The sequence below is a fragment of the Nuphar pumila genome, chromosome 17 (genome assembly GCF_984573655.1).
Source record: "Nuphar pumila chromosome 17, dmNupPumi1.hap1.1, whole genome shotgun sequence".
In the NCBI taxonomy this organism is placed as follows: Eukaryota; Viridiplantae; Streptophyta; class Magnoliopsida; order Nymphaeales; family Nymphaeaceae; genus Nuphar; species Nuphar pumila.
Window position 1 is genome coordinate 68,911,215 of NC_143265.1, and position 72,089 is coordinate 68,983,303.

Consider the following 72,089-nt stretch of genomic DNA (forward strand, 5'->3'; position numbering starts at 1 on the left):
GTTCAAACAGACATTTTTTTATGGCTCAGGTTCATTTCGTCGGCTCACCATCGGATCGCCGGCTAAGGTTCGTTTCGTTATTTATACTTTGAAGAATCAACGTCATCCTCGACTTTCTAAACCGATGACATGTTTGTCTTTTTTTTTAACCGTTTGTTTTCCTTTTTTTGAATGAGGACAATTTTATCATTTTCTCAAACCGTTGTTTTATGGCCAGAATAGCATGAAAGGGTACTTAAGTCTTTGCAACCACACCAGACTCCGATGCTAAGTGATGTCAACATACACAAGAATACGAGCCTCATGTGCTTACATACGTGGCACTCATTCAATCCCTCAAACACAGACATGGGATTCAATGAATCATCTGTGGAGAACATACCCCCCTACCCACTGTTAAAGTTGATTTCTCCATGTAGCCTTCAAGTGATTCATCCTTTTATTGTTTTTTTATAAGAAAAACCAATCGATGATCCAAAAAAAAAATGGCCAAAACCTGAGGCACTTGATGGGCTCGGCCCAATGCAAAGTAAACTCCACGTGGGTTCACCCACCGACAGCCAAAGCTCTTGTGAAGAGGTGTCAACGGGCCGGGTTTGGTTCAAACTCAAGTAAAATCAGATTTTGATCAGAATTTTGGGTATAGTATTGGGTCCGGAGCTGGGTTTACTATAAGAAAAATTATACCCAAACCTGATAAGAACTACATGAACCAAGGCACTCGATCATACCTTGTAAAATAATATTTTTTATCATTTTTACATTGAAAATTTACAGGTCTTAATCGAAATTGAGTCCGGCCCAGGTCTAGTATGAAATTTCAAAAACTATTCCCGGGCCATGTATTAATCTAACCTTTGGGTCTGGACCTGGGTCAGGTTTTTTTATTTGACACTATACTTGAACCCTATAGAGTTTTTGGTCCGGGTCCAGGTCTGGGTAAACCAGGCCCGTTGACACCCCTATGTGGAACCCTCACCGGTTAAAGGCACTTGGAAGCTGAAGCTGGGGGAGATGAACGAAAGCGTTATCGCTGCCACTCAAGCAGGTGTGATTCATCTTTTTGGCTTGTAAACCTACTGTGCAGGCAGATGCCCTCAGGTTGTTCGGGCTCCATTCGTTGAGAGTGGACACTGTTCGGTAATTTGCCCCCGTTCTCATGAAAATCTAAGTTGCCTCCGAGCTCTATAAACCGATCATGAGTTGGTTTAAAGTTTTTAAAGATTTATTTTAAAATGTCTTTTAGGATTTGATAGTGTATAAGGGATTTATATCTGCTGCAAACCTATAAGTTAGTTGGAATCTCATGATGTGAGTTGTGACATAATCTAACCATATAACCATTAAGAATCGCTCTTGGATTATGTTATTTTACCAAAAAACATGTCTACATGATAAATTCCGATGATCCAAAAACAGGTTTTCACTAATTAAAACATGTAGATCTCATCTCTAGTGTTAGATGTGAGAAAAAACTTAAAAAAGCTCAACCACTTTGCTAAGTCAATTGTATCAAAACATATTTTTATATATGGAATTATATTTGTACCTCCAACTAGTTGGAATCTCATGGTGCGAGTTGTTTTGACATAATCTAACCTGATAGATGTGCTCAGAATGCTCGATTCATTGGGAAGCAACTCTTAAATCATTTTTTTTTGACAAAAAAACATGTTTGTATGAGTTGAGAAAAATCAATGTTTTTTTTTTTTATTTGCAAAGGGGAATGACATTTTTTTTGTGTGTGTTCAATGCGATTGCACTTTATGCACCACATTAACAAATGGGTTTTATTATTGGTAGGTGAGGGGTCCTATCAGCTATTATTTGTATCTATAATCTCACGGTATTGTTGGATTTGGATCGGCGGTGTGTGCAGTAAAGGAAGCTCCACGTGGATGGACAAGGAGAATGAGGATTTAGATTTAACCGGCCTGCTTCATGGTGATTTTCTAGATTCTAATTCACTGTGTCCTTTAAGTAGCCTTTCCTAGGTCGGTCGCGTCGCGTTGGATTCTCAATATGTTTGAGAATTTAGTGTGCTGTGGTTAGCATTTTAAAGACCCATTTCTCACGGTCATTAGATTCTTTAGAGAATCCAATGACTAATTTTAAATTCATACTTTGGATCCATTGCCTGAATTTAACTTTAGATACAATACCTAGATCATATGTGTTATGGGTTTAGGTGTGAGACCTTATAGTCACACTGGATTAGTATCAAGATAGTAATTTTCTTTTATATCTCTTAGAATAATTTTTTTTTTATTTATACGAAAAAACCACCCCCAAGATCAAAGACCTAGTTGCGTCAACTTTGCCAGTCATACTTAAGGTCGGTCCTGGCAGAGTAAAACTCCATGGATTTGAACCTAGACTACCTGCCTAGCGACCTAGGTCCCATCCCACTATGCCAAACCCCTTTTGGGCCTATCTGGTGAAATGTTTTGTAGATTTAGTTGGTTAATAGCAATTTCGTGAAGAATGTGTATTAAATAAATACATGCCGTCCTTCTTACAGGGATTTGAAACACTCTAAAAATTATTGTTTCACATTCCACCAAATTTCATGATAATAAAAAATCAGGTTCCACATCAAATTTGTTTGAGAGAGAAGTTTCATATCAAATTATTTAAATACAATGCATGTTTTCCTATTACATCAACCTTTCTGTTGTTGAAAGCTACATATATTATCTTCATATTTTATTTAGGAAATATACCATGTGTTGATCATATGATTGTGAAGTGTTGAAAGATTTTTTAAACAGAAAATGACGGTATTACTTGCAAAATGGCGTGTTTTCTGAAATGCCTAGCAATTTGACAATTTTTTTTGCATAACTAAAATTTTGATTCTTGACTTTTTTAAAATATTTTTACCCCTCCACAAATATAATATGACCTTCTCAGCTCTTTACTTTGCAAATATCCTCACACATGTGCGAACCTCCATTAAAAAAAATAGCACAAGCAAGTCGCAAATACAGTATTGACATTCGCAACTCGTGGTTGTGAAGGTCGTGCTATATTTGTGAATGTTTTGCTGATTGTGCCATTGTTTTCAGGCATGAGGACATTTACAAATACATTATGACCTTCCTCCTACCTATATTAGGTATCGTTTTACTAAATATTCTTACATTTGCGAACATCCTCCTACCTGTGCTCCTTATGCGATTTTATTAAAAGGATAATTGTACATTTTGGGGACACTTGCAACCATAAGTTGTGAAGGTCTCCAAAATGTTCAAGCCTCCTTTGACTAAATACTCTCACATTTGTGAATGTTCTGACATTTGCAAGTGAATGTTCTTACATATTTAAGAATGTTCTGCTTGTACCCTTACATAATTTTGTTGGGGGTGTTTCACCGCCGGTCCGGAGTCGCCGGCGCCTCAGCCACCAGCTGGTCGGAGTCCCTGCAAAATCAAACACACAGAATGCGTACTTGAGGCGGCCATTTCCGGAGGGCGGAGGATGTTGCCGGAGAGGGGTTTCCTTCAACTCAGTCGGTCTGCAGCCACCACAAGCGCATGCCTCCGAATGCCACCGGTGAGTCGACCTTTTTCCCTCTTTCACTGTATACACAGATTTTTTTTCCACACCTTTAGGGTTGCTTATGATACCCTGTTTTATAATCACCGAATGAGAACGGTTAAACAACCGTTCCCCTTTTATTCGGTGATGGGTTTAACAGAAGGAGCATCTTCAGAGAGGGAGTGTTACCCACATCGTGGGTAACCACCACCAACGTGGTGGTTTATCCCAACATTCTCCCACTTGTTTCGACGATAAACCCTTTAACTAGAAAACCTTATGGAAATAACTTGATGAATAGAATGACCTTTTTATTCTATTCTATAGGTCTTTAGTTGAATCTCTAATCCTTATGAGATTAACAACAACCATAATGAGAATAAAAAACTGAAAGTGATCACTTTATTTATGTGCATATGTCAAAAAGAGTTTAACAATCCTATCATCATTACATGTTCAAAATATAATCCCGGTGCTAGCCTTTTAGTAAGAGGATCAACGATCATCTCTTTGGTACCAATATTAACAATATGCACTAAATGATTCTCTGTCCTTTCTTTAACAACAAAATACTTCAATTTCATATGCTTACATGACATAGTACTTTTATTGTTGTTCGAAAAGGATACTGCACCTTCATTATCACAGTAGACCTTTAGTGGCTTCCCAATGGAATCGACCACCTTTAAGTGTGATATAAAGTTCTTTAACCATATAGCCTACGAAGTAGTATCGTATAATGCTATCAATTCTGCATCCATGGTGTGAGCAGCAGTGGTCGTCTGTTTTTCACTCCTCCAAGAGATCGCGCCCCCGGCAAGTAAGAAGACGTACCCAGTAGTAGACTTTCTATTATCAAGGCATCCTCCTAAATCCGCATCTAAGTAGCCAATGACCTCGAGGTGATAAACTTTATGATACGTCAACATATAGTCTTTTGTCCCTTGCAAGTACCGCAAGACTTTATTCGCAGCCTTCCAATGGGGTAAACCTAGGTTAGACTAAAATCTGTCAAACACCCCTACTGCAAAAGAAATATCTGGTCGAGAACATGTATGTGCGTACTGCAAGCTGCCAACAACTGATGCATATAGATAAGCACTCATATGTGCTTTGTCAATATCGTTCTGTGGACAATCCTTTAGGCTCATCTTGTCACCTTTTCATATGGGTGTAGAACTAGGAGAACAATTCTTCATCTCATATCGCTTTAACACCTTATTTATATAGGATCTCTGAGAGAGGCCTAGAACACCTTTTGCTCTGTCTCGACGAATCTCAATGCCAAGAACATAAGCAACCTCACCCATATCTTTCATATCAAAATGTGATGCAAGAAACTGTTTTGTCTCTGAAAGTAACTTTATATCGTTGGTTGCAAGTAAGATGTCATCCACATACAACATCAATATAATGAACTTACTCCCACTTTCCTTAAGGTATATACATTGATCAATAATGTTTTCTGTAAATTCGAAAGTCACAATGACTTGAGAAAATTTAATATACCACTGTCGGGAGGCTTGTTTAAGTCCATATATTGATGTGTTAAGCTTGCAAACCAAACTATCATCTTCTGAGAAACCAAGAGGTTGTAACATGAATACCTCTTCATTCAAATCCTCTTTGAGAAACAATGTTTTCACATCCATCTGATGTAGCTATAAGTCATAATGAGCTACGAGAGACAAAATTATCCTCATTGACTCCTTAGTTGAGACAGGAGAAAATATCTCATTATAGTCAATGCCCTCCATCTGGGTGAATCATATAGCAACCAATCTTGCTTTATATCTCTCTATATTACCTTTGAAGTCCTTCTTGGTCTTAAAGACCCATTTACACCCTACGGGCTTTACTTCTTTAGGTAACGTTACAAGATCCCACACTTGATTTTTAGCCATAGAGTCTAACTCTTCTTTCATGACTTTTATCCAATGCGAAGATTGTTTGCTTTCAACAGCTTTCATAAAAGTTAACGGGTCATCATCCATATCTATGAAATCACTATGCTCCTGAAGGTACACTACATAATCAGGATGCATAGCAGATCTCCTAATCCTTGTGGATCTCTAAACAGGTCATTCTTCAGGCTCAGATTGAACCTGATCATCATGTTTGTGCTCTTTCGCATTATCCACAATAGGTTCATTTTGGATTTGTGCATTAACAATCGAATGATCAACCACACCATCATTAGGAATAACAATGTGGTATCTTTTGATGTTTTTATTAACAAGTGACGAAACTGGATCATGTACTTTCTCAAAACCAAGGCTTTGAAGTGCACTTAATCCTACTGAACCATCTTCTAGAAATCTTGATTTATCCGTTTCAACAATCTGTGGTGAGTGAGATGGGCAATAAAACCTGTACTCTTTTGATCTTTCTGGATAACCAATAAAATATCCACTGGTTATTCTTGGATCAAAGGCTTTAATGTGGGGGTTATACAACTTAGCCTCTGCAGGACGTCCCTATATGTGCATATAAGACAGTGATGGTTTCCTAATTGTCCACAACTCATACGCAATTTTAGGCACATATTTTGTATGAACCTTATTCAAAATATGCAAAGCAGTCCTTAAAGCTTCACCACACAACTTTATGGGAAGTGTTGAATAATTCAACATAGCTCTCACCATTTTCTTAAGCATATGATTTCTCCTTTCAGCTACATCATTCTGATAGGCACTACCAGGCATGGTATATTGAGACACAATGCCTTTCTCTTTGAGAAATCATGCTAATGGTCCTTCCCTTTGCCCCATCTTAGTAAATCTACCATAATATTTGCCACCTCTATCAGACCTGACTATCTTAATAACCTTATCGGTTTGTTTCTCTACTTCTTTCTTAAATTCCTTAAACAATTGAAAAACATCAGATTTTTCAAAGATCAAGTAGAGATACATATACTGAGAATAGTCATCAATGAATGTGACAAAATATTTTTTGCCTATATAACAAGGGGAAAACAGTCCACATACATCAGTATATACTATCTTCAATATTTCACTGCTGCATTTGACACCCTCTTTATATGTGTTTGTTTGCTTAGCCTTTATGTAATCAACACATGGGTCATTATCGGTAAAATCTAAAGATTTCAAGATCCCTTCATTTACGAGTCTCTTTATTCTCTTTTCAAAGATATGACCCAACCTTCGATGCCAAAGCATGTAAGATTTATCATTTGTCAAGCTACGTTTATTTTCAACTAATGCGTATTCAGAAGTCAGAGACTCCTGAGTTTGGACCTTCATATTCAATCTATATAAATCATCATAAATTGATGCAGAACCAATTTTAATTGAATTTCTGAATATGAACAATTTAAAATTTTTAAACTTAAAATAATATCCAAAGTTATCCAACTTTGAAATTGAAATTAAGCTTCTACTAGACGATGGAATATAAAAGACATCATGAAGATCTAAAACTACGCCTATATCTAGAGTAATCCTGCAGGTTCTAACACCCTTCATATGTGAACACATCTTGTTTCTCGAATAGATGCTTTTCTTATGCATTGTTGGTTCCCTTTTGCTCAGAAATACTGTAGACAGTTGAAAATATGAACAGTAGCACCAGAATCAATCCACCAGCTCTTTTCAGAAATTTGTAATAAATTACATTAATGAGAAATAAATGACAAATTACCTCTCTTTTTCAATCACTTCTTATACTTTATGTAATCTTCCTTCATGTGTCCCTTCTTCTTGCAAAAGAATCACCTTATGGGAGTAGAGTCAGATTGCTTGTCTTGGTATGACTTATCCTCAGTTGGCTTCTTCCTATCATATCTCTTAAATGCATTCTTCTTTGGTCTTACGTTGGATGTATGAGAAGCCATATGTGCACTATGCACCTTCTCTCATTTCAACCTATCTTCTTCTTCAACACACTTGAACATAAGTTTATTGAACGTTCATTCATCATTATGTATGGTGTAAGAGATTTTGAAAGGTCCGTATTTCAAAGGTAAGGATGTTAGAACTAAATGCACTAGGAAAGAATCAAAGATGGTGAGCTTCATGTCATTTAGCTAAGACGCTATGTTCCTCATCTCCAAAATGTGTTGGCGAATGTTTTCCCCTCCAGTATATTTCATAGATATGAGTTTACACATCAGAGTACTGGCTCTGGCCTTATTTGAACTTACAAATTGTGCCTCAATAGCATTCAGAAATTCCCTCACCGTTCTGCATTGTGGGATAACACTACGAATATTCTTAGCTACTTTAGATTACAAAAACAACAAGCTAAACCGATTTGAGCACTCTCACTTCTAAAAAACAATATTTTGTTCAGCAATGCTCTGATTAGTAAGGGAAACATGTTCATCTATCCTTAGAGCCAGATCAAAATCCATATACCCTAATGTAAAAAAAACTATTTCTTTCCAATAACTAAAGTTAGATCCATCAAGAAAATATATAGAGCTTCAGCCATCTAAAATCACTGAACTAGAAACTCATGACAAAAGACACGTATCAAGAAGCATTCGTACGAGACTAAAACTTTAATGAAAAAAATAAAAGAATAAAGTCCCTTAATATTCTTATTTCCAGGCGAGTGAAGGGGGTCATCAGAGTCATACTTTGGTAAGAACTCTGACACACGAAACCACTTCGCCTACCAACCATATTCGGTAAAACTAAGGTCCTTGTAAAGTTAGACCATCAACACAAGGTACCTTTGGATACTCATGTGTGATGTATCTCAATACATTCACCTTATTCTACCCTACTTAAATTCCAAACACGATAAAACTACCTTTGAGTCGTTTATCGTTTCATGAATCTAAGTACAATGTGGATATCGACTTAAATTGTATGATAGTATAAAATTCTTTGGTGACATACGTGTTTTCAGTTACTTTGGTGACATGAAAACACTAAGCCATCTAACTATCCTTAATGCCAATATGAAAAAAAATAATATCTTGAAATGGTCCGTAAACTGAATGAACCAGTCATATGACCTTTGAAATGGTTCGAAAACTGAATGAACCAGTCATATGTATCACGAACCGGTCTTAAAGCACTTTGAACCGGTCTGAAACAACCCCAAAACGGTCATTTAAGGGTCCAAACCGGTTCTGAACCTTATGAAACGATATCAAACATGAATAAAAGTTCATAAAAACCATATAACCGTATGCTAAAATCCCTGTATTTTCTTATATTTAAGAAAGCATGCTCTTAGCATCTTAGAACCGATGAGAAACTGGAAGGAACCGACCAAAAATGGATCTGAACCGGTCCCGAAAAGGAGACGAATCAGTCCCTGATCCGGTTCAGGCCAAATAGTGCATGAACCCTATTGGATCTGGGTCGGACCAAGTTATAGACTGGATCCGGGTCAGACCCGACACAAACCGAATCCGGGTCGAACCCGATATTTACTGGATCCGGGTTAGACCCGGTTTGTAACTGGATCTGGGTCAGACCCGAGGTTTACTAGATCCGGGCCAGACCCGATAATAACCGGATCCGAGTCAAACACAGTTCAATCTGGATCTGGGTCAAACCCGACTTTGAATTGGATCCGGGTCGAACCCGGTAAAACTGGATCCGGGTTGGACCCGATAACAACTGCATCCGGGTCGGACCCGGTACATACCGAATTCGGGTCAAACCCGGTTATAACCAGATCCGGGTCTGCCCCGATACTTACCGAATTCGGGTAAGGCCCGGTTATAACTAGATCCGGGTAGGACCCGGTACTTACCAGATCTGGGTCTGACCCAGTATAAGCCGGATCCAAAATCGGATCCATAATAAAACACGAAACCATGAAACCCTATTTCGTGTTTCTTCACTAGATGTAGAGAGAGACGGCCGCCGCCGCCTGTCGGCGACCTACGCTGCCTGCCGACGACCAATGTCGTCTGTCGTTGACCAATGCCGATGCCTCGATGGCGATCCTTCTCTGGCAAAAACAGCCACCCGCCGACGAATCATGAAAATCAGAGGTCCGACGACGATTCCGGCGTTTCCTTAAAGGCGGATGGAGAAAGAAAAGACCGGCGATGACCTGGCCGATAGAACCCTTCCCCCCCCCCCCCCCCAAAAAAAAAAAAAAAAATTTTTTTTTTTTTGAGGTAAGCCAGTGCCGACGAATGGCTGCAGAATCGCTCCACGACGATCTGCCATGCCGGACGGCCAGAGCACACCCCGCAGCGGATGCGGGGTATGGACTCATAACCCATTGTTGGGGGTGTTTCACCGTCGGTCCAGAGTCATCGGTGCCTCAGCCATCAGCCGGTCAGAGCCCTTGCAAAATCAAACACACATAATGCGTACTTGAGGCGGCTATTGCCGGAGGGCGGGGGATGTTGCCGGAGAGAGGTTTCCTTCAGCTCAGCCGGTCTGCAGCCACCACAAGCGCAGACCTCTGAATGCCACTGGTGAGTCTACCTTTTTTCCTCTTTCACTATATACACAGATTTGTTTTTTCACACTTTTAGGGTTGCTCCTGATACCCTGTTTTATAATCACCGAATGAGAACGGTTAAACAATCGTTCTCCTTTTATTCGATGATGGGATTAACGGAAGGAGCATCTTCAGAGAGAGTGTTACCCACATCGTGGGTAACCACCACCAACGTGGTGGTTTATCCCAACAAATTTTAGTAAAAAAGTGGTTCACGCATTTTTGGAACATTTGCAACATATGGTTGTAAATGTTGTGATGTATTTATGAATGTTAGGTTATGTCAAGCAAAGGGCATCCATAATGGTATTTGCAAAAGTATCATGATACTTCAAAAGCGTTGCTAAAAGCTCTTTGCCTTTTAGTGCACACAAGTCCACTGGCAACCCGGTGTGATAAACATCTCTCTCTCTCTCTCTCTCTATATATATATATATATATATATATATATAAATGATCGCTCGGGTTGTGAATGTCCTCACATATGTGTGAACCTCCGTAAAATAACATCACATCACAGTTTGTACAACATTTGCAAATATTGTATGATATTTGCAACTCATGGCAGGTCCTACTGTATTTGCCAATATCATACTGCCTGCCCGTTTTTTTTTTAACAAAAGTTCCCACAAGTGTGAAGACATTTGCAAGTAAAGGCTTGCGAAGGTCGTGCTATATTTGTGGAGGGGTAAAAAATATCTGAATCAAAATTTTGGATATGCAAAAAAAAAATTCTCAAATTGCTAGCTATTTGAGAAACACACCATTTTGCAAGGACATTTGATCTTTTTTTTTTGTTTTTTAAATAGCATAAAAAAATAAACAACTCACATTGCACGAAAATATTATGATTGAAAATCTCTTATAATTTTTTTAATTATTGTTGATTCAAATTATGTTTCTCAGTAAATGAACCATATTAAATACACCTGCAAGGTTGCAAGGTTAGAATCAATATATAGACCATAGTTGCGAGAGTGGCAAGCAAGCGCGAGACGTCATTTTGATATGACGCTTGAGAAATGCTTAGGTGCGTGAAACATTTACAGGAGGTACATGAAAAAAGCGTGTAGTGACCAACAGCAAAAATATGTTATTACCAAAAAAAACGGCAAAATATAAGTAGGAAATGACTTAAAAAGTAGTTAAACCTTGTGCTTTTTACTTAACACACGAATAAAAAAAGTTGGAGGGTTCTGCCAACAATTAGGGATCCAAACGGTTTGAATCTGAAACAGCTAAATACAAAGGGGAAATCTGATCCGATCCGATCAGAAATAGACAAAAATTGCAAAGCCTCCATGCTAGACCCGACCCATTTGCATCCCTACCGACATGCCACCAGAGTGAGACCCAAAACAAACAATGTTCCCCATGCACATCAGAGGGCATGGACCTCCAAGCCAGTACCTAGCTCCATAAGAGAGATGTCAATATCTCACTTGTTTTTTACATATAAACTGTCGCATGCAACGACAAGCTTAGTATGTACTAATAAAATATATAATTTATAAATCGACCAGTAAATAAGCCTCATCTGTAAGACTGTAACTGCCTCTAAAGTGGATCCGGATTTTTTAGGTTAAACAGATTCTTACCAGTTATACAAGAAACTTTATACGTGTGGGCATCAAAGTCACGACGTTCCGATGACATTCACAAGCACCTCAGACCATATGACCGATCTATTTTGTCTTGCGTAATTATTAGGGGTTTGGTTGGGACCCAAGTAGAACTAGACTAAAAACTAGATTTGAGATGATGGTACCAGGTCTAAACCCCGGTCTAATCAGACCCATCATAAGAGAAACCATACCCAAGTCCTATAATGATTACATGTTCCAGATCAGGACCATACCCAGTAAAATAATATTTTATTATTGTTTTTACATTGAAAAATTGTGGATCTTAATTAAAACTCGGTTCGGTCTGAGTCTGGTATAAAATTTCACAAACCATACCAGGCTCCATGTATTAATCGGATCCTTCGGTTCTAACCCAAATTCTAATCGGGTCTTCTTATTTATCACCAAACCCTGAACCTATAGGGTTTGGTACGGTCAAACCAGACCCGTTGACACCCCCTTGTAATTATGTTACTTTTTTATGATGAAAAACTCTCCCCAAAGCTAAGAAAACCCCAAGTGGGGGCTCCATAACCACTTTATCTTACGTGACCCACTTATATTTTGGTTGCAATGCAATTTCACATTTTAGTATGGTGTAGGGCCCACTATATTTGAGATCTGTCAGCTGTAGGGCCCAACATCTGATGGTAGGCTGTTAGGTGAACATAAGGACCTTCCCTTCCCTTCCAATAAAAGATAGCTTTAATTGATTCCTTGATGTACTCTACGAGGAAAAAAAACAAAGAAAACAGGATGGTACACGTCATATGAGACAGAGTCCACATTCCCCTATGTGGGACAATATATATATATATAAAAGAGTCAGTAGAATATGAGAACTGATAATATGAAACTAATATGTGAACCATAGTTTTCATGATTTTTTTTTTTTAATTTTTTATTGAAGCTAACCTTATGGATGTGATCTATGTTTGGTTTCATAAGAACACACTCTTGAATCATCAGATTTTGATGCATAAACGAAAATTTTTAAAGCTTTAAAATCAATGGCTCATATTCTTTATAAATATTCAAGCATTTATAGATATTCAAGCATTTACTGGACTGTTTGGGCATCCAAAAGATTAAAATTGAATTCTGATTTTATTTTTAAAACTGTTTTAGAAATCAATTTGTCAAAACTTTTTGGATAAGCCAATGATACAAGGCAGTCCATAAATCACAAAGACATGGCCACCTCCTCTTCAACGCGTGGCCCCAAACAGATGAGGCGACGTGACCACAACAGATGTGTTTAGCATGATTGATTTACTAGAAATTGACACTTGGATCATGCATTTTTTTATGGAAAAAAAGGTATTTGGAGCTTCAAAAATTTTAAAAACTTGTAGGCATGAAACCTTATAAAAACCTATCATGCATAGGAATCAAACGCTCAAAAAGTGACTCCTATTAAAACAAGCATATAGATCACACCTGTAGGGTTAGAATTTCTAAAAACCACAAGAAATCCAACATCATGTTTCATTTAAGGCTGTTCCCAGTTTGAAGATTTTTCTCTCTCTCTCTCTCTCTCTCTCTCTCAAGCGTTGGCGTGGCTAGTGGTTCTGGATCGTGTTCAAACCCAGATTAATGTCAGGAAACGCAGGCTTCAATTTCCCAACATGTGTGTTCTTTGCGAGAATGCAGTAGAGGACACGACTCACCGATTTTGGTTTTGCCCGGTAGTTCTAGACCTATTCTTTCAAACTTGGGGTGCACTAAAATTTCATGTCTCAAAAAAACCATATTTTTTTTATCAGAATAACATGATGCAAGATTCGATCCCTAATAAACAAACCTTTTAGAACACATTTATGTGGTCAGATTGAGTTAATAAAGCCTGAACCTATGATTTTCAACTCAATAGTTCAATATAATTTGGTGTCGTCAATAGCATCAAATTTCACACACACATATATATATAACAACATAAGATTTATAGATCACATTTGCAAATATTTGATAGTGTTTTCAATCACCCATATATTCCCAAAAGCCTATCTCTAATTTAATGTCTACTTGTAAAATAATATGATCGTTTGTCATATATAATATGATATTAACACATATTAGTTGCCACACCCACAGTTTTTCTCGCTTCAGTGAGGGTTTTTAGTCATTAAAAAAACACATATTTGTCATTTTCAGTTTTGAATTTTATCTAATATCCTATATTTGATAGTGTTTTCAAACACCAATATATTCTCAAAAGCCTATCTTCAATTTAACGTCTACTTGTAAAATAATATGAAGATCTTTTGTCATATATAACATAATGTTAACACATATTAGTCGCCCCACCCATGTTTTTTCTCACTTCGGCGAGGGTTCTTAGTCATAAAAAAAAGTATAAGAGGTACAAGTAGGAGGGCATTTACAAATATAGTTCACAACTCATGTTTGAGAATGTCCCCATAATGTATGAGCCTCCTTTTACTAAAATCTCATAAGAGATACATGCGGGAGGATGTTCGCAAATATGTGAGGACATTCATGTGTAAAGGTCAAGACATTTCCAATTGTGATTGTATTTAGTTAAAAGAGGTTCACATGTGCTGAGGATATTCACATACATGAGTTACAAAGGTCCTCAAAATATGCGAACTTCTTTCTACTAAAATCGCATAACGAGCACAAGCATCAAAACGTTCACAAATGTGTGAAGACATTTACATGCAAGGTCAGGACATTCATAAATATGACAATATTTAGTTAGAGGAGATTCACACATTTTGGAGATTTTTGCTACACATGTTTGCGAATGTCCACCGAATATGCAAACATCCTTTTACTAAAATCGCATAAAGGACATAGGCAGGAAGATGTTCGTAAAATGTGTGAGGACATTTGCATGTGAATGTCAAAACATTTACAGATGTCAGAGTATTTAGTTAAAAGGAGGTTTGCACATCTAGTTAAAAGGAGGTTATAGCACATCTTGGGGGTATTCGCAAACATGAGTTGTGAAGAACATACTATGTCTGTAAAAAGAGAAAAATGTCAAAAAAAAAGTCAAGAATCAAAATCTTGGACATGAGGTGGATTTTGGTAAATTCTGAGTTTTTTTTGAAAATACACTATTTTATAAGGACAGTATGGTTATTTTTTTTGTTAAATATCATATAGACCAATATTTTATTGAAAATTTCAACAAAACTAAGATTTATCACCCAATTTTCCTGGCTGAGAAGAACCCACGTTTGTGACAATGTTAAATGATGAGAACCAATCAGTGTACGCATCCATTTCACGCCGATAGGAACATATGATATTGGCGTGTTTTCTCTTCAATTTTCTCCCTTACATTATTGCCGCTGGGGCCACTGGTTGGACAAGCCAACTACCATTCCACAATCCATATCACGATGGGAAAATATGGTTGATAGATGGGCAAGAATTTAGACCGGTTTCAGTCATCCCTAAACACATACCCTTTCACCACACCTCCCTTAGGTCTCATTGCTGTAACTTGTTTTGATCAAATCTAACCTGTAAATGGATTAAGCATGGTCGATTTGATAGGAATCAATTCTTTGATGGTTTTTTTTAATTAAAACCAAAATGTTTTAAATCATAAAATATTGATTCTTTTACCATGGTTGATTTTTGAATCTTCAAAAAAATCATGCACAGCTCCGAAGCTGGCGATCCAAATGCCGATCTTCACTAAACATTTTTATTATGTTAGATCACATTTAGAGGATCAGATATTATCAAAAACAATTTGCGACGACGAGATCTTGCGGGTTATATTACAAAGGAGTACGAGTTTGAGGAAGACTGGAACCCCTTCGGAATCCATATTGACACCAAGCCTTTCTCTTTCCAGTCGGGTTTGGAGCTGGATCCAAACTGATCACATTGACATACAGTTCATCGACTTTGCTAATTAAGTCCAAAGTCAAAGCCCCAAGCGGGGTTGGTGTAGTGGGGTGGGGCCTTGGCTGCTTGATTCTCATGGGCATCACCCCTCTACCCAAGCCAACGGGTAGCATAGGCTCTAGGGGCAAGGGTCTTATCTTCGGAGTTTTCGCTGCCGGTGACCGTAGGTATGGCAGGCTGAGCCAGCGCGACCAGGCATTCATACCGGGTGTGGTTTTTAAAGGTTACAATTAAAAAAAAAAAAAAGTCAAGTCAAAACTATTCATCCACTATTAGGAGCAATGTTGCAAATAGACAAATTTTCCTTAATCTAGGCTGTCTTGAATGTCCCCTACTTGCTATACCCATCTTTTCAGGTCTTCCGGCTCAATCCTGTCCTTCATTAGTACTCGGTTACTCATCCTTAGGAAGAAAGTGGATCCCTGAGAAAGGAATCCCCATGTCTACAAACTCCAAATCCATCAATATTCATGATTAACAACTAGGGCTGGTAAACGAACTGAGCTGCTCGCAGGAGTTTGGCTCAGATGGAACTCGTTCTGGCTCATCAAATGAGCTCAGCAAGCCGGGCCATGAGCAGCCCATGTACCATAAGTAAGCCGAGCACAATGGGCATTAGGCCTTGTCTCATGTAAGCGCATCTGGATGCAGATAGATATTATTTATGCCATAATTTCATGTGAAAAATAGCATGATAGGTCAACTTGTTAATCTTACTAGATCCGATCTGAAAAGCAACAGTTCTAAAAGCAGTTTTAGGACCAATTAACAAAGTTTACATGCATATTTAAGTAGCTAGCCTAGCGATGGTGAGCTTTTCTTCATAAACGCAGGATCCTAAGAGTCCTCGTATTCTTTGGAAAGTTGTCACTATAAGGATGAGAGTCAATAGCGACTACGTTTCTTGCCGCTATTGGCTTATGTATCGCCGCTATAGGTCTATAATAACGACAAATAATGGCTGCCAATTTTTGGCCTTAGTTGAGTAATGACGGTGACATTTATAGGTCATCCTTAATGTATGACAAACACCGGTGACGAATCTCGCTGAAATTGAAAACACCATTAACGGCGACCCACCCTATAACGGCGACATTTTTATGTTGCCGTTGTAGCCTATAACAGGGAGAACTAACTTGTCATTATAGTCTATAATGGTGATAAGTCACTATTTTAGGCTATGACATCGACAATTATGTCACCGTTTTAGGTTGTAACAACGACATAGTGTTAAGGCCTATAACGCTGATATAGAAGTATTGTCGTTATAGGCCTTAAACTTATAAAAATAAATTTTTATATTAATTTTTATTTTTTATTTCATTAAACAAAATAAAAAATACAATTCAAATATATACTTTAAATATCTTCAAACATACATCCATTCAAATATAAACATACACTTATCCAACCTCCTCAAACATTCAACTTCAAACATACACTTCCAAAATACATTCAAATATTCATCTTCCCTAACCCTCTCATACATTCAACTTCAAACATACATTAAAATATAAACATACACTTCATCTTCTTCATCCCCCTCAAACATTCAACTTCAAACATATATTCAAATATAAACATACACTTCAAAAAAAAAGTACACTTATCCAACCTCCTCAAACATTCATCCTTCTCTCCAACCCCCTCAAACATTCAACTTCAAACATATATTCAAATATAAATATATACTTCAAAAAACAAACACATTTTAAAACACAAACATACATCCTCTCCAACCCCCTCCCCTACATCCTCTCTAAATCTGCAACAAACATACTTCAAAAAACATACTTCAAAAAACAAACATACATCATCTCCAACCCCCTATCTTACATCCTCTCCAACCTACAACAAACACACTTCAGCGACAATCTGACAATTCAAAAAAAAATCATAAAAAAATAATTATGATAATGTTAATGCTGATGATAGCAGTGAAAGAATTCAGTCTGACAACTTACAAATATTTTAATCACATTACAATTCAAGGCTCGATAATGCTTTCACCTTTTCTTGCACTTCTATGAGAATTTGAAAAAAACATAAAAATAACATTAACAAAATATCTTGTCACATTCAAGAGGATATCAACTTCAATTCATATATATATATATATATATATATATTGATATATATATATATATATATATATATATATATATATATTGATGGTTGTTTTGCAATAGTTATTTTAAAACCTTATTTTATCGTTGAAATCATTTTGAAAAATCACCCATCAAGTAATAATAAAAATCGACTTTCCACGAATGTGGCGAGTACGGGTCGAATCCACAAGGAACGGGATACACTCAGATTAAACCTAAACTTTGAATTTTATTAATATTGAATTTGTTCAATTACAGAAAATATTACAATGATTCAAAATTGAACAAGAACAGAAACGAGGCATGTAGTGACTTAAGCCTGCGAATACAAGGGCATTTTCGCCAAATCACTTGATGCGACAATCTATCACTGAGACGAGATGCTCTTACGACAACTTAATATCACCTGCACGATATAAAAACAGAGTTAGTAAACTATATACAGGAATGTGAAGGACTATTTCTAATTTAAGTCTAAAATTAATCGCTAACCTAATTCTGCATAAAGCGAGAAATTGCCAGAGTTAAATTCCTAAACTACTTATCCTAACGTTACAATTAACCATGGATTAATGTTAAAAACCTAATAAAACACTAAAAATTAAAGTTAGAAAAACTACAGGAATCAACTAAGTAAATGACTGTTTCATCCCTGAATAGTGCAAAATGAGAATCAATGAGGTTTTCACAATCAGAAAATTTGAAGAGGCAAACAAAGTCCGATTCTAAGTATTTCTCTTTTGTTCTCTTTATGACCGACTCAAGAGTCTGTCGAACTTTACGGAATTGAAAAACTCATTCGGGAACTCCGGATACAAGCGTTTCAAGTTCGATAAAAATTCTAGAACTGTTTGGCCCAAAATCTAAAATCGCGAAAAACCTGATTTTGCAGAACGCTTAAACATCAAACCAAATCAACTCAAAATGAGTTGATTTTTGGTTTGTGTACAATTAACACTCTAATAAATAGAATAGAATAATAAGTTTGATAAAACTCAGACAGATTGCACGTCAAACGACACTTGCTAGTTAGTGCAAAAACCCATTTTCGGATTCAATGCACTATTCACATCACTAATCTCATGCCTGCACTATTGCTTAAAACATATGTAACTACAGACATTCACATCCTAATCCTAACTACTAAAATTAAAAACAAAGTGAAAACATAATTCTAACAACTATGCTAAGGTTTTGGAAAACACCCTCAATCCACTAGAGTAATTCTAGTCAATGTGAGAGAGTTGAATACCTTAAATGCTAAAAACACTAATACTTACTAACCTAAGCTATCTAAATTAATTAATCTACTGTATACTAACTACTTAAAGCCTAACACATGCTGTGAACACAAGTGTACAAGAATTGAACACTCTTATCAACTATGCAAGACTAACATCGACTAACATGTAACTACTTCTAATTAGAGCTAACATATACACTAGTATAATATGTAAACTCAAATTAGCCATTAGAGCAAGTCTAATCCTGAATTACTCTTTAACAGATAAAGCAGTTACAACATGGCTATGAATCACATAAGGCTAACTGACGTTTTTACAAAATACGAAACATAAAAATCGGTTAAAAGAGAAACAATGCTAGCTAACTCAAAAACCAATCAAACTAGTTATGTGGGTACAACACAGTAAAACAACCTAATGGCATCTGCTAATTGCACAAAAAAATAGATCGGATACTGCAGAGTGCAACAAATTAAACATAGGCATCCAAAATGCCTAAATCAAAATATCTCTAAAGCTTACCAAAAACAGAATTAATATACATATTATTATGGTATATTGTTGCAGCCTAATCACACATACTAATTAACTACTTAAACACCTAACTGATTACTGGTAGCACAAAAACTTACTAACTACACAAAACATCATGCTTAGTCAATCTACTGATTAATAGTTAAAATAACAAAATCTAAGACTAACACAACATATTACAACGATTACTCATGTTCACCCGCCTAAATCGAAATACATCTAAGGCATTGAAACAAGATTTAAGCAAGCAACAATTATTCTACAGAATTTAATAGATCTACATCTGTTATCAACATCAAATGCGTCAACCAGCTAGATTAATTCTAGCTGGATTCAGCGCTAGAAGGAAAACCCAATTCAATTGACAACAATCATCATCACAAACTAAAAAACTGAAGCAATCCTAAAATCTAGACTCGATCTACATGATGTTCTAAACATCAACAGACTTACATTATGGCTGGAACAAAATTGAAAACGCACACATAAAGAAAACATAAAAATCACATGCAAATAGGTTTTTGAACTAGAAGAAAAGGGATGAGAGACTTATCGCGTGCCACCGGAAGTCCGAGGAGTGCAGGGGGAAGAAAGACTGATTCACGCCTTATGAAAAACACCACTGCAGCTGCTTTGGATGTTGTGCGACATTGTGTTGCCGCTTTGAAGTGCGCCAAAGAGTGGGAGATTAAACCGAGACTCGCTCGGGTGGAAGAAAGAGACTGCTAGCAAGGGCTGGCGTTCCGAACGGTGTGGACGTCACACCGGATGGAAGAAGCGCCTCCAACGCAGCTACACAATGCTGCTACTACCGTCCATGGATGCACTGGGCTGGGGTTGCTGCTCAAGAGGGCTATGCCGATGATGGAGGGCAATCCGAGTTGGGCTTGGTTGAGGAAGGAGACCGGCAAGATGAGACCGACAGTCCACGTAGTGCACACAGCACACCACGAGAACACAACACTCCTCAATGGCTTCAACTTGCACAACACAACCAAGGTTAGTAGTTAGCACAAAATGATGATGGAGAATGAAGGAAAGGAAGAGATGATGAAGAAGAGAATGGAGTAAGGAAGAAGACGAAGATGGTGAAGCTCCTAATGGTGGCTAGGAGATGGTACAACCATAGAAAAGGGGGATTGGGGAAGACAATGGAGAGGAAGGAGGGGCGAGCTGGGTGGTTTAATTCCCACGGCCCTCTCTTAGGGTTTCTTCATCGGTTTTAAAGGGAAGAGCCTCTTTTCTGGAAATATCAGAAAAGAGATTAAAATGATCTTTTTAGCTGGGCGCTTCTTTTTAGAGAGGTTTTTAGCAAATATTTTATAAAACTCAAGTTTGGGGGAGTGTGGGTCGGATATGGTGCGTTTTGTCCAGATCCAAGGCCCAAAATGGGCATTTGGATCCAAAATGACTAAATTCAGCCTGACGTTTGACCCGCTACACTCAAAATGCGATATCTCTCTCGTTTTAAGCCCGATTCAAATGAAATTCGAACCGTAGCTCAATGACATCTGTATGCATCTAAGTGTGATTTTTAAACCTATAAATGATGCATTTATGCAGTAATATTATATTATATTTATGAGTAATTCACGCATCATTATATATATATTAGTTTATATATATTTAAAATCAACTTATATATATATATATATAATAATTTTTATTATAATAAAAATTAATACAAGCCAAACATCCTTAAACATAAATCCATTTAAATATACACTTTATACATCCTCAAATATAAACATACACTTCAAACATCTCTTCTAAAACAAATAAACTTAGAGAATAAAAAACTTACCCTCGTATGTTACTTCTATAAGTACGAAAATGATTCAGTATTTTATATAATGCACTCACCCTCGATTCTTGTCTATCTATTTAAATATACAAATAAAAAATTAAGAATCTATTAGATCAAACATATTTAGTATTAGATTATCCAAAAATAAATAAACTTAAGAAATAAGAAACTTACCCTCATATAATAGCTCTGGAGTACCGGGCTTGAATAGTTACTGAAGTCTTTCATTGCTTGATTTGCTTCTGATGCACAAAAGTCAATTTAGTTGTGGTGATGATATTTGGATTCAATTGCAACCTTTATCTTCTACGAAATTACGCATCATAATATTTATCATTCATCATCTTAATCATCTAGGTGTAACGTCATGGGATCTTCGTTGATAGTGTGGGGGGTAATGAATCACCTCCTCCATAATCGTCCTCCTAATATACATTGTTGTCCTGTTCTTCATTCCGTTCAGTTGAATATGGTAGATTCTTGTACACATTTCTTGGTAGTACCTTTCTGAACATTGTTGCACAAGTTGTGGATTATCTGTCTGGGTTTCCTTATATACGGTTCACATTCAACGCAGTTGTTGAGTACATACAAATGAGCTTTTGTATGTTCTAAATTTAAAAGTACAAGTGGTAAACTACCTCTAGCTTTCACGCAAATGTCTGAATATAGACAAACCGGGTGTCCTTATCATGTTTGGCCTATCATCATGTCAGTCTTGATGGTTAAATCTAGTATCAATACCACTAAGATACATTAAGCAAAAGGTTGCATATTCTGTTGAAATATATGCCTTAGAAATGGAAGCTTTTGCTCATGCTTTGTTTCTCATAGTTTGCTTTAATCTACCAAAAAATATCTCGATCGAATACATCCAATGACATTATACTGGTCTAGCAAGTTCGGCCTCACGTGGTAGATGAATGGCTAGGTGCACCATGATGGTAAGTGTATGAAAATATCTTCTCCAAAGTGCATAAAATTACTAGAATATTTTTCTTCATCTTTGTTAAAGCATCTCTTTTCAACGTCCTTGCACACAACCGTCTAAACATATCACTCAAACGGATTAGAGGCATGTCAATTGTCTTCTTTAGATATCCATGAATTGCAAAAAGAAGTAAGCCCTGGAAGAAGACGTGACTATCATGACTTGTTATTTTAAAAAATTTAGCATTGTTTTTTGTTTATGCATCGCCCAATATTAGATATGTAGCTATTGAAAAACTTTATATCCTTCAACCAATCAAGAAACCCCTTCTTATGCATACTCAAAAATGTGTTATGTGCATGTGGTTTCTTCGGTGTTGCACCACTTCTATCTAAGTGTATCTGATGACGTATCTTTCTGAGTCTTAAATCTTTTCATGTATTTTTGTTGTCCTTTGTTTTTCCCTTCACATCGAGCAGTGTATATAAGATATTGTCACATATATTCTTCTCAACATGCATCACATCTAAGTTGTGTCTTAGCTTCAGTAATAACCAATATGGTAGTTAGAAAAATATGCTCTTTTGTCCAATTTAGATATTTTTTGTTGCCAGCACATTTTTTTCTTTTTTCACCTATCCATACTCTTCCGAACTCAATAGTACCATTACTTAATTGTACCTCTAGTTCACCTCCCGATAATTCATTTGGTGACCCTCTAAGCTCCACTTTACCATTGAACTCCTTTTGATGATGCCATGGGTGATCTTCTGATAAGAATCGACATTGTGTCATGTAACATATTTTTTGTTGAAATTCAATCTATCTAACCATGTATTGACATTGTAAACTATACACGCAAGCTTCTTTTTCGAAGACCACCCTGATAAGTTGGCATATGTTAGAAAATCATTAATAGTACACATTACCACCACTCGCATCTAAAATATTTCTTTAGTTGATACGTTGTATATGCTAATGCTTTCATCCCATAACTCTTGCAAATCTTTGATTAACAGCTGCATGTAAACATGTATTTCATTTTCAAGTGCCTTTGGTTCAGAGATAAGTAGAGAAAGATGTATGAAAGGATCTTTTATAGACACCCATGGGGGAAAATTATATGGCAATAATACTACATGCTACATGTTGTGTGACACACTCATATTTTTGAATTGATTGAAATCATTGCTTGCCAAGCTGAGACGAACATCGCGAGGTTTCACTGTGAATGATATATGTTCTCTTTTAAACTCCTTCTACACTGCAGAATATGGTGGATGAATTAGTATGTTCTCATCACTTGTATGTCGGGTCTTATGCCACCTCATATTTGATGTTATTTTTGTTGTCATGAACAAGCGTTGCAATCTTGACTTTATGGAAAAATATCGTAACACCTTTCGAAGAACTATCATTCTTTTTCCTTTGTATGGTTTTCATCTTGAAGTATTGTACTTTGAGCACGTTTCTTTCTTCTTATGCTTCTCTCAGAAAAGCACGCAGTCATTCACGCATGCATCTATCTTCACATAACCAAAGTCGGTGTGATTAACAAATTTATTTGCCTCATAGTAAGAGTTTGACAATCTTTTTCACTCAGACAATGCCTCCAACAAATTAATCAGCAGGTCAAATAATTTGTCACTCCAATTGTTCATTGATTTGATATGTAATAACTTGAGAATGAAAGCTAGTTTTGTTAACTTTGTACAACCTGAATATAGATCGCTTCGAGCATCATCCATTAAGTCTTTAAGGTATGTGTGTTCACCATCATCGTCTACAGTTGAATCCAATGTTGTCCTCATAATAACGTCGTTCAACATTTCTTTGACCCGATCATGAACCTCTGTCGTATCCTTGTTGTCATCATGATATACATGCATTGTATCTACATGAGTTTGAGCCATACTCATATGGGAATCAATATATTTTATGGTAGAACCACATCCAATCAAGTGTAGTTTGATCAGTGGTACAACTTTATATTTTTTATTCTTGCAGTCTCGACATGGGCATCACATTCTACGAGCAGAATCGACATGAGCACATGACTCTTCAATAAATCAATCAATTTTAGATGTATAAGGTTCAGAACTTCTATCATGAATGTGTATCCACGATTGATTCATATTCATAGACAATGACCCCACTATATTTAACAAGAGAATCTTTGATTAATGGCATTTACAAATAAAAATATAAAATTATAAAATTATAAAAATCTAAAAAATACCCATAAAATTATCTAAAGTTGAGAAAAGGTATATATATATATATATATATATATATATATATATATATAGATAGATAGATAGATAGATAGATGAGTCACTAGAATATGAGAACTAGGATATGCTAACTAGATTTTTAAATATGAGAACTATAATATTGTAAACTCATTTGTATTACATTATAAAGGAGTATCAATGGAACTCAGACTCATGTGATACACATTTAACATGAATCTACTCAGCAGTCATACAATGCACTCAAATGGGCCAATATTGTGAACATAATAAATTTACTCTAGATCTTCTTATAAAATTTTCATGTAGATTTGCAAAGCGTGTCCCATTTTCTAACCCATTGACAACTTGCTTGTATGTGATGTGGTAATATTGTAGACATGGGGACAATCCTTTTTATAAAGTTGTTCAATATGACTAACATGTCTCAACTTTTAAGTCAACTGGAAGTACAATTGACTTTAAGAAAACTCTTTTTATCCCCTTCATAACTTGCATGTGTTAGCATGGATACAATTATACACATGAGGATACAACATTTTTATGAGTTTTTTCAATATGCCTTGTATACAAGGGAATACCAAGCAACAATGGAGTATATGCGTGACATATACTTTCATTAATCATTATGCATGTGGACTTGAAAGAACCATGAATATAATTGAAAAAGTAAACAAAAAGTAATTGAAAAGTAAATAAAAAAGTATATGAAATGTGTGACATACATGTTTTCATGCTATTTATAAAAAAAGTAAATAAAAAAAATAAATCCTAAGCCCTAACAAACATCATTCATAATTTTATATATATGCTAATTGAAAAAAATACCCTAAAATTGTAAGTTTCTAACTAAAATCAAGTATGTAGAATCATGTTTACTATTTATTGAAAAAAACACAGAAATAAACATTCATTTTATTTAAAAAAGAAAAAAATAAACAGTTGCTAATTAAAAAATTTACAAAAAACCCAAACCCTAAAAAAAGCACAAACCAACCCGGGATAGGCTCGATGCTAGGTTAGGCTCTGTTGAACCCAACCGAAGCTAGGTTTGACACTTGTGGCAACGAGGGGAGAAAAAGAAGAAAAAAGAGAAGAGAAGGTGGAGGAGGGAGACCTTCAAGAGGGATGCTGGGGTCTGACAGCGAGCAAGGAGGAGGAAGGCCGGAGTCTGGTGGCGTCACCCGAGCAGGGAGGAGGGAGGCTAGAGAGAGAGAGAGAGAGAGAGAGAGAGAGAGAGAGAGAGAGAGAGAGAGAGAGAGCAAATTTTTTTTTAAGGGCCCGTCAAATCTTAATTATAGACTCAATAATGGTGACATATATGTCACTATTATAGAGTGAAATCTTATAACGACAATATTTATATATCATTGTTATTGATATTTAACAATGACATTATTGACTGTTAAATATTATCGTTAAAGTGGTTTTAATGACAATATTTAATGGCTAAATAATGTCATCGTTAAAGATATATCTTTAACGATAACAATTGTGTCTTTGTTATAAGTATGTTTATAACAACGACATGTGTGCCATAGTTTATCAATAGTGGAAGCATTTATTATCATCGTTAAAGCGTTGCAGCTATTGACCCTCATCCTCGTAGTGGCTGGTGATGATTTTGAAAGCAATTTTTTTAAACCAAAAACTGCATACCAAATAATAATTTTAAAACCAGCTCTTGCACTCGTTGCAGAGTAGCAAGTCGGATTGTCTCCTCAGGGAACGGAACTTAGGCAAAACAATTCACTTAATTCACTTTATTAATATCTGGAAAAGAAAATTACACTATTCTTAATTACAAGCTAGCTGAAAAACAAATGGGACAGAAATAATAAAAAATCTAAACTATGCTCAGACCCTCTAGCAAAATCCAAGGAGCTTGATAATCCTCTTCTTCTTTTGTATCCACCTCAGCCCACCCTCCTCCTTATTCTGGCACGGTATAGGGACCTGTAATATAAAAAAATAAAAAGGAAACCTACCCTATTATAAACAATAAGCAAAGAAATATCGAATAAAGAAAATATAGGGACTACGAAAGGGAACTAAATTAAAAGGGATAATTAATAACTAATTAACTAACAAACAAGAAAATACATGATAACCGAAAATCAAGAAACTAAAGATTTAAACTAATTAATAACTAACTAAAGAACAAAGCTAACTAGCAAACAATTAATAAAAGTATCTAAACTAACAATTAATTTGTCTAACATGCTGTATGGATTTAACAAATTAACTAATAGCAAATCTGAAACAAACTAAAAACTAATTGTAATATATAAACTAACTATCTTAATCAATGAATTAAAACAAGGAACATGAATCGTCTAATGTTAAACCTAACTATTCTATACAATGTTCAAGATTACAATTAAAAGCTAAACTGAACTAACGAATTAAAATAGGTCTAAACTAACTAATCTAAATCTGGAAATAAAAATGAACTGAATTAAATTATTTAAACTAACTAATTATCAATGCACATAGAACTAATAAAAATCGGCTATTAATGTATTTAACTAATCTACTTCTAAAGGCAAGAAGGAAAACAAAACTATACTAAAAATAAGGTAAATCAATTAAAACTAACTAACAAAATTACACAAAAATCATCTACAACAAAGCATGACTAAACGGAAATAATATCAACTATTCTAAGAAAAGCGATAATTAAAATAAAAGAGGGAAATCGGCTAAAGTAATTTGATATGAACTAATTACCCTAATTAAACTAAACTAATGATGTTAAATTAAGAATAACATTAAGCTGATTAATGTAAAAGAAAACAAAGATTAATGAGAAATTTTAAAACTACAATTTAAAAGGAAGAACTATTATCAACTAAATCGGTTAAAATTTACACATCTAATTAAAAATGATGATTAATAAATTAACAACTAAATTTTAATCTAACTAATAAATTTTGGAATTAAATATTATCAACTAACTACTGAGAAAGAACATACGAATAAATTAATCTATGCGGCTTAATTAAAAAAAATAAAACAACTAACTATTTATTTATTTATTTATCTAATTTAATCTAATAATTGAATAAAACTAGTTTAAACAATTAGCAAAAAAGCAAGAACATGAATTAAACATTGAATAAACTAATCTAATACTGAAAATAAACAAGAACTAATCAGATCTAATTACTAAATAATCAAAATAATTAAAAAGATTATAAAAACCTTTAATCAGCTAATTTAGAATTTTTTTAAAATTTAAATCTAACAACTACCAAAAATTGAAAACCTAATCTAAATTAAATCTAACCTAATTTTAACTAAAAATCATGTAAAATATAAAAACAATCTAATTTATACTTAACGATTTTACTAAAACAGAAAAATATGCATGAAAAATCAAGAAAATCGATAAAACTACGTTTTGCCTAATTTTTATTTTTGAAAAACCTAAATCTAAAAGTAAAGAAACTCAGATCTAATCTAAAACTACTCTAAACTTAATCAAACCAAAGCAAATATAAAAATAAACTACGTTATGGATTCATACAAACAGTTTTTTACAAATCAGAACTCACACAACGGGCCTTTTCGGTTAAGTTCTTCAACCCAGATGACTCAAAACTCAATCGAAACACCAAAAACAATGACCAGACATTAAAAACATATCCTAGACAATAAATAACACATAATATCAAAAACCAAAAACAAAACGAAAAAGAAAAGGGGCCAAGACTCGGGTTCTTTAAAAAAAATAGGGAATAAAGACCAAAACTAGAAAGAGGGAGGAAGGCGCACCTCAAAGGCTACCTGACGAGTGTCAGGGTAGAAAAGAGCAGACTTATACCTTGGTTTTCATGCCACAAACATCTTTTTTGTTGCTGGAACTACCTTGTAGGGAACTCAATTTAGAACATACATAGATGTGCAAAGAGCTTCTTTACATAACAGTTTTGGTAAATTTGCATATGAGGGTCCTATAGTATCTCTCTACTACATCATTTTGTTGTAGTGTTTTAAGCATTGTAGTTTATAGATCAATTCCATGTTCTCAACAATAATCATAAGATTCACTTAAGGTATATTTTTTACCTCTATCAAATTTTAATATTTTTATTCTGCGCTTAAGTTGGTTTTCAGTTTCTCGATGATATTCCTTGAATTTTTTAAGTGCCTTAGACTTATGGGATATGAAGTAAATGTATTCATATCTATAAAAATCATCAACAAAATATAGTAAAGCATGGCTCTATGGATTTGGGTCCTAAAAGGTCCACACACATTTATATGGATTATTTCTAATAATTCAGATGTTGTAATTGCTTCTTTTGGGAAAGGTTTTTTTGCCATTTTACCACATATACAAGACTTGCATTTTCTAAATAAATTTTCATCAAAATTTGACAATAATCCCAATTTGATCATTTTTCTTCATGTTTCTCAAACTAACATGTTCTAATCTTTGATACCAAACATTCACATTTATAATCAATGCACTATCCAAGTAAGCAGAATAAGTGAATACTTTATTCATTTTAGAAATACTCAACTTAAACAAACCATGATCTTGGTCGAATATGCCTTCAAATATAACTCAACGATGCTTACCCATAATGATCTTATCATAAACAAATCTGACTTCACGACCCTTCTTAACTAGGGTAGGAATTGACACCAGATTGCATCTCATGGATGACACATACAATTCATCTGTCAAAAGAACACTGATTCTTAATACATTCAATATATACAACCTAATTCCCATGACATCACAATATGTATTATTTCTCATATATACTCAATGTTCTTCTAGTCAATATTCCTTCAAGTCCACTACTTTGTTTTTGCTTCTTGCAATGCGATGAGTATCCCCAGAATTCACCCACCATCCAGTGATATCTTGGTCAACAAACAAACATTCCAATATAACACATACTATGTCACGCTCCTTAGAACAATCATCATTCCTCTTGTTACGCCTGGGTGGGTGTCTAATATGTGTTAATATGATGTTATATATCACAAAAGATCATATTATTTTACAAGTAGACATTAAATTGAAGATCGACTTTTGGAAATATATTGGTGTTTGAAAATGCTATCAAATATTTGCAAATGCGATCCAGAAATCTTTCATTGATATATATATAGGGAAACTAGAATATGTTTACCAACCAAATATATTTGCTGATATGAATCAAGATTTTCATAGGTTTCTTTTGCAAATCTAACCCTGCAAACGCATTTGGCGTGGTCCATTTTCTAGGAATTGACTATTGGATTATCATAATCCGATCAAGAAATGTGATTTTTTATGCTTGAATATTTATGAAAATTTTAAGTCATAGATTTTTAACCCTTAAAAGATCCTTTTTATACATAATAATTAAATGGACCAAGAGTCTATTTATGTAAAACCAGTGTCTAGATCACATTCATATAGTGAAATTTTCTAAAAAGGTAAGAAATCCTATGAGAATCTTTGATTCATACCAGTAAACATATTTAGTTGGTAAACATATTTTAGTTACCCTATATATATGTGTGTATGTGTGTGTACTTTGGTGCTATTGAAGACACGAAATTATATGAAACTATTGAGCTGAAAATCATAGGTCCAGGCTTTATTAACTCAATCTGACAACATAAATGTGTTCAAGAAAGCTTGTTTGTTAGGGATCAAACCTTACATCATATTATTCCGAGCCAAAAATATGGTTTTTGGGACATGCAATTGCAGTGCATTGTGGATTGTTAATTTTTGAAGCCCTTAAAAAGCTTGCTTATGTGTCATAATCATATGATTCAAAACTCATTCTCACTAATCAAACATTGCCTATAACATCCTTAAGATTTAATTTACAAAAATCTAAAACCTGTGATTTTCAGCTCAATATTCTATATAATTTGGTGCTTTCAATAGCACCAAATATTAATCCATATATATATATATATATATATATATATATATATATATATATATATATATGTGTGTGTGTGTGTGTGTGTGTGTAGGGAAATGTAAAGCTACAAAATGGGCACGTTACTAAATGAAACATGTTATTGCATTTCTAGTGTATTTCAAAATTCTAACCCCATAGATGTGTTTAGCATGATTGATTTACAAGAAATCTGTATATTTTTTTTATATATTTGCATAGAGAAGCCACTCTCAGAATCAAAGACCTAGTCGTGCTGGCCTGCCATACTTAAGATAATTGTCTTAGCATCAAAAAACTTTGTGGGCTTACCCCTTGCCCCTAGGGAGTCGCCATGCTTCAGCTTGCGCAAGGGGTGATGCCCATAGAATTTGAACCAAGACCGCCTGCATAGCGGCCTAGGCCCTGTCTTATTACGCCAAACCCCTTTGGTTTTAGAAATCGACACTTGGATCATGTATTTTGGATAGAAAATGGTATTTGGAGCTTCAAAAATTTATGAAAATTATAGGTCATTGATTCTTGAAATCTTATAAAAACCTATCCATACATCGGAATCAAATGCTCTAAAAAGTAATTCCTATAAAATTCTTGGGTAGTCAAGACTAATTTTATCATGTTACTATTTACTTTGATTTTGAATATTGGACTTCTACTTATCATTATTTGCCAAATTTTTATAAAATTAAGAAAAATTATAAGCAAATATTGTACCTCTAAACATGTAAAGATTGCTAAACTAAATGGAAGTAACTTTCCTGTGTGGAAAAGTAGAATCTCACTAGCCCTGACATTAGAAGGCATAGAATATATGTTCGATAAATAAATGTTTGAACCTAATGGCAAAGCAATCAAAAAGGATAAAATTCACTACCAAAAATTTAAGAGAGATAATTTACTTGGTTGGACCATCATGGTAGCCTATATGGAGGATGACCTCATTAGGGTCTTTGATGATTACCTTACTCTAAAGGGTATGTTTGGTGTTATTGTAAAAAAATGACACAATGTCAGAAATCTATATCCAACTCCTAGAATAATATAGCTTCTTGCAAGATGAAGGGAAGTGGCAATGTCATGGACCATATGAATAAGATGTTGGTGATGGCTAAGGATTTGGCCATTGCAGGAAATGTCATTCTTGATCGTGATCGTATGTAAATATCAACAATCCTAAACTACCCTTAGACTTAAGGCCAAAAACTTGAACATGGCTAAGCTTCAACCCCAAATAGCAATTGAACAAGACCATTTAAAAAGGGATAAGAAGAGTGATCCGTTTGTAGCCCAAGATATTGATAAGAGTTGCCATAGGCAATTCAAACCACACTAGTTTAGGAAAGGATCCAATCTTAATTTTGGCAAATATAATAAGAAAGGGTTTTCCTTGCTCGGGTGAGGATTCTTTGTCATTTAAAAAACCACATATTTGTCTTTTTCAATTTTGTAATTTATCTAATATCCTATATTTTAAACATCATATAGGCCAATATTTTCTTTGAAATTTCCAGAAAACAAAGATTTATCACCCAATTTTCCTGGATGAGACGACCCCTCGTTGCATCTCAAGTTAATGCAATAATGCAAAGTCATGATGAAAACCAGCCACTTCCCCACGTCCATTTCATGCCGATAGGGACATATGATATTTGGCTCATTTTCTCTTCAATATTTTTTCCCTTACATTATTGCTGTTGGGGCCACTGGTTGGACATGCCAACTACCATTCCACAATCCATATAGTGATGGGAAGGGAAAAGATGGTTGATAGCTGGGCATGAATTTAGACCGATTTCGATCATCCCCAAACACATACCCTTTTATCATAGGAAAAATGATCATGTTGTCCTTGTAAAATTAGGTGATTTTGGAAATGAAAAATAACTATATTGTAGTATAATAATGATGTGTTTCCTTAAAAACCTTACAATTTGCTAAATCCTCACCATGACCGAACCCTCAAAAGTGCCTATAAAATGTGATTTTCTTGTGTGTAGTTTGTTGTGGTATAAAAAGCGATCATCTTATTTTCATATTTTTTGGGGTTTCTTTGTGACTTCCTGTAACTATTTTCAGCCACTTTTTTTTGGTGATTCATCAACAACAATTCATCGTTGGATTTCGATGGGGCTGCAACTCTGATTGGGTCCAAAGGTGTTTTTCAGTCTGAACTTTCTTTTTTTTTAGAAAATAAGCATCATCTAGGCCCATGCATATTTGTGTGTTGCCCCATCCTGCCTCACCCCGTTTGGACCCAGGATGGAGAACATGAGCCATGATGGACTTAGGCTTTTCTCCACCTTGCCCCGTCCCTGTCTCCAATTCTCGCCTTGCCCCATCCCCGATCATTCTTTAAGGATAGCAGTGAACCAAGGGAAAACAGGCTCCGTCGTGCCTTACCCCGTTTGGACTAGGGGTGGCAATTTCTGACACGACCCACCAACCCGACCCGCCAACCCGCCTCTTACGTGGGTTCGGGTTGGGCTTAAGCCAACCCGTTTAATAAACGGGTCGACCCGCGTAACCCGTTTATTAAACAGGTCGGGTTCGGGTTGGGGGTATGCCAACCCGCCAACCCAGCTGACCCGTTTAATAAACGGGTTAGGCGGGTGGGTCAACCCGCCAACCCGACACGTCAACCCGTCAACCCGACCCGCCAACCTGCCTACCTGCCAACCCGATCCGTCAACCCGCCAACCCGACCCGCGAACCTGAAAACCCGTTTACCCGACCCAACCCATTTATTAAATGGGTTGGCGGGTCGTGTCGGGTTACCCGTTTATTAAACGGGTCGGGTTCGTGTTTGCCACAGCCGACCCGTTTAATAAACCGGTCGGGTTCGGGTTGAGGTATGCTGACACGCCAACCTGCCAACCCGACCCGATTGCCACCCCTAGTTTGGACTAGGGATGGAGGACATGAAACAGGGATGAAGGCGGGAATGGAGGTTAAAATCAAAACCCGTGCAGGGATGAAAGGCAGGATTTTGAGATGGGGGTGGGGGTTGAGACCTTGACCCCAACCTGGACCCGGACCCGGACCCGGACCCGGACCCCAACCCCGGTCCACTGCCATCACTAGAAAAAAGTCGCTTGGTTCTGTCTGTGACCTTTTATCCCACTTTTTCATGGTATTGTTCACTCTCCAAAACCAACAAAATCGAGATTAAAACCGTACATTCGATCGCGCATGTGGGTCCCACCGAAAACTGAAAGGTTTTGCCTTGAATAAAAAAAATCCGGGGCCATCAAACGTGCCCTAAGAAATTCCAGCTACAATGGAATCCCGAGTTCGATTCATTGCGAGTGGAGGGCTCGTGAAAATCGGGGGTACGGTCAGGTCGAGGGGATTCTGAGATCCGACTCGGCATTTGGTCTTTCCTCCCCCAACGTCCCCCGCTCTCCTTTTTATTATAAATTTTATAAAAAGGCGTCTACATTTTAGCATAGTTACAAATCCACGCCTATCTGTTTAAAATTTACATTTAACCTCTTTGATTAAGGTGGTTAATTTCAAAGGGTCTGCATCTCCTTTGCATTTGGGGGAAATGTGAGAAGTGGTTGGGTAAAATTTTTCATTGGCCATAGGGACATTTTTGTCTTATTCTCTCACTAACCTAGTTTAAACCATAGTTAATTTAACTGTGGTATTTTGGAACTAGGGCTGCAAATGAGTCGGGCGGTCCTGAAGGCGATCCAGCGGAGGTTCAAGATGAAGGTCCTAACCCTAACCGTGGACGCCATCAACGAGGTCCTCACATTCGTCAATCGCCACGACGATGACGATGACGAAGGCGAAGGCCTTGACCTCCTCCTGGATGAGGTCGTCAAGGAATCCCGTAATTTCCCTCTCCCTCTCTATCTCTCTCTCTCTCTCCCGCTTTTTTTTAGCTTCGAAGGTTCTCTTTTTCCGGCAGTTAAATCGCCAGTTCTGAACAAGGACACGATTCGTAAGTTCATCGCTCTGCTGTTGGAGGCAGAGGCTGGCGTTGATTCGATCGTGAGCTCACGGAAGCTGTCGGCATTGCGAATCATCGATGCCTTCAATGTCCCCAAATTTTGCTACGATCCGATCAAGAAGTTGTTCTACCAGTATGCACATTCTCCCCTTTGTTTCCTTTTATATTGCTCCTCCTTTCCTAGTATTTGGACGTGTTGATCATACTTTATGGCAACTGTAGGCATACTGGATATCTTCCGATACATGGCGATGCGGCTTCAAAAGCTGCTTTGTATAGGGACAGGATTCAATTGTTGTATCAGAGGCTCTCGCGTGATCGCCACTTCTCGAAGCGTGCGTTTCAGACCGACCTCTCTGACTCAGGAGTACCAAGTTGTGAGGTTGGGTTCTGAACATCTTCCTTTTCGATGAGTGTTGGATTTGTAAACTGTGGGTTGTTTGTAATTCAAAATTTGAGTTTGGAATGCTGGCCTGATGGTATCTGAATGTTGTTTGGCCTAGATAACTTTCATCATGTCGCTTACAGGATGCACGGCGAGGCGCTGGATCATGGGCGTGCCAAAAACAAGAGATGATGAAATAAAAGCCCTTCATGAGTGTGAAATATGGGAGATAGTGCCAAGACCCGAAGAGAAGAATGTGGTTGAGTCAAAGTGGATTTATAATATAAAGTATAAACTCGATGACTCAATAAAAAGCTACAAGAACTAGCAAAAAAGGTTACACACTCAAGAGTATAGCTTTGCTTATGATGAAACGTTCAACCTTATTGTCAAGATGTGTTTTATAAGTTTGATTTTTTTCCTTGCAATTGACTATAGTTGGCTTATAAATTAGGTGAATGTGAAAAATGTGTTTTTATATGGTAGCTTGAAAAACGTGTATGTGAAAGAGTCTGCCAGATATAGTGTTGAAGACCTAAGATCACATATTTACAAACTGAAGAGGTCATTACATGGTTTGAAGCAAGACTCGAAATCTTGGTGTAGAAGTTTCTATTCAGAATTTCATAATCATGGTTTTCAGCGATCTTCACTTGATCATTTTTTTTTGTTCATAGGAAGAAAGGAAGAATGACGGTACTACTAATTTATGTTGATGACATCATTGTGACAGGAAATTTATAACATATTAAAAAAGTCAAAGTTGTCCTTGCTATGAAGTTTCAAATGAAAGATCTTGAGAAATTGAAGTATTTCTTGGAGGTAGAGGTAGATAGAACTCAAGATAGTGGTTTTATCCTAACTCAACACAGTAAGTTGATTTCCAAACCGAGTTTAATACACCAAAAATTGAGTGGTAGAGAAGGGAAATTGTATGGTGATCCAACTGTATATAGAAGTATAGTGGGTATACTTCAGTATCTCACGTGATAGTATATATTGTGAATCAAGTATCTCAATTTATGTATGAACCAAGAATGTCACATGGAGTCAACAAAAAAACTATTGAGGTACTTGAAGGGCATGACAAAAGATGGATTGGTATATAAGAGGAGATCACAAGGAGAGGATATGTTAATGCTAATGCTAATGGCACCCAGATTGGGTAGGAGATCTAGATAGAGGAAGGTCTATTTTCGGCTATTGTGTTTATATTGTCAGAAATTTCATATCCTAGAGCAGTCAGAAGCAACGGGTTGTTGCTAGGTCAAGTATTGAAGCCTAATACAGGGCTATAGCAGCAGCCACATCGAAATTGATTTGGATAACATATCTTTTGACTGAGTTGGGAGAAAAAATAGCAAGTTCGGTATTATTTTGTGACAATCAAAGTGCCGCTAGGATATCACTAAATCTGGTAAAGCATGGTAGAACAAAGCATATTGAGATCAACTAACATTTGATTAGGCAAAAAATTGAAGATGGAGAATTCAAAGCAAAGTTCGTGGGAATGAAAAATCAAATAGCAAATTTATGTATGAAGGGTCTAACATTGGAGAGATTTTGGTATCCAAAGAACAAGTTGTTCATGATAAAAACCTTGTACAACTTGAGGGAGGAGGCTATTGAAACGTGATTAGGGATGTCAATGCCTTTTAGACTTGGACCTATCCAGATCCAATATGTTTATGATTGGGGTATGTGGGTTGGGCTGTGTAATCGTTTTGTATATATTCCATTATTAGCCCTCATCAGTCATGTATTCCTTTTATATTGATGAGGGCAATGTTGTAATATATTCATACTGAACATATAAATTAGAAAGTCAGCTACACGTTCCCACATTGGGAAACGTAAATTGAAGGCCAGCTCTTAGAACTCTGATAAAGTTGAATATACCTAAATCTATTAGTCCTAGGATGGTGCATGTTTCCATTACATTGAGAGTGAACGTTGGAAAGATCGAGTTTTAGTTTTTAATTCATTTGATGGGACACTGATGCTTTCTTCAAATTAGCCTTTATTGTTTTTAATCGGGTATTTTCTCTCTTTATTACCAGGCTGATGCTATCAGTTTTGTGCACAGGATAAAGTTTTACACACAAGAGATGGTGTTTTTTCGGCACGATCTACTGTATCGGATGCGTCGATCTTGTCTAATTCCTCCTTCAAATGACAAGACATATGACCCTTTTGAGCATGTAACTTCCTTTTTCTGTATGAGACCAATATTGCCTTTCTATACAGAACCTGTAACTGACATGTTCGGTGTTTAATGTAGCTTGTTGCTACCATTACTCATCAAAGTCATCTCTGCCCTTTGCCGCTGGCTGTACAACCAATAATTTGGAACTACGACCACTGCCTGCTACTGTACCCTACACCACATACAGTAATGTTGAGATAGACCTATGCATTACAGTTGAACGCACTTTCACTTGTTTACCTGATTATCTAGCCTCTAAATTTCTTATTTTGTTGCGGATGCAGATAGTATTAGGTGATTGTAGTGACCAGAAGATGTTCAAGTATATGGGTTGTACTTGCTTTAACCCAGGCTCATTTTCTAATGACAGTACATTCATTGCCTATCGACCCTGCACTCAGGAAGTTGTGCTATCATCCAAGGTGTATCATTAGCTGCTATGACCATGTGGAATTCCAGTATACTGCCTGATCATGCACTAAGGCGTTGAAGATTACAATGAGATTGGGTCCTAGGCAGGCCTTATGGGTGGTAAATATTTAATTAGAAGAAAGAATGCTGTTTGATTGCACCCACTGGCTGCAGTTCATTTGAAAAAGGTGGTTATCATTATGCAGATGTATTGGATTCCACTCACTTAGGGTGTTCGGGCTTCTTTAATAAAAAAATGAAGGTTGCTATAAATGGAATTTCAATCTACTCGTGATGGGAAACACTCCCTCTACAACTTGCTTGCCTATAAACATGGTATGAGCAAACTCCTTGGCAGGGTTCCCTACTGCATGACTGCTGCACTTTGCATGATCTCACCTATAATCAGCTAATAAATCCAAAGGTTCCGACTTGTTTCTCACTAATCGCTATTGATGCTCTTGTTGATGTATTGGGTCACAAGTAGAACAAAATCACCAAGCATCGAAAAGGAGATCACAAGATAAAGACTAAGACTTTCATGATTGTGATACTCCAACCAGTATGGCTGGGAAATAAGCTGAGCTGCTCGTGGCTTATCTTGCATTTAGCTTGTTAGAATTTGTTCAGACTTGTAAAATAGAAATGATAGGTGTATGGCCTTGCTGAATTCCTATAGTCTTGTCAATTTTTCTTATGTAAAAGCACAATTTCTGTTCCATAAACTAAAAGGTAGAATGATCTTTTTACAAGCTTCAGAACATGCCAACCCTGATGGAAGTTGTATACCTGGAAGTTCCATAAACTAGGTCCTATGGATAATTGTATACCTGTTTTTTCTCTTTATTCAGCTTCATTGTGTCAACACTCGAAGATCTCATCACTTTGGCCCTAATACTTATATCCTAAATCAGAACCATTTCACCGTCCTCCCTTTGCCTTTCTTCTCACTACATTGATTGTGTGATTAGGAATAGGTTGGATCTTGGGTTTGGTGTCCACTTAACAGAAATTAGATTTCAGAGGTAAAATAAAGAGAAAGCCAACCTGACAATGTTTGGGTATGGGACTTTATTATAAATCTGACCGAGTTCTGGTCCAGATAAGAATATTATATATAGAAGTCGAGCCATATACCATAACCTGATTTTGCAATGTAGTTCAAGTACCAGATCCAATCCCTGTGTATCATATGAGTGAAAACAGAACACAGCGAGGCTCAAACCAGGGTCCTCTGCATAAAAACAGGCAGCTTCTCACTATGCAACCATTGTTATTAATGGTATAGCACTCTACAAGTACTTAGACAAATCTCAACTCATCTCAACCGACCTTGCCCGAGTTTCCTGGCCCAGTGTTCAGTTATACAGGTATGGTTATGTATGGGATCTCTCATACATGACCCATACCTAACCATAAATATAGTTTGGTGTGGGATGTCTCATACATGACCCAAGAAGTACTTGAATCCGATTCCATACCCAACAGTCTGTTATTTGGTTAGATTCAGATACACTCTGGGACTGGATATCAACCATTGACAGCGTTAATTGTCAAGCAAGAATTAGCCACCATGTTTGAGAGCACTTTGCCAATTTGCTTCTCTAATAACATAACCCAATGTTATGGAATCAAATTGGCTGATTCGAATTGAACCAGCCCCAAATTGATTTGCTTCATGCCTGAATATGCCCATTATAAAAAAATCAGCCAATTCAATCCCGAACTAGCCCGATTCGATCTGAATCGAGGTTGAATTGGGTTTTTTTTATTTTTTAAAATTATAGAGATTTTTGAATTAAAAAAAATAAATTGACCAATTTTGCCCAAAACAGAACTGATTCTCTAAAACTTTTTGAAAATCAATTTGGTTCAGAATCCTTTGAACCTTTTTAACGACACTGGCATAACCACCTGTTTGGCTTACCAATCCTATGAGATGAAGAAGAGCATGCCAAGATGATGGAGATTTCAGATTGGGTGAATGCGCAAGAAGAAAAATATTGTTTTCTTAACATTCAATGAACCATAAATTTCCAATTTCTGATTTATTTAAAATATTGGTTATGCATGATCCAATAAAAAATCGCTTCAAAAACCCAGTTTTATCGTTAGTTTTGAGAAACTGCAATGTAATCGAGATTATAAAAAAATTGCATATTCTGAAGTTTTTTCTGCGTTTTTAGCGTTTCTCATTAGTGTAGGATTTTCTTAAGTTTAATTAGATTAGGTTTTAATCAATTGAGCTTTAGTTAGTTTAGGAATGTGATTTAGCAAACACGTTTTTCAAAGGAACACTTCTTGGAAATTTCAGAAAAATACTTGAACTTCATTTGAAAAAGTGCTTTAACCAAGCTTTCAACTATAAATAGGATCATTAGAGAGGGAGGAGGTGTCTTCACCTTCTTGAAAATCATGCCCTCTCCCTTGCCTTCATCTTCTCTTCACCCTTCGTTTTTTTATCTTGACCGATTTTTTCTCTTAATCTATTTCAAAAATTTGGTGTGAGTTTTATGAAAATGATTTTTAAAACAATATTTTTAATGAAAACAAGTGTGAAAGCCCGACACCAAATAATAAAAACCAGCTCACATGAGTGGTGGAGTTCAGGTCGAACTCAGGAAACAAGAAATACATGTATTCAAACACACAAGCTAAACTATTCTCTATTGCAAAAAAAAAAAGAATTAATTCAATAATTAACTAACTAAGGGAGTACGTCCCTATGCAGAGGGCTTAAACAAAATAAATAATAAATGGTTTATTACAGACCTAATTAAATGAATAAATATCAGAAATAAAACCCTAATCTAAAAAGAAAAGAAAAGACTTCAGTGCTTCGAGTCTTCTTGTCCCTTCTTGATTGATTTGATTCGATTCCCTTTACTCTTCCATTTGTGTACCCTTTAGGTACTTAGGTTGAACACTTTTGTATGGTTTACTAAAGGGCTCCCTGAAGGCACTTCTGAGGGCTTGAGGGGACCTCAGAGGGTACTTTGAGGGCACAAAAAAAGGCTCTTATGCACGTTTCAATGCTTCCTTGCAAAACACAAACAAAACACGAAGCAGAAACAGAAAATCAATAGAAAATATGATGAAAATCATAAAAACATGAATTAATAACATGAACTAACAATTAACAAGACTGATTATGAAATAACTAATAACAACTAACACTAAATGACAAAATAGTAAAACAACCTAACTAATAATCAAGAAACTAATTCATGTAACATCCTATCTAAGAGTGTAACGAAAAGAACAAGAAACTGAGTAAAACTAAGAAAGGGATCAGCTGGATATGAATACTAATCACTAATCTAACATGAAAGAATAATAAAGTTTAACAAGAACTAACTAATGCATAAAATTAACTAGCTAATCAATAAGTAACAAGACAAGGAACAATGTTAACTAAATCATGATAATTAATTAAACCTAACAATTAAACCAATCAACAATAACCAACGTGCTACTTCAGGTCTAATACAGATAATAACCTATGCTACCATTCTAACTAACTACTAAAGAAAACAGTTAACATTAAACTAAACTAAAGAACATTAAAATTGCACTACGCGACCGAATGGAGGAATAAAGAAATAACACAAACTTGACTATTGATCTAATGGATTAAACTACGCTATTTTAACAAGAACTAATACTCACAACGAACAACAACATAAGGAGTTACCAGCATGAAGTTGGCTATTATTCTGGCTAACAATAACATAAACTAACGTATGGTTATTCTAAACAATTAAAAACCAAGAACTCGGCTAATCATCTAAGCAATTAAAAACTAATTTGTAATCTAAATGCCAAACTCAAAAATTCTAGAACTGAAATTTACACTAAATCAACTAATCTAATGCTAACTTTAAACAAAAATAAATAGCATTGCTTAATGAAAAAAATCAGATTTCAGAAAAACAAAAACAATAAAATAATCGGCTAATCACAAAAAAAAACTATTTACGTGATCTAAAAACAAAAATTGCATAAAAACGGGATGCAGCTTATATTAAACTAAATCTAATCTACAACTGATCTAAAACTGATAGAGAAAGCAAGAAACGAAATCTGAAACTTATTTTAAACTACCGATTTGCCTAAATCAAGAAAACGCTATTAAAAAATCAAGAGATCGATTAATCTATAAAAATGACACATATTTTTGTTTCTTTTTATTTTTTATTTTTTCTTTTTATTTTCACATAGAAGAATGATATGTTATGCATATCTATATGCAAGATGCAAATAAAACAATAATAAAATCATGAACCAATGAGATGCAATGCAATATATGTAAAAAGAAAAGAGAAGGGAAGAGTAGAGAAGAGCAAACTGTATGGTTTGCTCCAACGATGGGGTTATGGTGCTTCCCAATTGAAAACCAAACTCCTCCCCAATGATGTAGGCAAGAAAGACCGATGAAGAACATACACTACAAGAAAATCGTGGATTAGCGATGGACTATATCCATCGCTTATCCGTCTCTAAATTGTTTAGCGACGGATTAGCGATGGATAGAGGCCATCGCGAATTTTTGCTCGCTAATTAGAGAAAAAACTTATCTGTTCTTAATGTCGTCGCTAATTTGCGATAACTTAGCGACAGACATTATTCGTCGATAATCTGTCGCTAAATTTTTAAAAAAAAATAAAAAAAAAATTGATCCCTGTCGGGCGGTATTCCGGCAGCAATAAGCCGAACTTATACCGCGCCCGACAGGTATTGCACAGAACGATCGCTCTGTCTCATCGCCGGACTTGTATCGTCCTCCGTGAACTGGTGCTCTCCGGCGTCACCGTCCTCCGTGAACTGGCGTCGTCGTCCTCCGTGAACCAGCGTCGTCGTCCTCCATAAACTGTCCTCCGTGAACCAGTGCTCTTCGGTGTCACCGTCCTCTGTGAACCGGCATCGTCATCCTCCAAGAACCGACATCGCCGTCCTCCGTGAACCAGCATCGTCATCCTCCGTGAACCGGCGTCGCCGTCCTTCGTGAACCGGCGTCGTCATCCTCCGTGAACCGATGTCGCCGTCCTCCGTGAACCGGCGTTGCCGTCCTCCGTGAACCGGCGTCGCCGTCCTCCGTGAATCGACATGCTCTACGACGTCACCATCCTCCGTGAACCGACGTGCTCTCCGGCGTCGCCGTCCTCCAGCGATCACTCTGCATCATCGTCATCCACCATGAACTGACTTGCACAGCGATCACTCTGCATCATCGAAGTCGGTTTAAATTGAGCGCGGTTGATTTAAATTTTGAATGGGGAGAGAGGGAAAATTTCGCGCTCGGTTTAAATCGAAAATTAGCGAGGGAATTTTTCCGTCGCTAATTAGTGACGGATTAGCGACGAAAAAATTCCCTCGCTAAAATATTTTCTTGTATTGATAATTAGCGACGAAAAAATTGTTGTCGTTAATCCATCGCTAATTAGCGATGGATTAGCGATGAAACAACTTTCATCGATAATCCGTCGCTACGTAGCGACGGATTCATGAAGAAAGTTTTCTCTAGCTAATCTGTCGCAAATTTTCGTCGCTAATTAACAGTTTTCTTGTAGTGATATTTAGAAGATTGATGAAATGAAGATTAAGAAGAAGAAGAAGAAGGAGAAATAGATTAAGAGATGAAATCAGTCAAGATCAAAAAGTGAAGAAAGGGAGAAGAGAAGATGGAGGCAAGAGGCAAGGGAGGGGGCATGATTTTCAAGAAGGGGAAGACACCTCCTCTCTCTCTCTAATGATCCTATTTATAGTTGAAAGCTTGGTTAAAACACTTGTTCAAATGAAATTTGAGTATTTTTCTGAAATTTCTAAGAAGCGGCCTTTGAAAAATGTGTTTGCTAAATCACATTCCTAAACTAACTAAAGCTCAATTGATTAAAACCTAATCTAATTAAACTTAAGAAAATCCTACACTAATGAAAAATGCAGGAAAAACTTCAGAATATGCAATTTTCTGATAATCTCGATTCTATTGCAGTTTCTCAAAACTAACAATAAAATTGGGTTTTAAAGGGATTTTTATTGGATCATGCATAAAATGAAATGAATATAATGCAATTATTATGCATGATAAAATACCTCCATGCTTATTGTTTGCTAGTCCTTGAGCAAACTGAAGCAAAAAGTAAAAGAATACTAAACTACTCAAAGCAAACACTTAACTCACTTTCGTAGGAATCACAATTGCATTTAGCATATGCAACAAGCCCTTTCAACCCCTAGGTTACCCCAGTAAATGAGTAAGGTCTCGTGAGGGTTTGCAGTGATGCTACCCACAAACATATCTGTCATGTATGCATAGAATAATTAACTTAAAAAATTATTAGGCAATCAAGGAGTTTGTTTTCACAAATATTTCATGTCATTACATTATCAAAACATGATTAATCTTTTACCTGCCACCACAGAATAAAATATTCTCTTTCACTTTTCTAAATAGCATAATCATTTATGCTTATTCTCAGAAAATCAAATAAGTATATGTTATTATTTGTTAATCCTCACTTATATATTTTTTGCATGGGTTTTCTCATTATTAGCTTCTAAGCAATGAACTTTTCTCTTTTACGCTCTTCTTTTTCTTGATTTTCAATTTTTTCACACTTTTTCTTTTTTTCTTTTGTTGAGCATTATATCAAATTTCCAGTTTTGTGACCCATGTAGCGAGCTTTGGGTCAGTGACTCCCAGGCCAGACGACCTTAGGGCACCAGATACAAAGTATCCCTCGAACTTAATTACTCGAGTCACTAGACTTTCAATTTTCATAGTTTACGTATAGTCTACTTCTCTGTCATGTGCAATGTCAATATCTATTAGGCTATCTATAAAGTCCATGTAACAGACTTTTGGGCCAGTGGCTCTAAAACCAGATGACTTTAGGGCACCAAGTGTAAACACCCCTCAGGCTCTACTTGCTCGAACAAAATAGGCCACAAATATTAACTTAGATAAAGAAGTGACTTCCTTCATTATCCTTTTTGACATGGAACTCTAACACTTCAACTTGTGTCTGAGCTCAGCTACTGGGGAATACGAAGATATCAAACAACTAAATGTATGCACTTTTCACTTTTTAAACTCTTATTTTCACAATTGTGTTCATTTTCTTAGTTTTTCAAAAATAAAATAAAATTATGCATATTCATACTTGTGATTCAAAATAAGCTCTAACATGCATCTATCGTCATTTCTTTGAAATCCACATAAACCACCATATTTTTCTAGATCCATGTCAGAATTTTTTTTGGGGGGGCTTAAAAATTCTCTAAAAACATTAGATTATGTAAAGCAGTCATATAAGTTCAAAGTCATTCCTTAAAAGATTATTTTTTATGAGTTGTCATCAAAAGTGCAAGTACAAAGACAAAAAAAAGATTTGGGTGTGCAACTACTCCCTCCCCCATGCTTGAATGACACTGTCCTCAGTGGCACTCTCCCATGCTTGTATGAAATTGAGTGAATGCATATGAGAACAAAAATAATTGGGAGAAAAGGGGTAGAAGTCACCTGATCCACGCAGTGAAACCTGTCTCACTATAACACCCCAAAATCGTGGACTTGAAACCTTTTATGGAAAAGGTTGAAAGCTTTGAAATCAATCATTTATCAGAGTTTAAAACAGAAGTTCAGCGAAAGATCAGGTTCAAAACAACAAGTCCCTAGACCTTGGGCGCATTACAACATAAATGCAGACTTCCCCTTACAAACCGACTTGCAGTTCAAATATATGTTTTATTGAAATGAAATGAAGAACCAAGTTTTGGTAATACAGTTTTAAAAATCAAGAGTTCTAATTATAAGAGATGCTTTCAAGTAACTTTATACCACATTTATCAAAAGTATCCTCAGGAGCGCAACGTCAGGAAAGGGCATTGCCTTGAACGCATTGCGTCATCGTGCCATCGTAAGCCGTATAACCTGTTCACCACCTGCCCATGAAATGGGTCAGTCCCACAACAGACTAGTAAAGGTGCAAAGGACAAGAAATAACAAAAGCTGCAATAAGTAAGATAAATACTAGCTCAAGCAGGAACAAGCAAGACTAGCAGATCTAACCAAATATGTTATAGAGTAAGCAAGGCTCCAGTAAGGCGAACAGCTACGTACAAGAGCAATAAGGATTATAGTGCTAGACAAGCAACTATAGCAATCACACAGATATAATAGGTGAAGAGTAACTAACTCTATCCACCAGTTAAGCAAAGCAATTGTATAAGACAAGTATTCATAGCAACACTCGTAATACATACAAGTACCATTATATGGTTCAGTCTATCGACAAATAGCTACATTAATTGTAAGGCACAAGCTATTGCATCACAAGCAATACATGAGCTACACAAGATAAGCAATCAACTAGTATGAAAAGCTAGTTATTACTAAGCAGAACTGCGCAAGCAGTTTAACCAACAAGAATAATGCCTCGACAGGCGTACCTAGCTCAATGAGTAGCATACCGAACTATCGAGCTAACAAGTAAGCAAGCAATGCTCGTCACAACACGCATATCTCATGATCATGTGTATAAGTTATATCTTGTCTCATTATTGAGCAGGCCTTGTGGGTACGCACAAGGCAAAACGTAGAAACAGTCGAGATCGATTCGGGTGTCTGCTATGCTATGTATTTTATTATACCCTGAATGACTGACTGAGTCCGCTTCCTGAGGGGATGGCTAGTAACCAAGAGAGTAAATCCCCAAAGGCAAACAAAGGCCCAATGGATGCGCATCCGAACTTCTGCAGAAGTAGCCTGAAGGGTTCCCCTAACCTTCGATGACTGAGGAAGGTCGGATCTTTGCCCGAGATTGCCATTAATGACTGTCCATCGGAGTTTTGTACCATCCATCCTCTCTCTTGATGAACCGTCCCGAATGACAACGACGGAGGGTTTCTTAACCGCCGTCCCATTCTACATGCTCTGGTCTTTCAACCCAATCGAGCATCTTGCCGATGAAGGCACATGATTATTATTTAGGTGAGTTATACACATCATTGCGCGTTTGAGGCAACCACACACCTTTCATCTTACTTACCGCAGTACGCAACGTACCTATCCGAATATACAATCATGATGTGAGGAGCCAGCCCGTAGTGAGGGTAAAAACATCACTCTTGTGATCTCAAACACGTGCCATTGCATGTTCGAGATAAACATAGACCTCTCATCCTGCTCATCGTAGTACGCAATGTACCTGTTCAAAAGTACAACCACAATGAGAGGAGCACAGATCTCTCGCAAGAAATCTCAACACTTCTGCTTTACAGAAGCTCACAGAGAACACATTCCAGTTCCAACTAATCGTGCTTGGGTCCTTTAGACAATCGCAAGCATTCTGCCTATCATGCGAAACATAACAGGATTAGCTCAATGTGTCAATACACGCTTAAAGGTTACTACAGACCTTTCGTCCTGCTCTTCGTAGTCCAAACATATCGTACATGACTAAAGGCACAACTACAAGAGGAGGAACATGGATCCCTCGTAAGAGATCCAACAATACCTTCACGGAGGAAGGAAGGTGCTACAATCTTGGTTGAACCAGAAAGCCTAGAAACTAGGTCTCGCATCAGAGGCGAGGTAACGCCGATTTAGCGATGGCGCAAGTACCTCGCTAAGATACTCGCCCTACTCATGCACAGGCTTCTAAACAAAGCTATACATCCTTGAAAGTAGGTTCGTACCTATGACCACCATCTTTGGAGAATCGAAGTGCATAAGTGTGTCGTGACCTTTAAGACAAGTGAAGCGATATACACTATACACTCGAAGCTACACTCAGGAAGTGCAAGCTAACAAGAGGAAAACTCATGCACATACTAATACAAAGGCAAAATGAGGGGCAAGACTCGTTGGGCGAAGCTGCACCGCGAAGGTAGAACGCTAGGGCTCCACACAAGGTATGAGGTCATACCTCGATCATCGTAACGCACAAGTGGGCAACTACGTAAGCAACTCGTGAGGTATGAGATCCTATACTTGTTACGACAATGAAGCCATACATGATACTTCAAGTACAAGGTTTTGATGATGAGCAAGTGGAATCAACTGCATTTCAGCTAAGGCTATGAAAAAATTGAAGAATTCGATGAAGAATCTTTGAAGACTAGTGTGCAAATGTGTAATTCATTAAAAGTCTTAGATTCTTGTAAGAGCCTTACTTAAAGTGCATATTTAGGTTGCATTTCACCTTAAAAGTCTTTAGAAAAACTTTTCTAAAAAGAACCCTCTTGAAAATCTTTTTAGAAAACTCTTTTCTTAAATTTTCATGTTTATTAGTCGACCAATCGACTTACCAGTCGACTAATCCTTTCGCGCCATATTTTCTAAAAAGTCATTTTTGACAAATTAGTCGACCGAAGATTTTATCAGTCGACTGGACAGAATGTCTGTTTTCTGAAAAATTAGCAGCAGTCGACTAATGGTTTTATCAGTCGACTGAACAGAACATGTGTTTTCTGAAAATTTAGTAGCAGTCGACTAATGCTTTTATCAGTCGACCAAACAGAATGTTTGTTTTTCAGAAGATTTTAGTAGCAGTCGACTGAAAGGTTTTTCAGTCTACTGATGATATTATCAGTCGACTAATTTTTCTCTAGTCGACTTAGTTTCAAAAGTTCAAATTTTCAAACGGCTCGATTAACAGATCAGTCGACCGACGATAACTGTCAGTCTACTAATAACTAACTATTAGTCGACTAACTGATGTTTCAGTCGACTAATTTTGTCGTTTTTCTAAAACTTCAAAAAGGCGTGTCTTTTTGTTTTTCAAACGTTTTGATCATTCAAAATGGACAGTTTTGACACCCTTTCATACTCTCAACGTATGGAAAACTTTAACTATAAATATGAGTGCATTTTATACTCAAAACAACAAGAATTCAATCGATTTGAATCATTTACTTATTGCTTTTTACTCCTATTCATTCAAGTATTTGTTTTCTCACTCACTTGATATTTTCACTTCAGTTTTTCACTCAAATCACTTTGAGAGATAGTGAATTCAAGAGTAGAGTATTTCAACAACCTCAAAAGCCAATTGCATCTCATTTGCATTCAAAAGAAAGGCTCATAGGTTGTATTGTAAGTTGTTACTTATTTTTCTGTAAAATAAAGGACTTCTTGGTTTAAAGGAGTTGTTTGCTTTCAGTAGGGTTGTTACTGAAAGTGAGACCAGTTTTGGTCTGTGTGATCTTGTAGTTTACAAGGTTGATAGTGGAAATCTCAAGATGATTTTGCTTGGGGACTGGATGTAGGTCGGGTTAGACCGAACCCGAATAAAATCTTGTGTTCTTTGTGTGTTTGCTTTTCGATTTGCAAAATCCTTCAATATTTCACAGACAATTTTTTTAAAAGCACTATTCACCCCCCTCTAGTGCTCGTTGCCTCGATCCTAGTGCACTTTCATTTGGTATCAGAGCACAAGTTTGCTATTACTTTGATTTGACCATCATCTCGCATGACAACTACAACATCTCAACACAAAGAAGGAAGCTCCTCTGTTCGTCCTCCTCTCTTCGACCGAACAAACTATGGATACTGGAAAGTAAGAATGACGATATTCTTGCAATTCATGGATCTCGAAATCTGGAGAGTTGTTTCAAAAAAGTACCAAACTCCATCAACTGATTTCAGCCAATGGACTGATGATGAAAAGAAGACTGCTTCATTGAATGCCAAAGACATGAATGCATTGTATTGTGCCATTGACAAGGTAGAGTTCAATCGCATCTCTCAATGCTCTACAGCAAATGAAATCTGGCATACTCTTCTCGTGACTCACGAAGGTACGTCAAAGGTAAAGAAATCTAAAATTACTTCTTTAGTTCATAAATTTGAATTGTTCAAAATGAAACAAAATGAATCTATATCGGACATGGTAACTAGAATGACCGATATAACTAACACTTTGAAATCCCTTGAAAAAGAATATTCACAAGTGAATTTAGTCAGAAAGATTCTAAGGTGTTTAACTCCTGAATGGGAGAGAAAAACCACTGCTATTGAAGAAGCAAATGACCTCAATACTCTCACTCTTGAAGATTTAGTTGGTAACCTTATGACATATGAAGTTCAACTTTAAGACAGACAAGAAAAAGAGCACAAAAAGAAGTCTCTTGCTTTTAAGGCTACTTCTGACTCAGAAAATTAAGAAGAAGATATTGCCCTCATCACAAGGCAATTCAAAAGATTCATAAAAAAGGGAAGATTTCAAAGAAAGGTAAAGAAAACAGATTCTTCCAATCCCAATGAAGTCAAATGCTTTAACTGCAAAAAGGCAGGACATATCAAGAAATATTGTCCTCTTCTCAAAATCAAGCCCAAGGACCAATTTAAGAAGAAAAAGGCATTTCAAGCATGTTGGGATGATAGTGACTCCTCTTCCGATGAAGAATCAAATGAAGAAGTTGCCAACATGTGTTTTGTAGCACAAGAAGATTCGGTAAGTCAATTTGACTATGATGAATTATTTGAAGCATTCAATGATTTATATGCTAAATTTAAGAGTCTAAGTTCTAAAAATAAAGAGTTAAAAACTGAAAATTTAACTCTTGGCTCTCAAAATAAAGTGTTACTTCAAGAGATAGAAGATCTCAAGAAGGAAAACTCTTGCCAAGCATTTGAGATAAAAGAAGTTGGAGTTAGAACCAATCTCTTACAAAAAAAAATATTTAGTCTAAAAGAAAAATCAAATGATCTTCTTTCCATAGTGACCAAATTCACAAATGGTCAAGAGAATCTAGAAAAACTTTTTGGTTCTCAAAGATGCTCGGTTAATAAAACCGGATTGGGATATAGCTTCTTTGATACTCAAAATAGACCAAACTATGTGGTGAAAAATCAAAGACATTATTCTCAACCATTTGTTCATAGAACTAAACTTTTTAGTTCTAATAGAAATGCATCTAATCATGGAAACAATAATGCTTATTATTCCAGACATGATTATCCTAGACATGATTATTCTAGACATGATAAATCCTTTCATAGAAAGAATATTTATTATCAAAGGAAACCAAAATCCAAATGGATATGGGTTCCTAAGACTAACTCTCATGGACCCGAAAATAGAAAGGGGTTAAATGCTCTGTTTTCTAATTTTGTTGTAGGTACACAACATAATGAGCAAATGGATATTGGACAACGGCTGTTCCAAACATATGACTGGAAGGCCAGAGTTATTTTCCACCCTCCAAAATAAAGATGGAGGAACCGTCACCTTTGGTGACAATAACAAGGGAAAAGTAATAGGTATCGGTAATATTGGTAATCCAAAATTTCTCTTGATAGAAAATGTTCTTTTAGTAGATGGTTTAATGCATAATTTAATATCTATTAGTCAATTATGTGATAAAGGTTTTCATGTTTCTTTTGAAAATGATTTATGCTTAATTTCTGATTTTCAATCTAAAAAGATCATTTTTAAAGGTAAAAGAAGGAACAATGTGTATGAACTATATCTAGATGAATTACCGACTTTTAATGAAAAATGTCTTATTGTTTCAAATGAAATTCAATGGTTATGGCACAAGAGACTTGGACATGTTAACTTTAAAATTATTTCAAAGTTATCAAAGAATGATCTTGTAAAAGGCCTACCTAGAATACCATATAAGAAAGATCACTTATGTGATGCTTGCCAAAGGGGTAAACAAATCAAGAGTTCTTTTAAAGCAAAAGATATAGTTTCAACAAAACGTCCTCTTGAACTTTTACATTTAGATCTATTTGGACCATCTAGAATTCAAAGTTTGAATGGTAGCAAGTATGCTTTTGTTATAGTAGATGATTATTCTCGGTTTACATGGGTGATTTTTCTAAAAAACAAAAATGATGTTTTTTTCAGAATTTTCTAAACTTTGTAGAAGAATTACAAATGAAAAATCTACATCAATAATTAAAATTCGTAGTGATCATGGTGGTGAATTTGAAAATGAATCTTTTCTAAAGTTTTGTGACTTACATGGTATATCTCACAACTTTGCTTTTCCTAGAGCGGCTCCACAAAATGAAGTTGTTGAAAGAAAGAATAGAACTTTGCAAGAATGTGCTAGAACCATGCTTCAAGATAAAAATTTACCAAAATACTTTTGGGCTGAAGCAATAAATACAACATGTTATGTTTTAAATCGTGTTCTTATTCGACCAATTTTACATAAAACATGTTTTGAATTGTATTATGATCGTATACCAAAGATCTCATATTTCAAAATTTTTGGTAGTAAATGTTTCTTGTTAAATACCAAAGATAATCTTGATAAGTTTGATTCAAAATCAGATGAATCAATATTTCTTGGATATTCTTCTAGAAGTAAAGCTTATCTTATTTTCAATAAAAGAACATCTTGTATTGAAGAATCTTTACATGTTGCATTTGATGAGAATTGTGAGCAGGTTATACCTCTAAGCGAAGGAGAAGAAGTAATACTTCAAGAAGAACCCTTGATAGAGAGTACTTCTCAAGAAAATATTCCTCTTCAACCGGTTTGGAAAGAAGTTCCTAATCATCCACATGAACAAGTTATTGGTGAAATAAAGAGTGGTGTCCAAACTAGAAGGCAATTAGAAAAATATATTGCAAATGTTGCTTTCATATCTAAATTAGAACCAAAGAATATCAATGAGGCTTGTGATGATGAATTTTGGCTTTTGGCCATGTCTGAAGAACTTAACCAATTTACTAAGAATGATTTTTGGGATCTAGTTGATAGACCAAAGGATCATCCATTAATTGGAACAAGATGGGTCTTCCGAAATAAGCTGGACGAAAATGGTGAAGTCATTCGTAACAAAGCAAGGCTAGTAGCACAAGGCTATAATCAAGAAGAAGGCATAGATTTTGATGAAACCTATGCACCAGTGGCTCAATTAGAGTCAATTCGAATGATGCTTGCTTTTGCTAGTTACATGAACTTCAAGTTATATCAAATTGATGTTAAGAGTGCATTTTTAAATGGACACATCAATGAAGAAGTTTATGTAGAGCAACCTCCAGGCTTTGAAAATGAGAAATATCCAGAAAAAGTCTACAAATTGAAAAGAGCTTTGTATGGACTCAAACAAGCACCAAGAGCGTGGTATGAAAGACTACGAAATTTTCTAGAACAATATGGTTTTTGCATTGGTTGGGTAGACTCCACTTTATTTATTAAAAATCTTAATTCAGATATTCTTATTGTGCAAATTTATGTTGATGACATAATATTTGGTTCTACTAATGATTCTCTTTGTAAAGAATTTGCTAAAGCTATGCAGGAAGAGTTTGAAATGAGCTTGATGGGCAAATTAAACTACTTCCTTGGACTTCAAATAAAGCAAACTGAAGAAGGAATCTTCATCAATCAGGCTAAGTATACAAAAGAACTTCTCAAGAGATTTGGGATGGACTCATCGAAATCAAGAAGGAATCCTATGAGTACAACTACTTCTCTTGATAAAGATGAAAATGATAAAAGTGTAGATACTAAGCTCTACAGAGGTATGATCAGATCTCTATTATACTTAACTGCTAGTCGACCTGATATTATGTTTAGTGTGTGTATGTGTGCAAGATTTCAAGCTAATCCAAAGGAATCTCATTTAACTGTCGTAGAACAAATTCTTCGTTATTTGAAAGATACTTCAAATTTCGGTTTGTTTTACCCAAAATCTTCTTCCTTTGATTTAGTTTCATATAGTGATGCAAATTTTGCAGGAAGTAAATCTGATCGCAAGAGTACTAGTGGAACTTGTCATTTCTTAGGAAATTCCTTAGTCTCTTGGTTTAGTAAAAAACAAAATTCAGTATCACTGATCAACAACTGAAGCTGAATATATAGCGGCTAGTTTAGCATGTTCACAAGTACTTTGGATGAAACAAACCTTAAAAGATTTTGGTTTGAATTACTCCACAACAACTATTTATTGTGATAACACTAGTGCTATAAATCTTTCGAAAAATCCTATTCAGCACTCAAGAACTAAGCATATTGAAGTTAGACATCATTTTTTAAGAGATCATGTGTTAAAAGGAGATATTTCGTTAAATTTTATTTCCACTAAAGAACAACATGCTGATATCTTCACTAAACCTCTTAAGAATGAAGATTTTATGAGAATTAGGAGAGAACTAGGTATTTGCTCGTTTTTAGATTTGTAAAAATGTTGTTTTTTGAACAAAATCTCAAAATCGCACTTTATTAGTCGACCGATAAAATTCTAGTCGACTGATGTTTTAGAATTTTAGAATGAATCGCACCATATCAGTCGACCGATATATTTCTAGTCGACTGATGATATTTTTAGAATGAGTCACACATTTTTTAGTCGACCGATAAAGTTTTAGTCGACTAAAATTTAAAAAAAAAAATTAAATGAAGGGACCTGATACCCCTTGAATTTTTTTTACCCATTCTTTTTTAAATAGGCATCGTTTCACTTTGTTTTTCGTACCTTTTCGTTTTTCTTAAAAACTAAACCCTTAAAACGAAAACCCTCTTTCTCTTTTGCCTCTCTCTCTTCCGAAAAACCCTCGGAGTGTCGTTCGATCCCATCTTCGCCGGGATTTTCTTGCCGTGACAAGGAGACGCCAGAGTCTTCTGGCCGTGATCTTGAAACGCCGGAATCCTCTTGCAGTAACTGGCGCATCTTCAAAACACGCCGGAACTCTCTTGCCGTGACAGTGTTTTTTCCGCCATTGCCGGAATCCCCTTGTGGCCGACTTCACACTCGCCGTCAGCCATCGTATTTTCCTTCGTTTCTGAACGCCGGACAACATTTTCCTCTGCCGGAAATCATTTGGAAGCCGACATTTTTTTTTGGTAACTCTGTTTTTAACCATGCCTCGTACGAAGTCTGCATCTGCAAAAGGTTTAGGTTCTCCTCCTTCTACACCTACTTCAAGACATGGTTTTTCACTCAGATTACTCAAAAATCCTCTTTTATATGATACTTTTGGATCAATTTTTGCACTACCTATTTTACCAGGCCGAAATGTTTTATTTCACTTATTTTCTCGTTACAACATAAGAGAATTATTTCCTGAAATTTCATATATTTTTTTATGCTTGTGCAGATACTCTTCACTATTCTTTTCTTATTCACTTGTTTTACACAAATCTACAAATGGATCATGAAACTGGAATTTTGTCCTCTCTTGTTCGTGATGTTGAAATCGAGTTTGATTCGAAACTACTTAGAGAAATTCTTGAAATTCCACCTTCAGACACTCTTTTCAACACTATTGAATTAAATGATAAAAGAGTTTTTGAACAAATTCTTCTTCTAGGTGCACCTCACTGTCCTCCTTTCAAAAATACTAATCTTCAAACTCGTGCACGCATTGCTGGACAAATCCTTGCCCACAATGTTCTACCTAAAATTGGTTCTTTTGATTATTATTCCACAGATCTTTCTATGGCTCTTTATGTTTTATTTGGAAATATTTCTGTCAACTGGGCCAATGTGTATTTTACAAATTTGTGGAAACAAAAACCATTTCTTCCTTATGGTTGTCTTTTAACTCGTATTTTTAGACATTTCAAAGTTCTCTTAACAAATAAAAAATATATTGAGCAAAAAGAGTTCTTTGATCAAACAATTTTTAAAAGAATGAAAATTAAATATCTGCCTCCTTTAAATGTTGATCAAACTGAACCATCTGATCCTATTGAACCATCAATTTCTGAACCTTCACCTTCTGCGACACCTTCATCACATGCAAAAAGAAATAAATTTTCTACAAGTCAAGACAATGATGAAGTTATGCAGAGACTGGAAGCTTTGGAGCTGCATCAACACACTTTTCGTGAAGATGTGACTCAACAACTATCTTCGATTCAGAAAGAGATTACTTCAATCAAGGATTTGCTCAACTCACTTTTCTGATCTTTGTTGTCTAAATTTTCATACTTTATGGGTTGTAATATTTTAAACTTGTATTGCTATTTTGCTTATGCTATTTCTGCCCTTACTCTTTTTTATTCTGACAAAGGGGGAGAAAAAGAAAAAGATAAAAGATAGCATTAAATTGAATTTGCAGGAGATCTTGCAAGAGAAAAATCTCATATAAAGAAAAAGATAAAATGCATGAAGTAATGATGAATGAAAATGCAAACCAATCAATATGTGATATATGTGCTTTGAAAGTACTAACTTTTAATGTTTTGCAGCATATTGATAGAGGGAGTAAAATCTCCATCTATGCATCTAAATGCTCCATCTTTAATTAAGTTTGTCATCATAAAAAAGGGGAAGATTGTTACGACAATGAAGCCATACATGATACTTTAAGTACAAGGTTTTGATGATGAGCAAGTGGAATCAACTGCATTTCAGCTAAGGCTATGAAGAAATTGAAGAATTCGATGAAGAATCTTTGAAGACTAGTGTGCAAATGTTTAATTCATTAAAAGTCTTAGATTCTTGTAAGAGCCTTACTTAGAGTGCATATTTAGGTTGCATTTCACTTTAAAAGTCTTTAGAAAACTTTTCTAAAAAGAACCCTCTTGAAAATCTTTTTAGAAAACTTTTTTCTTAAATTTTCATATTTATTAGTCGACCAATCGACTTACCAGTCGACTAATCCTTTCGCGCCATATTTTCTAAAAAGTCATTTTTGACAAATTAGTCGACAGAAGGTTTTATCAGTCGACTGGACAGAATGTCTGTTTTCTGGAAAATTAGCAGCAGTCGACTAATGGTTTTATCAGTCGACTGAACAGAACATGTGTTTTCTGAAAATTTAGTAGCAGTCGACTAATGCTTTTATCAGTCGACCAAACAGAATGTTTGTTTTTCAGAAGATTTTAGTAGCAGTCGACTAAAAGGTTTTTCAGTCTACTGATGATATTATCAGTCGACTAATTTTTCTCTAGTCGACTTAGTTTCAAAAGTTCAGATTTTCAAACAGCTCGATTAACAGATCAGTCGACCGACGATAACTGTCAGTCTACTAATAACTAACTATTAGTCGACTAACTGATGTTTCAGTCAACTAATTTTGCCGTTTTCCTGAAACTTCAAAAAGGCGTGTCTTTTTGTTTTTCAAACGTTTTGATCGTTCAAAATGGATAGTTTTGACACCTTTTCATACTCTCAACGTATGGAAAACTTTAACTATAAATATGAGTGCATTTTACACTCAAAACAACAAGAATTCAATCGATTTGAATCATTTACTTATTGCTTTTTACTCCTATTCATTCAAGTATTTGTTTTCTCACTCACTTGATATTTTCACTTCAGTTTTTCACTCAAATCACTTTGAGAGATAGTGAATTCGTGAGTAGAGTATTTCAACAACCTCAAAAGCCAATTGCATCTCATTTGCATTCAAAAGAAAGACTCATAGGTTGTACTGTAAGTTGTTACTTATTTTTCTGTAAAAAGAAGGACTCCTTGGTTTAAAGGAGTTGTTTGCTTTCAGTAGGGTTGTTACTGAAAGTGAGACCGGTTTTGGTCTGTGTGATCTTGTAGTTTACAAGGTTGATAGTGGAAATCTCAAGCTGGTTTTGCTTGGGGACTGGATGTAGGTCGGGTTAGACCGAACCAGGATAAAATCTTGTGTTCTTTGTATGTTTGCTTTTCGATTTGCAAAATCCTTCAATATTCCGCAGACAATTTTTTTAAAAGCACTATTCACCCCCCCTCTAGTGCTCGTTGCCTCGATCCTAATGCACTTTCAATACTGACTACGCAAGTGTGAAGGATGACTCACGAGGCATGGGGTTGCACCTCGATTAAATGATAAGCATAAGTAAAGAAGCATACGACATAGATAAGAATGCATGCATGAGAAAAGCATATACACGAAGAGCGACAACAAAGTAAAGACGCACACAGACAAAAGTAAGTGCGACAACAATAGGAAAGTAATGTACGAAGAGTAAAGCAAGTAGCAAGGCCATGGCGCATAAAGCGCGGGGCAATAAGTAAATGCAAGAAAGTAAAGTGCATGAGCGTAAAGGAGGACCAGGATTTGCATCCTGGAGAACAAGGCAGACATAAGCAAGTAAATGCCAGGGCGCAAACCGGTGGGCAACAGGAAAGTAAAGTGCGGAAAAGTAAAGAGGACAAGGATCGCGAAACCACGTCCTTGAGTTAAAAGACATTAAATGTAAAGACAGGAATGGAAAGCCTAAGCACATATTGCGCGGCGGCGACAGAAAGGAAAATGCGAAAAAGTAAAGAGGACAAGGATCACGAAACCGCATCCTTGAAGGTAAAGAAATACGTATATATATTATACATATATATATATATCATCCACTTTTAGTTATCTTTCCTTATTTTAGCATTTTATCAGTTCATTGTCCTTTCACGCAAGAATCCCCTACCTTAATTGGTTGCGGTTCCTCGTACGCATGCAGCGTAGGCAAACAAGAGCTCGAGCCACAGAGGGTGAGTTGGATCCACCGTTCAACCTGGAGAACTTAGAACGTTAGTATATGCCGTAAAATAAATGAGAAGCAACAAGCACAACAAGGCTCGCAGGCTGCAGTGCTAGAGACAGAGGCCTCAGCCGTGTCTGGCAACAACAGCAGAGGCAGGGAGCAGGAGCTCCCTGTCTACCAGCACAAAGAAAGGCAGGGGAGGGAGCAGAGGCTCCCTGCCACGCCTGCCACAACAAGGCATGGGGGACCACCCTCTGTCAAAGCATGAGATAGGGGCGCAACCCCCCTACTAGGAACGAAACAGGCAGGGGGGGCAAGCCCCTTGCCGGAAATCAACCAAGATGCAGGGGGCAAGCCCCTGCTCGAAAACAGGAAAGCAGGGGGGCTTCGCCCCCTACCGGAGAAACAACTAATGGCAAGGGGCCTAGCCCCCTGCCGGCAACAAATGAAGGCAGGGGGTGAAGTCCCTTGCCGAGAAACACCACAAAGGCAGGGGGACCTCGCCCCCTACCTAGAAACAACAGACAGATGGCAGGGGACAGAGCTCATTGCCGGCAAGGCGAATGGCAGGGGGACCGAGCCCCCTACCGACAAAAGGGATGGCAAGGGGGCAGAGCCCTATGCCGGCAAAGCGGATGGCAGGGGGACCGAGCCCCCCTTGCCGGCACAACAAGGGCAGGGGGAAAGCGGATTCCCCCCTGCCGACCCAGCAAGAACAGGGGGGAACAAAATCCCCCTGCGAAAATGCGGCAACGACAGGGGGCTCAGTCCCCCCGTCGATCGACTCACAGAGGAAGGCAGAGGAGGGGTTTATACCTCAGAAAACCACGACCACGGGGGAGTCGTCGGGGTTGCTCGCAAGTGAAGATCGCCGACACAACTGTTGGCAGCCTCGATCGCCGATGGCGGCTAAAGGGGACAGTGCTTCCCGGCGGCAGCACTCACCGATGACAACCAAACGAGGGAGAGGAGTGGCCGACGGCGAGTCACCGATGCCAGCTCGGGGGCCGTCAGCGGCTCCCACGACACAGGGAATAAAAAATGGGGTCGACAAAGGTGGGGGGTTTGCCAGAGCTCAGAGGGTCGGCTGAGGCAACCAACGACGGGGAGGCGGTGGTCGCAGAGGAAGGGGAGGAACCAATGGGGGTTGCCGGAGCTCGAGGTTGCCATCGGCGTCGGTCGCCAGCGTAGAGAAGGTCATCGTCGATGTTTGCAGCAATCAGGGTGAAGGTGGTGGCCGGCGGTGAGTTGTCGGCGTCGTGCAACACAGGAGACAACAAGGGGAAGGAGGCAAAGAGGCTGCCGACTGTCGAAGGCCACCAAAAGGGGAGGCGGCAGCGCACAAGGGACGCCAGGACTCGGAGGGAAGGCGGCCGAACGGAAAATGCTTGTCGGCGTCTCCGATCGTCGGCGGCAGCATGAGGGAGGCGGTGCAAAGGGGAGAGAAGGGGCGAGGGTTTTGCCCCTCGCCCGAGACATCTGTGACTTACAAAGTCACATGCTTCTCGATCGTTCGAGAACCCGGGTCCGAGTTTGGGCTCGAGTCCAGGTCCGAAGCGACGAACCAACCTTGACACGTGTCCGACACGTGCAGAGCACGTGTCTGACACGTGTCCGATACCGATTTTTTTTTTTCGCGGGTGTTACATCCTACCTCCCTTAAAAGAATTTCTTCCTCGAAATTTCATAGGAAGGTTATCTGCCTAGACCGTAGCCTAAGGGAACTAGGTATAGATCAGGATGCACGTACGCACACGGACCCCAGACACAAGCTTTTGAAGGGATCAGGACAACACATAATGAGTCCCAGAGAAAGGTTCAAAGCCAACAACTCGATCGAACAAATCGTATGTGAGATTTCGTTAATAACTTGTCTTCGCAAGAGTTTATAGAGAGTCATAAATAGAAAGAGAGTTTAGCAGAAGGCTATAAGAATGCTTATTCGTTGTCTTCAAGGATGAAGAGATACAACGAGTCATCAAAGAAAAGGAATCTAGTAGAAGACCATAGGAAAGGTTTATTCATTAACTTCTACTTGATGCGATAAGGGATGAATAGACAAAACGAGACATTGCTCTAGTTTACGTTCCATGAACAGGGTTTCTAAATCATTATCAAGACGTCGTGTGTCACACTCGAAATTTCTAACAAACTCTGCGTCATGAATAAACACAATCTATTCTCTCTCAAGGCCTTATGCGGCCAACAACCACCTATCATGACTCACTTAAGGCATCATACTTTCTCATAAAAGCCCACCGTTCCATAGAAGGTCCAAAACATGATCAAGATCTAAAATCAGTAAAGATCTGATTCACACATCTGAGTTAGGCATATAATCATGCTAAAACAAAAAGCCAAATCCATAGATTCATAACTGGCGATATCAATCAATATCAGAAGATCAATACTGCTCACCATAACTTTTCATGGAAATCAAAATCCACAAGTTCCCCGCCGGACCTCCTGATTTGGGAAGCATACAACCTCACAAAGAATCACCGCCCTAGATGGTATACCTGGTCTTGGACAATACACTTCCTCACGGTTCACCGTCTCCGCGGCTATTCGCTCTTGGACAGTGTATACCCTCACAACGATTCTACCACTCTAGCCAGGTTACTAGATCTTGGCCATACGTACCCTCACAGAAAATCCTTTGGGGTCCCAATCCTCAACAAAGGCCATAATTAAAGGAAATCACTGCGATACACGCAACAATACAAATGACCGCTCACAGGGTCGATAGCCACTAATAATCAACAAGATCCACGCCGGATCACCTGGTCTGGGAAAATATATGACCTCACAGGGAATTACTGCCGTAGATGGTATACTTGGTCTTGGACCATACACTTCCTCACAATTCACAGTCTTCGCGGCTACCCGATCTTGGAAAGTGCACATTCTCGCAGAAATATACCACTCTAGTCAGGTCACCTGGTCTTGGTCATACACCCCCCTCGCAAATAATTCTTTGGAGACCAGATCCTCAACAGATACCATACACAGTGATACATGCATCCATACAATCGACTGCTCAAAACAATTGATCGCACTCAGGGTCAGCAACCACCAATATGAGCATAAGCATATATGTCAGCAATATGCATCGTATCACTTCTCATGGCAGAACAAAACACAAAATCACACATTCTTTCAACAAGGTTCCACGAACCATAATCATATATCGAATATAAACATTCATCGCATGCTCTCAACAATTCTATTCAGGTGGCATGACAAACACATCATACTGAAGCTATCATTGGCACAAGAAACATTACATCCTCAAATAGGACCTCAAAGCATGCGCAATCAAAGCATGCGCAATCAAAGCATGAATTCAATACACAGAAACACACAAATAATATATTATGAATCAACTAAACTTCAACTTACGAAATTCATACGTAATCCAATGAATTCACAGGATTAAGGTTATATGTGCAAATAAGACAATTCAAATCATTGCACCATCATATGCATTTACAATTCTTACCTCAAGGCACATCGCATTCGACCACTTTAGCGTGGAACACACACACATATCTACAAGACATTTTAGTCCAATATTCATGATATTCATCAATCATGCTATACAAAGATGATATGATCACATAATCAGTCATAATGTGAAACCCTCTACAACACAGTTATGTAGGCGTGATGTATCATAAAAAACTAATCATTTGTAGTCGTGAGGTGTCATACATCTAAATGATCTAAACAAATGATTTGTAGGCGTAATAGGTCAACCACCTAAAAACTAATCAGTTGTAGGCATGACATGTCATTCACCTAATAAGCATCATAATCATTAAGATCACAAAGACACCAAAGTCATACGTAATTCCATTGATAAGCTTTTACTTGACAAAAATACGTAACAAAACACACAAAAAGTCTTAAATTAAGACTATCAAAGGGGTCTATTCAATGTTTTATATGTGTTCTGTCATAGGAGAGTAGACATGGGTTACTGCCTGGGTAGTTCATGTTGCTATTGCTGAGAAGGTCGGGGCGTACTGCCCACTCGCTGGAGGTCATCGACCTTCTTAATGCGACAATCACGAATAAAGTGGCCCACTTGGCCACAATAAAAGCAGCCACCAGAGTCTCGGGGACATGCCTGTCCACGATGAACATGATCGCATCTCACACATTTTGGGTTTAACAGTCATTGAGGCTCATTTTCTCCACCTAGTTTTTGTCTTTTAGGAGGTCGACGCTTGTTATCAGCACTATCTTCGGCAGACATTTTATTGCGACGTTGTTTAAAGTGGCATTCTTCAGCAAAATGACCCACCTTTCCACAAAAATGACAATCATCGAAGTCCCGAAGGCATACCGAACCGAACAGAACATGAGGGCTGACACTCCGCCCTAGGTTGGTGATCTCGCAACCCAACCCATCAACCTTATGATCCAAGTTCTGGACCATCGCTTGGAGATGCTCAACTGCTCTGGTTAATGTGTCTATAGATTTGATCAGCTCATTGAACGACATCTAAGCAAAAACACATTCTTTAATTAAAATAAATGCATAATAATTTAAGAGAAATAGTACTCACAGTGCGATGTAGATGACGGATGATCAAGGATTACCACTTTAACCTGGCTCTGATACCAAAAGCTGTAACACCCCAAAATCATGGACTTGAAACCTTTTATGGAAAATGTTGAAAGCTTTGAAATCAATCATTTATCAGAGTTTAAAACAGAAGTTCAGCGGAAGATCAGGTTCAAAACAGCAAGTCCCTAGACCTTGGGCGCATTACAACATAAATGCAGACTTCCCCTTACAAACCGACTTGCAGTTCAAATATATGTTTTATTGAAATGAAATAAATAACCAAGTTTTGGTAATACAGTTTTAGAAATCAAGAGTTCTAATCAGAAGAGATGCTTTCAAGTAACTTTATACCACATCTATCAAAAGTATCCCTAGGAGCGCAACGTCAGGAAAGGGCATTGCCTTGAACGCATCACATCATCGTGTCATCGCAAGCCGTATAACCTGTTCACCACCTGCCCATGAAATGGGTCAATCCCACAACAGACTAATGGGGTGCAAAGGACAAGAAATAACAAAAGCTGCAATAAGTAAGATAAATACTAGCTCAAGCAGGAACAAGCAAGACTAGCAGATCTAACCAAATATGTTATAGAGTAAGCAAGGCTCTAGTAAGGCAAACAACAACATACAAGAGCAATAAGGATTATAGTGCTAGACAAGCAACTATAGCAATCCCACAGATATAATAGGTGAAGAGTAACTAACTCTATCCACCAGTTAAGCAAAGCAATTGCATAAGACAAGTATTCATAGCAACACTCGTAATACATACAAGTACCATTATATGGTTCAGTCTATCGACAAATAGCTACATTAATTATAAGGCACAAGCTATTGCATCACAAGAAATACATGAGCTACACAGGATAAGCAATCAACTAGTATGAAAAGCTAGTTATTACTAAGCAGAATTGCGCAAGCAGTTTAACCAACAAGAATAACGCCTCGACAGGCGTACCTAGCTCAATGAGTAGCATACCAAACTACCGAGCTAACAAGTAAGCAAGCAATGCTCGTCACAACACGCATATCTCATGATCATGTGTATAAGTTATATCTTGTCTCATTATTGAGCAGGCCTTGTGGGTACGCACAAGGCAAAACGTAGAAACAGTCGAGATCGATTCGGGGGTCTGCTATGCTATGTATTTTATTATACCCTGAATGACTGACTGAGTCCGGTTCCTGAGGGGACGACTAGTAACCAAGAGAGTAAATCCCCAAAGGCAAACAAAGGCCCAATGGATGCGCAGCTGAACTTCTGCAGAAGTAGCCTAAAGGGTTCCCCTAACCTTCGATGACTGAGGAAGGTCAGATCTTTACCCGAGATTGCCATTAATGACTGTCCATCGGAGTTTTGTACCATCCATCCTCTCTCTTGATGAACCGTCCCGAATGACAACGACGGAGGGTTTCTTAACCGCCGTCCCATTCTACATGCTCTGGTCTTTCAACCCAATCGAGCATCTTGCCGATGAAGGCGCATGATTATTATTTAGGTGAGTTATACGCATCATTGCGCGTTTGAGGCAACCACACACCTTTCATCTTACTTACCGCAGTACGCAACGTACCTATTCGAATATACAATCATGATGTGAGGAGCCAGCCCATAGTGAGGGTAAAAACATCACTCTTGTGATCTCAAACACGTGCCATTGCATGTTCGAGATAAACATAGACCTCTCATCCTGCTCATCGTAGTACGCAATATACCTGTTCAAAAGTACAACCACGATGAGAGGAGCACAGATCTCTCGCAGGAAATCTCAACACTTCTGCTTTACAGAAGCTCACAGAGAACACATTCCAGTTCCAACTAATCGTGCTTGGGTCCTTTAGACAATCGCAAGCATTCTGCCTATCATGCGAAACATAACAGGATTAGCTCAATGTGTCAATACACGTTTAAAGGTTACTACAAACCTTTCGTCCTGCTCTTCGTAGTCCAAACATATCGTACATGAGTAAAGGCACAACTACAAGAGGAGGAACATGGATCCCTCGTAAGAGATCCAACAATACCTTCACGGAGGAAGGAAGGTGCTACAATCTTGGTTGAACCAGAAAACCTAGAAACTAGGTCTCGCATCAGAGGCGAGGTAACGTCAATTTAGCGATGGCGCAAGTACCTCGCTAAGATACTCGCCCTACTCATGCACAAGCTTCTAAACAAAGCTATACATCCTTGAAAGTAGGTTCGTACCTATGACCACCATCTTTGGAGAACCGAAGTCATAAGTGTGTCGTGACCTTTAAGACAAGTGAAGCGATATACACTATACACTCGAAGCTACACTCAGGAAGTGCAAGCAAACAAGAGGCAAACTCATGCACATACTAATACAAAGGCAAAACGAGGGGCAAGACTTGTTGGGCGAAGCTGCACCGCGAGGGTAGAACGCTAGTGTTCCACACAAGGTATGAGGTCATACCTCGATCATCGTAACGCACAAGCGGGCAACTACGTAAGCAACTTGTGAGGTATGAGATCCTATACTAACTACACAAGTGTGAAGGAAGACTCACGAGGCATGGGGTTGCACCTCGATTAAATGATAAACATAAGTAAAGAAGCATACGGCATAGATAAGAATGCATGCATGAGAAAAGCATATACACGAAGAGCGAGACCAAAGTAAAGACGCACACAGACAAAAGTAAGTGCGACAACAATTGGAAAGTAAGGTATGAAGAGTAAAGCAAGTAGCAAGGCCATGGCGCATAAAGCACGGGGCAATAAGTAAATGCAAGAAAGTAAAGTGCATGAGCATAAAGGAGGACCAAGATTTGCATTATGGAGAACAAGGTAGACATAAGCAAGTAAATGCCAGGGCGCAAAGCGCGGGGCAACAGGAAAGTAAAGTGCGAAAAAGTAAAGAGGACAAGGATCGCGAAACCGCGTCCTTGAGTTAGAAGACATGAAATGTAAAGACAAGAATGGAAAGCCTAGGCATATATAGAGCAGCGACAACAGAAAGAAAAATGTGAAAAAGTAAAGAGGACAAGGATCACGAAACCACATCCTTGAAGGTAAAGGCATACGTATATATATTATACGTATACATATATCATCCTCTTTTAGTTATCTTTCCTTATTTTAGCATTTTATCAGTTTATTGTCCTTTCACGCAAGAATCCCTTACCTTAAGGGGTTGCGGGTCCTCGTACGCATGCAGCGTAGGCAAACAAGAGCTCGAGCCACATAGGGTGAGCTGGATCCACCGTTCAACCTGGAGAACTTAGAACGTTAGTATATGTCATAAAATAAATGAGAAGCAACAAGCACAGCAAGGCTCGCAGGCTGTAGTGCCAGAGATAGGGGCCTCAGCTCTGTCTGGCAACAGCAGCAGAGGCAGGGAGCAGGAGCTCCCTGTCTGCCAGCACACAGAAAGGCAGGGGAGGGAGCAGAGGCTCCCTACCACGCCTGCCGCAACAAGGAAGGGGGGACCACCCCCTGTCAAAGCACGAGACAAGGGCGCAGGCCCCCTATTGGGAACGAAACAGGCAGGGGCCAAGCCCCTTACCGGAAATCAACCGAGATGCAGGGGGCAAGCCTCTGCTCGAAAACAGGAAAGCAGGGGGGCTTCGCCTCCTACCGGAGAAACAACTAATGGCAGGGGGCCTAGCCTCCTGTCGGCAACAAATGAAGGCAGGGGGGTGAAGTCCCTTGCCGAGAAGCACCACAAAGCCAGGGGGACCTCGCCCCCTACCCAGAAACAACAGGCAGATGGCAGGGGACAGAGCCCCCCCTTGCCGGCAAGGCGAATGGCAGGGGGACCGAGCCCCCTACCGACAAAAGGGATGGCAAGAGGGCAGAGCCCCCTGCCGGCAAAGCGGATGGCAGGGGGACCAAGCCCCCCTTGCCGGCACAACAAGGGCAGGGGGAAAGCGGATTCCCCCCTGCCGACCCAGCAAGAACAGGGGGGAACAAAATCCCCCTGCGAAAATGCGGCGACGACAGGGGGCTCGGTCCCCTCGTCGATCGACTCACAGAGGAAGGCAGAGGAGGGGTTTATACCTTAGAAAACCACGGCCACGGGGGAGTCGTCGGGGTTGCTCGCAAGTGAAGATCGCCGACACAACTGTTGGCAACCTCAATCGCCGATGGCAGCTGAAGGGGACAGTGCTTCTTGGCGGCATCACTCACCAATGACAATGAAACGAGGGAGAGGAGTGGCTGACGGCGAGTCACTGATGCCAACTCGGGGGCCGTCAGCGGCTCCCACGAGACAGGGAATAAAAAATGGGGTCGGCAAAGGTGGGGGGTTTGCCAGAGCTCAGAGGGTCGGCTGAGGCCACCAACGACGGGGAGGCGGTGGTCGCAGAGGAAGGGGAGGAACCAATGGGGGTTGCCGGAGCTCGAGGTTGCCGTCGGCGTCGGTCGCCGGCGTTGAGAAGGTCGTCGTCGATGTCTGCAACAATTAGGGTGAAGGCGGTGGTCGGCGGCGAGTTGCCAACGTCGTGGGACACATGAGACAGCGAGGGGGGGGGGGGAGGTGAAGAGGTTGCCGGCTGTCGAAGGCCACCAAAAGGGGAGGCGGCAGCACACGAGGGTCGCCGGAACTCGAAGGGGAGGCGGCCAGACGGAAAATGCTTGTCGGCGTCTCCGATCGTCGGCGGCAGCATGAGGGAGGCGGTGCAAAGGGGAGAGAAGGGGCGAGGGTTTTGCCCCTCGCCCGAGACGCCTGTGACTTATAAAGTCACAGGCTTTTCGATCGTTCGAGAACTTGGGTATGAGTTCGGGCTCAGGTTCGAAACGACGAACCAACCTTGACACGTGTCCGACACGTGCAGGGCACGTGTCTGACACATGTCCGACACCGATTTTTTTTTCATGGGTGTTACACTCACAATTTGCAACTCATAAAATATCAGATGCACACATGATCTATCATTCACGCTCATGAAAATAAAATGACCTAAAAACAGAAAACCTATTGAAGCTACTAATAGTACATCACAAATATGACCTACCTCCCATAAAGCGCTAAGTTTGACATCCTTAGTCAGACGGATCTCTGGTGACCCTTCATCGTCCATGAGATCAATAGACGTAAAGTCATGCTCAATCAAGGGTTCGAAAGAAAATAGTGTCATCTGTGACACTGCGCACTATGTTTCTTCCAACTCTACCTCTATGTATCCTACGATGACTCTGAAACTTGAGATGAGGGAGCTTAGTCTCCACGTGGAGACTATTCTCAAATGATGAGTCATAAACCAACTGACTAACAGGACACACATCCAACTATGAATCAGATTACTTCCCTGTGACGTCTGTCACCTAAAAACAATCATCATGTCATGTCGCTCTTGTGGCAACATCAAGGATATGTAACCGTAAGCGCTTGTTACCAAAAGAAACCCCCATCTCCCTAGTATAACAATCAATACGAGCATGGGCAGTGGCCAAGAATGGTCTGCCCAAAATAATGAGGATCTGGCGAACGACATCGGTGCCCACCATGTCCAGAACAAGAAAATCGACAGGGAAGTAGAAGTCCTCGACCTTGATTAATATATCTTCCAAGAGTCCTCAATGACGCTTGGTAGACTTATCAGCCAAATGCAAAATAGTAGTTGTGGGCTTCAAATCCCCAATCCCAAAAGTGTCATATAGGGAACCTAATAAAATGTTCACATTTGCCCCAAGATCGAGCAATACACACTCAATAGTCATGTTCTTTATAACACACGAGATAATTGGTGCCCCAAGATCTTTGAGCTTGGGTGGGGCTTGGTGCCGAAACACAGAGCTCACCTGCTCAGTCAAGAAGATCGTCTTGAGCAACAACCTCGATTTTCTCTTATGCATGCAAAGTTTTTTAAGGGACTTTGCATAGGCAGGTACATGTTGGATGACATTGAGCAGAGAGATGTTTATGTGGACCTACTTGAACATGTCAAGCATCCCGTGCATGTGTGCCCCCTGCTTGCCAAAATCAATCAGTTTGGTTAAGGCCTGAGGAAAAGGGGCTCTAGGGATATATGAAGGAGAGGGCACTAGCCGTGGGCCATGCCCGCTTTCCTCGGGTTTGGTGAAAGAGATTGATTGGTCAATAGGTGTGACAGTGGACTCGCCAGTCCACTCTTGAGTAAGATGAGATGCCTTCCCACTTTGAAGAGTCATAACAGAATTGGCCTGCTCTTTTTTGAACTGTGTGAGGTGAAAGCCATAAGACATGGGTTCCTTACCCTTCGGGTTGATAACAGACTGACTCAGGAGGTTTTCCTCGCTGCGCCTGCTCAAGGCCTCAGCCAACTGTTCCATCTGGGTCTCTAGCTTTGCTATCGACTGCGTGTGTGAACAGAGGTTGGCCTTAATGTCAGAAAAGATCTCTAACAACTTCTTCTGAAAAGATGAGCTCAATGTGGGCTCCTGAGGATAAGGCAAGCTAAGCGAGGGGTGGGCCTGTGGAAGTGTGAGACATAGATAACCTTGTGAGAAGTTACCCTGTCTGTGTTGTGTCTGGGAGGGCAGATAGGATGGCTCTTGTAGATTTCTCCATACAAAGTTGGGATGATTTCGCCATCCCGGGTTATAGGTGGGTGTCAAAATTTTGGTGTGAGTTTTATGAAAATGACTTTTAAAACAATATTTTTAATGAAAACAAGTGTGAAGGCCAAACACCAAATAATAAAAACTGGCGACCACGAGTGGTGGAGTCTGGGTCAAACTCAGGGAATGAGAAATACTTGTATTCAAACACATAAGCTAAACTACTCTTTATTGCCAAAATAAAAAAATCAATTCAATAATTAACTAAGGGAGTACAACCCTACACAGAGGGCTTAAACAAAATATATAATAAATGACTTATTACAGACCTAATTAAATGAATAAATATAAAAAATAAAACCTTAATCTAAAATGGAAAAAAAGGCTTCAGTGCTTCAAGTTGTCTTGTCTCTTCTTGATTGATTTGATTCCCTTTACCCTTTTCTTTGTGTACCCTTTAGGTACTTAGGTTGAACACTTATGTATGGTTTACTAAAGGGCTCTGTGAGGGCTTGAGGGGACCTTAAAGTGTACTTTTAGGGCACAAAAAAGGCTCTTTCACACGTTCCAATGCTTCTTTGCAAAACACAAAAACAAAACATGAAGCAGAAAAAAAAAACTACAAGAAAATCAACAGAAAATATGATGAAAAATTACAAAAACATGAATTAATAACATGAAATAACAATTAACATAACTGATTATGAAATAACTAATAACAACTAACACCAAATGACAAAATAGTAAAACAACCTAACTAATAATCAAGAAACTAATTCATGTAACATCCTATCTAACAGTGTAATGAAAAGAACAAGAAACTGAGTAAAATTAAGAAAGGGATCAGCTGGAAATAAATACTAATCACTAATCTAACATGAAAGAATAATAAAGGTTAACATGAACTAACTAATGCATAAAATTAACTAGCTAATCAATAAGTAACAAGACAAGGAACAATGTTAACTAAATCATGATAATTAATTAAACCTAACAATTAAACCAATCAACAATAACCAACGTGTTGTACGACTTCAGGTCTAATAAAGATAATAACCTATGCTACCATTCTAACTAACTACTAAAGAAAACAATTAACATCAAACTAAACTAAAGAACATTAAAACTGCACTACTCGACCGAATGGAGGAATAAAGAAATAACACAAACTTGACTATTGATCTAATGGATTAAACTACGCTATTTTAACAAGAACTAATACTCACAACGAACAACAACATAAGGAGTTACCAACATGAAGTTGGCTATTATTCTGGCTAACAATAACATAAACTAACGTCTGGTTATTCTAAACAATTAAAAACCAAGAACTCGGCTAATCATCTAAGCAATTAAAAACTAATTTCTAATCTAAATGCCAAACTAAAAAACTCTAGAACTGAAATTTACACTAAATCAACTAATCTAATGCTAACTTTAAACAAAAAATAAACAGCATTGCTTAATGAAAAAAATTAGATTTCAGAAGAAATAATAATAAAATAATCGGCTAATCACAAAAAAAAACTATTTACGTGATCTAAAAACAAAAATTGCATAAAAACGGGATGCAGCTTATATTAAACTAAATCTAATCTAAAATTGATAGAGAAAGCAAGAAACAAAATCTGAAACTTATTTTAAACTACCGATTTGCCTAAATCAAGAAAAGGCTATTCAAAAATCAAGAGATTGATTAATCTATAAAAATGACACATATTTTTGTTTCTTTTTATTTTTTATTTTTTATTTTTATTTTCACATAGAAGAATGATATGCTATGCATATCTATATGCAAGATGCAAATAAAACAATAATAAAATCATGAACCAATGAGATGCAATGTAATATATGTAAAAAGAAAAGAGAAAAAAAGAGTAGAGAAGAGAAAACTGTATGGTTTGCTCCGACGATGGGGTTGTGGTGCTTTTCGGCTGAAAACCAAACTCCTCCCCGATGATGTAGGCAAGAAAGACCGATGAAGAACATGTTTACAATATTGAAAAAAAGAAGATTAAGAAGAGGAAGAAGAAGGAAAAATAGATTAAGAGAAGAAATCAGTCAAGAAGGGGAAGACGCCTCCTCCCTCTCTAATGATCCTATTTATAGTTGAAAGCTAGGTTAAAACACTTTTTCAAATGAAGTCTGAGTATTTTTCTGAAATTCCCAAGAAGAGGCCCTTTGAAAAACTTGTTTGCTAAATCACATTCCTAAACTAACTAAAGCTCAATTGATTAAAACCTAATCTAATTAAACTTAAGAAAATTCTAAACTAATGAAAAATGCTAAAAACGCAGGAAAAACTTCAGAATATGCGATTTTATGATAATCTCGATTCTGTTGCAGTTTATCGAAACTAACGATAAAACTGGGTTTTGAAGTGATTTTTTATTGGATCATGGATAAAATGAGATGAATATAATGCAATTATTATGCATGATCAACTAGTGTGAAAGGCAAGAGCTTCACGTAAAGAGTGAAATTGGAATATGTTGCTTTAGAAAATAACATATGTGTTTATATTTACATTCTTGGAGAAATCCCATATTTTGTGGGATTTAGAAATAACAAAAAATAAGAAAGATATTTCTGTTACAAACGTAATATACACAAAAACAGAATGTTGATTTAAGCTCATTGCATGCATTCCAATCTTATTAACCTGATCCAGCTGACCTCAATCTCTCTCATTGTTAAGTTTCCAATCTTACCTGCTTACCTTGTTAACCTACCATTTTGCTTTTATCCTCTTATCATGGTAAGTTACAATTCAACAACTTTCTTGATTGTCGATGTAAGACCTGTAAATTTTTTACATTTATTGAAATAAATAAAAGTAAATTTTTGCTCAATTTTGAAATTTTAGTTCTGATTAAATTTAATTTGAAGATTAGTTACTGTCAAAGTGAATTCACTATTAATGATTTAGCTTGAATTTCATTTAATTTGCATTTGAATTTTGTATTAATTTCAGTAAAATTAAAATGGCTTTTGGACCCAAATAAATAAATTTGGATCTAGTATTTGGATTTGGATATCCGAGAGATCCAAAATCTAATTGGCTAATGGATTTGGGATATCCGAAGTTCATTCTATAAGTGGCTATGGTTTTTGGTTGACCTAAATAGCAGGGGGATCCAAATTGGATCTTGGATCAATTAGGAAAAAACCTAAATAAGAAATTTTAATTAATACTAAAATTTAATCCAGTTTAAATATTTGTAAAGAGGCTAGGGTGGGACACCCCTAGTGAGGCCCACCTACTTATGAGGTGAGGCTTGACCCCCCTCTCTCTCTCTTTGGCATGTGTTGGAAAAAAAAAGAAATTAAGAAAATCCTAATTATCTAAAGCAAATAGAAATCCTAACTAAT

The 72,089-nt window shown here is 37.5% G+C and overlaps 1 protein-coding gene across 1 annotated transcript; it reads left to right on the forward strand.

Annotated features, from left to right (window-relative positions):
* The first annotated feature begins 31,344 nt into the window (after positions 1–31,344).
* Positions 31,345–37,690, forward strand: LOC149812125 (DNA polymerase epsilon subunit B-like). The gene is made up of 7 exons (XM_089992985.1): positions 31,345–31,441; positions 33,950–34,126; positions 34,205–34,379; positions 34,469–34,628; positions 34,750–36,832; positions 36,913–37,023; positions 37,122–37,690. The coding sequence occupies exons 1-5, from the start codon at positions 31,345–31,347 to the stop codon at positions 34,957–34,959; spliced, it is 819 nt and encodes a 272-aa protein (XP_089849111.1). The 3' UTR covers positions 34,960–36,832; positions 36,913–37,023; positions 37,122–37,690.
* The last annotated feature ends 34,399 nt before the right edge of the window (positions 37,691–72,089 follow it).

Excerpts from the sequence above, each read along its gene's own strand:
- LOC149812125 (XM_089992985.1), top strand. The coding sequence starts at position 31,345 with ATGAAGGGAAGTGGCAATGTCATGGACCATATGAATAAGATGTTGGTG. Across the intron at positions 34,127-34,204 it reads TGAGGTCGTCAAGGAATCCC|TTAAATCGCCAGTTCTGAAC; the intron begins GTAATTTCCCTC and ends TTTTTCCGGCAG. Across the intron at positions 34,629-34,749 it reads CAGGAGTACCAAGTTGTGAG|ATAACTTTCATCATGTCGCT; the intron begins GTTGGGTTCTGA and ends TGTTTGGCCTAG.